Source organism: Scardinius erythrophthalmus, assembly GCF_964197995.2.
Source record: "Scardinius erythrophthalmus genome assembly, chromosome: 18".
Classification (NCBI taxonomy): domain Eukaryota; kingdom Metazoa; phylum Chordata; class Actinopteri; order Cypriniformes; family Leuciscidae; genus Scardinius; species Scardinius erythrophthalmus.
The window spans coordinates 31,442,183-31,514,271 of record NC_138238.1 but is presented as its reverse complement, the minus strand read 5'-3'; the positions used below and the strand labels follow the sequence as shown (position 1 = coordinate 31,514,271).

The 72,089-nt window shown below is 39.5% G+C and overlaps 1 protein-coding gene across 2 annotated transcripts; it reads left to right on the top strand.

The window, feature by feature from the left end:
- The first annotated feature begins 12,518 nt into the window (after positions 1 to 12,518).
- Positions 12,519 to 63,304, top strand: ngfrb (nerve growth factor receptor b). Of its 2 annotated transcripts, none has more exons than XM_081393104.1 (6): positions 12,519 to 12,923; positions 29,880 to 30,021; positions 39,789 to 40,148; positions 58,756 to 59,026; positions 60,232 to 60,392; positions 61,148 to 63,304. In XM_081393104.1, the coding sequence occupies exons 1-6, from the start codon at positions 12,891 to 12,893 to the stop codon at positions 61,474 to 61,476; spliced, it is 1,296 nt and encodes a 431-aa protein (XP_081249230.1). In that variant the 5' UTR covers positions 12,519 to 12,890; the 3' UTR covers positions 61,477 to 63,304. The 2 variants fall into 2 exon arrangements, with proteins under 2 accessions (XP_081249230.1, XP_081249231.1); XM_081393105.1 differs by having other exon boundaries at positions 12,571 to 12,923; positions 58,858 to 59,026; positions 61,148 to 63,298.
- The last annotated feature ends 8,785 nt before the right edge of the window (positions 63,305 to 72,089 follow it).

The window sequence follows — 72,089 nt, the reverse complement described above, 5'->3', positions numbered from 1 at the left end:
CATGCCCACTTGGACCATAAATATGCCATTCAAGACCCATATATGTGTTCCCAGTTCAAACCCATGCACACTTGGACCATAAATATGCCATTCAAGACCCATATATGTATTCCCAGATCAAACCCACGCTCACTTGGCCCATAAATATGCTATGCAGGACCCATATATGTGTTCCCAGTTCAAACCCATGGACACTTGGCCCATAAAAATTCTATGCAGGACCCATATATGTGTTCCCAGATCAAGCCCATGCCCACTCGGCCCATAAATATGTCATGCAAGACCCATATATGTGTTCCCAGATCAAACACATGCCCCCTTGGCCCATAAATAAACCATGCAGGACCCATATATGTGTTCCCAGTTCAAACCCATGCCCACTCGGCCCATAAATATGTCATGCAAGACCCATATATGTGTTCCCAGATCAAACACATGCCCACTTGGCCCATAAATATGACATGCAAGACCCATATATGTGTTCCCAGATCAAACCCATGCCCACTCGGCCCATAAATATGTCATGCAAGACCCATATATGTGTTCACAGATCAAACCCATGCCCACTCGGCCCATATATAAACCATGCAGGACCCATATATGTGTTCTCAGTTCAGACCCATGCCCACTTGGCCCATAAAAATTCTATGCAGGACCCATATATGTGTTCCCAGATCAAACACATGCCCACTCGGCCCATAAATAAACCATGCAGGACCCATATATGCGTTCTCAGTTCAGACCCATGCCCACTTGGCCCATAAAAATTCTATGCAGGACCCATATGTGCATTCCCAGATCAAACCCATTCCCACTTGGCCCATAAATATGTCATGCAAGACCCATATATGTGTTCCCAGATCAAACCCATGCCCACTTGGCCCATAAATATGTTATGCAAGACCCATATATGTGTTCCCAGATCAAACCCATGCCCACTTGGCCCATGCCTGTCCCTTATGGGGCCCATGTAATCAGCTCATATGGGCTTCCTATGTGGGACTCGTACTACAAAACCTACATGGGACCTGCTGATTTCACCCAGGCAAAGCCCATGCCCACACAGTACCCATGGAACCCGTAGTTAACCCATCTGGGCCCCACGTGTCATTGCTGGCTGGGAGTCACGCGACCATTGTCTTCTTCCTTCCTGACTCTTGAAACTCATAACACTTTTATTTCATTAAAATGAATTAACCGCAAGAAAAAGTAAGGTTTAATACTAAATTGGTTATCATAGATGTTACTGTATGTCGAATTCATTGTTGTGATAACGCGGTGCAGTTTTACATGTTCTAAACAATTGTTGTAAGTACATTCGAACATACTCACATCATTTGCCAAAATACTGATTAATCTTTATGTATAACACATGCTATATTTATTTACATGGCCATAAACACCAGACGTGATAAACTATGTCAATAAACTAAACACAAATATAAAGCAATAATACTTCCCTTACATAAACATAACTATTACCGAATGCTACAGTTGGAAAATATAAAATTAAGCATGCTTTGTCGACAGAACCAGCTGCAATCGGTAAAGAATAATTGTGTTCCATAACGACTGCACGAAACAAGCTAACGTTTGTTGCTTGATAGATGCTACAACTACAACTGCCGCATTTGTCCAGGACTCCACGCATTACGAGCGGAAACCAAGGGTAACGCGGATATGACGCCACTGACTGGCGACTCCTAGCTCCCCCCTGCTCTAACGCCCCGTTTCCTTGGTTAAAATCTTAATTTTCTCACGATTTAAAAATAGTTGGAAACATTTGGGATATTGTAATCAACTTAACAAAATATATAACACTGGCCTTGAGATTATGGGATATTTTAATGCAAAATTCTTGCATATTGCACCTTTAATATCAGTTTTGGCCCCTGACTAGAGCGAGGGAAACATGCCGAAGCGCTGTGCGTATGAATGTACGAGGCGGCTACTGCTTGCGCTGGGACCTAACGTTATAGGCTTTAGCTTAAAGTTTGATGAAATTATTCTCTAATCGTTTGCATATTATGTCGTGGATATAGCCCTCGAATGCATACTGCAGTCTTGCTCTCTCATATTTTCACCTGTTCGCCAAAAATGACTAATTATCTCCTTAGGAATGTCTGAAACCGGTGCATGCATACTGTAATAGACGTGCCAGGCGCAAAAGCTTGACAGGCGTAGCAACAGTAACTATGGAGGGCGGGGCTTAGCGAAGGGACAATTCTAGCGCGACGCTTCACGACGTGCTTTCAGTTAACGGTCACATAGTGTGAGTCTGTTGAGATCTAAGCAGCTAAACCAAACAACTGTTTACGATAAAAGTATAGACCCCTTTTGCGCCTACGTCACGGCGCTAGCTGGAGGCAAAACAAACGGAAAACTGGAGGCGGCCAATACAAACCAGCACAGATTCGGCTACATAATAAGGAGCTTAAATTATTATTTTTATTATTAAAAGTCATCTTGTTGTGTTCTTGGGTGCAAGAATCAATGAAAAATGAGTATGCTGTATCTGGAATTTTTATTTCTAGAAAATATTCATATCATTAAAATTGCACCGTAGTGTCACTCTTTACATTGTCGTCTTGGCGCTGGCTAGGCAGAACTGCGGATTGAACCACACAACATGACCATTCAACACATAGTTATATTATTATAGGCATCTAAATATATTTATATGTCCTCAGTTTCTATTTACCCTCAGTTTCTCTATCGGGTAACGTTAGGTGTAGAAGTCAGGCCACTCAACCGGAGGTAGCGTTAACATTAATCCTGTCAGTTCGTCCATTGACTGAGCGTGTACGGTCATCTGGTTCCGTCCGTTAAAATTAACTTTTGCAAATAACAATCGGCATCCTGGACAGTGAGTGACCTTGCACATTAAGACAAAATCGGATTTTCTCCAGTCATTGTTAAAAAACAAGCTAACAAAACTTGCAAACTAACGTTAGTGAAGCGGCCAGAGGGATCTTTCTGCCCCTAGCTAAGCTCCGCCCACACAAATACGTCACCGTGTTTACCAACTGTAAAAGGGTCTATTAAACGAGCACAGAAACAATCAGTTTGCAAAGACCGTATCAATCAAAGCTCAGCTTTGGGAAGATAAGGTATAGCCTACAGGTAAAGATTAGGAGACTGCGAGAAGAAGAAAGAGAGAATAGGCTACTGTGCCCATGAAATTAACATTATTACAGTGTATTCCTATTTAACACATATAAATGTTCTTTGCTGATTACAGTGGAAAATATAAACTCAATTTAACAACACAAGCACCTATTAATTATAATGCCACAATAGTAGTACAAATATTAATATATGGTCCTTGAATATGTTAAATATTTGTATATGGTCCTTGAATATGTTATATTTCACCAGTATCAGCATTGGGAGTGTTTGGGCAACTTGCATCATTGAGCCAGTAGGTGGCGACAAGTGACTGTCTTCATGAGTGAACAATTGAACAGATTAGTCCAAAAACAAGTTGCTGAAACCAATCTTTGATGCTCATATAAATTGCTAATTTGCCTCTGCATGGCCACAGAAATATTGCATTGGCAATGTAATGCAAAATAATCCTTGAATCATTTCTAATTTAAGGCCATTCATTCCCGTTTCGTATATGTGATTATGTTTTGTCAACAATAAACATTCTGCATTTCCATTTTGTAGTGTGGATCATTCATTGCAGCATTTCAACTGATTCTCGTTTAAGAATCTGTTATCTCCTTGACAAATAATTTATGCCACTGCCCACTGCTACTATTTTCTTTTTTAAACCTTCAAACACCTTAAAATGCACGTGTAGATGAGAAAATAAAAATGTCGGGGGGCATGTCCACAAACAAGATCACTATAGCAAGGACCTCTGTAGGCCTATTTATAAAATCCTGCGTACGGCCCTGCTCATGCTGTTCACTTTTCATATGATCAACACAGATAAAAAAAAAAAAACAACAAAAAAAAAAACATTATATTATTTATTTATAATTGCTAGGTTAAAAACAGATATTATATTATGTATAGTTTGTGATATTAGCTTACTTTTCGGCAAAAGCTCAGTTAGCTTTTATTATTTGAGAAATGGTTAATTATGTGTATGACTACATCACAAAGAGTTAAGTCTTGTAAAAGCATTAGATTGAAAATATTGAAATTTCATAAAGTGTGTAAATAATAGAAACGCAATTCAAAATGGCCTTTCTCTTCTTTGTGAAGGTAAAGCATGTACTCACTATAGAAAAAAATGCTCTTGAACTGGGTGCTGTGGAATGGGATTTGGCAGAGGATAATTTTTCAGTCAAAAGATTTTTTTTTTTTTTTGCTTTAACCCCTGCATTCTGGGCACAGTATGCAATACCTGCTCTTCCTCTCTCATCTCCATCTCCTTCTCTCTTTCTTTCTTGACCTATAAATCTCCCCTTCCCAAAGCTGAGCTTTGATTGATAGGCTATTTCGGTCGGTTGTTTAAAACTTCTGTCGTAAAACAGCTGTTTAGTTTAGCTACTTGCACCTTATAGTCCAGTCATTTTTTGAAAAAAGGTTGAACAAATTGCAACAGAAGCAAACTCAACTGATTTTGTATCCTCAATATGTCCTGAGTAAGGAAAAAAAAGTCCAGAAGAATCCCATTAGGGGAAAGTTTTGAAAAAGACCCAAATATAGCCTATTCACACGCCTATGCATTCTTTTTCTTACGTGAATAGGGTACAAATTTTACCCTTTAGATGTCACCATGAAAATTACTGAGTTGATTACTTACATCAAGACAAACAAAAAATGTATTACAAGTTTTTTTTAATTGTTTGTTAACGTGTACAAACGGTGCATAATCTAATTATTGATGTGCTAATTTGCATAAATACCACATTGGGTATAGCCAGGTGAAAATGTCTTGTTGAATCTTGTTGACACATAAAAAGTAAAAAACTTGATGTTAAGGTCTGAATGGAACCCATTTAGGCTACCCATGAGCATTAATACATAGAGGCAGGAAGAAGTACTTTAGAAACCAGCCTTTATTAATTATTATTGCAGAGATGGGGTTTGGGGCTGGGTCCGTGGGACTGTTTCTGGGGATTCACTTTTTATTTTGCCTACCTTTTGTCTTCTGCATTCTCCTTACCATTGTCTCCTGTTCTTCCCTCAGACTCGCCCCCCAGAAACAATCCCACGGACCCATCCCCAAACCCCTTCTCTTAAAAATTAATAAAGGCTGGTTTCTAAAGTACTTCTTCCTGCCTCTATGTATTAATGCTCATGGGTAGCCTAAATGGGATCCATTCAGACCTTAAGTATTGTACAGTTGTCAACAAGATTCAACAAGACATTTTCACCTGGCTACACCCAATGTTTAGATCTGTTGTGGTATTTATGCAAATGAGCACATATGTAATTAGATTATGCACCGTTTGTCCATGTTAACAAACAATTTAAAAAAAACTTGTAATAGATTTTTTTTTTTTGTCTTGATGTAAGTAATCAACTCAGTAAATTTCATATTGATATCTAAAGGTTAAAAATTTTACCCTATTCACGTGAGAAAAAGAATGAATAGTATGGGTCTTTTTCGAAACTTTCGCCTAATGAGATTCTTCGGAACCTTTTTTTCCTTACTCAGGACATATTGAGGATACAAAATCAGTTGAGTTTGCTTCTGTTGCAATTTGTTCAAGGTTGACCCCCATTTTGGCTTAAAATGACTGGACTATTATCTATCTCGCACTGTATGACCGTTAACTGACCTTTAAATCCCGCTTGCTTTGATTGGTCATCTCAAACAATTTGCCATTGAGGACGAGCGGTGTTTGAGTGCTGAAGCAGCTCAGAAGAGAAGGTCGGTTATCGTCGCGATGCAGAAATCATTGCAGGCAGCACCAAATTTTATTAGGCAAGTTATTATTAAGTTAATATTAGGCAATTATTCCACAACGTTCCTTAAACACTAGTACGACCCTGCCCCCATTGCATTATTATACATTATATACAACGTTATAGTAGCCCACTTTAATGTATACTGACACTAAAACTCAGAAAACTTGAATTTTGTCTCACACAGTAATTTTTATTTTGGGTGCACAATACACGATACATATTGTCACCATCCACGACATAGCTATTGTTGCATTTTTGTATTGCGATATTGTGACACGATATTTGTTACACCCCTAGGCCTACTATAGACACAGTTTTAGGTAATTGTGGCCCACAGCTGATTAGCAAAACTATTTCAGTAAGACAATGATAATAGAGTTAGTATAAAATATAAAACACAAAACTATTTTGAACACCCGGTAGAAAATATATACATCAGGCTGCGGCAGATGGAGGTTCTGAAGAAAGACTTCAGGAGCCTGATCGAGACGGTACGCAGCACATCGCCTGAAAAAATTATCATTGTGTCTGGACCGCTTCCCACGAACCGACAAGGGCATGAAAAGTTCAGTAGATTATTTGCGCTAAATGAATGGTTAATGTCATGGTGTAATGAGCAGAAACTGCTCTTTGTAAATAACTGGAATCTGTTTTGGGGGCGTCCTAGGCTCTTCCGCGCTGATGGCTTACACCCAAGTAGAATCGGAGCAGATCTTCTGTCTGATAACATCTCCAAGTCGTTAAATACCGTTTGACTAGTAGGGTAGAGTGGGGGAAAACGCCCCCCTTAAGGAAAATGTGACATTACAATGAAACAAAACATAAATGTGACTAGAATTGCCATCCCGGTTTTGAGTGACTATGGCAGGAGTTATTCACCAAATATTAAAATTGCTCAGCCTTCATAATTAATTAGCATTTTGACTGAAAATATTTTTGTACAAAGGGGGCGTTTTGCCCCAGCGGTGGGGTAAAACGCCCCCCCAAGGTGGGGTAAAATGCCCCCTTTCTTACAAACCAGTTTGCTTGATAGATCAACAGCAAAATTAACAGACAATCTTTTTTAATCTCTAAAAGTTAAAGGCAAGTAATGTATAAACATGTATATATATTAATATTTATTTCAGCAATGTCCAAAATAGCCAAATTTAACTACCTTCCATCAGTGAGCTAACTTTGCTAGCAAGCTAGCTAGTTAATGTTCACTTGAGGTCATTTTTTTATGTTTTGTTCAAATATTTTGATTTTACCACCTAGTTATACTGCATTAAGTGTAAAACAAAGGATTTGATAGACAGAAATATTTTATTATAGAAATTATGATAGAGAGAATCTATGCTCCCAGGTGGGTGTTTTACCCCTCAGCGTAGGGGGCGTTTTACCCCACAAGCTATGACTTTTTTAAAAAATGTTTAATTTTTTTAATATAATTATATTCCTTATAAATAATATATGATCTCAAACTACAGACTTCACTATTTATCTATCATACATCACTGTGATATCATGCAGAACAATATTCTCTTAAACACTTGTTTACTAATATCTGAAAATTATAGCATTTACCATGTAATCCTCTTCTCTTCAAATATGTTGCTGGTATCAGCTTCTCCATAGAGATTTGTATATCCCCGTTATCAACGTAGTGCATAGCAACAGTAAAAACCTATATTGACTACTTTTAGTGGTTATTTTGGGAAAAACAGGTGGGGGGCGTTTTACCGCAGGGGGGCGTTTTCCCCCACTCTACCCTAACCAAAAGTCCAAATTACAGTCTCTGCTGCACCAACTTAATTGATATAAATTCATGTAGAACATTGCATAGAAACTGTGTCTATTCCTCGTTTAGTGAGATCAAATAAATCTACTGCAGGATCTAGGAAAAATCTAATTGTTATTGAAACAGAAAATCTCGCTATTAGTGAACAAAAACAATTTCTAAAGCTAGGTCTTCTAAACATTAGATCACTCACACCTAAGGCAGTTATTGTAAATGAAATAGTCAGAGACAATAGCATCGATGTACTTTGCCTTACTGAAACCTGGCTTAAACCAAATGATTATTTCGGTCTTAATGAGTCTACTCCTCCTGGATACTGTTATAAGCATGAGCCCCGTCTGATTGGTCGTGGCGGTGGTGTTGCAACAATCTATAGAGATATTCTTAAAGGAGAACTCCGGTCAATTTTAAGATTGAGCTCATTTTTTTGTACATTTGGAGTGCTGTCAATACAGAGAACAACAACAAAAATCTGTGTTGCCTACACCGAGTTATTCTATTTTTAAAATTTGCACCCTGTTGACTTCAATGGGGCAATGTTTAAACCTGCTTTTAGCCTCTTAACATCCTTGATGTGTCATTACAAGTGCACAGAAAATGTGAGTGATTCCTTCAGAGTGAACACGAGTGAATCTGACTGCAGTAGATGTGAAAGATCGAAAATTATGTTATTTAAGCCAGCGCAAATACCTGTGTTTACATCCTGTTTTCGGTTAAAGTCCAAAGTAGTCGATTGCCGAGTTCACGCGCGTGATCATAGGTAACTAAACCTATGCGCTTGAACTCGGCAATCGACTACTTTGGACTTCAACCGAAAACAGGATGTAAACACAGGTATTTGTGCTGGCTTAAATAACATTATTTTTATACATATCTTTCACATCTACTGCAGTCAGATTCACTCGTGTTCACAAATAGAATAACTCGGTGTAGGCAACACCGATTTTTGTCGTTGTTCTCTGTATTGACAGCACTCCAAATGTACAAAAAAAATGAGCTCAATGTTAAAATTGACCGGAGTTCTCCTTTAATGTTACCCAGAAAACAGGTGACAAGTTTAATTCGTTTGAAGTACTTGTACTAAATGCTACGCTCTCAGACGTAAGAAAAAATCCCTATTATCTTTAGCTTTGGCTACCGTATATAGACCGCCAGGGCCTTACGCTGATTTCCTAAAAGAGTTTGCAGATTTTTTCTCAGATCTATTGGTCAACGTCGATAAAGCATTAATTGTTGGAGATTTTAGCATACACGTAGATAATTCAAATGATGCGTTAGGGACTGCGTTTACAGATTTATTAAACTCCTTTGGGGTCAAGCAAAACGTCACTGGTCCCACTCATCGTCTTAATCATACACTCGATTTAATTATATCATATGGAACCGATCCAACCGATATAGATATTATACCGCAAAGTGATGATGTTACTGACCATTACATGGTAACTTGCATATTACGTACTGCTGTAATATGTCATGCTGCGCCGCGTTATCGACCAGGCAGAACAATCCTTCCATCCACCATAGATAATTTCTCAAATTGTTTATCCGATCTGTCTCTGCTGCTGTCTGAACCCAAACAAACAGATGAACTAGAAGAACTAACTAGCACTATGAGCACCATTCTCTCCAGAACATTGGATATTGTTGCACCCGTTAAATTAAAAAAGGTCAGAGAGAAAATTAAAGCACCATGGTACAACAATACTACGCATGTTCTAAAGAGAGAAACCCGTAATTTAGAGCGTAAATGGAAACAAACTAATTTAGAGGTCTTTAGAATCGCGTGGAAAGACAGTATGTCACGTTATAAAAAGGCCCTAAAAGCGGCCAGGGCTGAGCATCTCCGCAAACTAATAGAAAATAACCAAAACAATCCAAGGTTTTTATTTAACACCGTGGCTAGACTAACAAATAAACAAGCGTCACCGGAACAAAATATCCCGTTACAGTTTAGTAGTAATGACTTCATGAACTTCACTGAGAAAATAGAAAGCATCAGAACCACAATTGTAAACGTTCAATCTTCAATCGCACCTTATAATTCAGCCTCAATTATCACGCCGCAAGAACAATTACAGTGCTTTACAACTATAGAACAAAAAGAGCTAAATAAACTTATCACTTCCTCTAAAACAACAACATGTTTAATAGATCCTATACCAACTAAACTACTGAAAGAAGTGTTACCTGTAGTGGAAGAGCCTCTCCTCAACATTATTAACTCATCTTTATCTTTAGGTTATGTTCCAAGAACATTTAAATTGGCAGTTATAAAACCACTCATTAAGAAACCACAATTAGATCATAATAACCTAGCAAATTATAGACCAATTTCAAATCTTCCATTTATGTCTAAAATATTAGAAAAAGTTGTGTCCGCTCAACTGGGCTCTTTCTTGCAAGAAAATGACATCTATGAAAAGTTTCAGTCTGGTTTTAGGCCGCACCATAGCACTGAAACTGCGCTTGTTAAAATCACAAATGATTTACTTTTAGCTTCTGACCAAGGCTGTATCTCAATATTAGTTTTACTTGATCTTGCTGCGTTCGATACTATAGATCACACAATACTCTTAGATCGACTACAAAATTATACTGGTGTTCAAGGACAAGCATTAAGCTGGTTGAGATCATACTTATCTGACCTATCATACGCTATCATTTTGTCTATTTAAATGGAGAAAAATCGATCATAACTCCAGTAAACTATGGAGTGCCGCAAGGATCTGTGTTAGGCCTTCTATTATTCTCAATATATATGTTGCCACTTGGAAATATTATAAGGAAACATGGAATTAGTTTCCATTGTTATGCTGATGACACTCAAATACATATTTCATCACGGCCGAATGAAAACGCTAAATTATCCAAACTGACAGAGTGTGTTAAAGATATAAAAGATTGGATGACGCGTAATTTTCTTTTATTAAATCCAGACAAGACAGAGGTACTACTTATCGGTTCAAAAAACCACCCACAAAACCTCTCACAATACAATTTTAACATAGTAGAATGCCCTGTTACTTTATCCTCTAAAGTAAAAGACCTGGGTGTTATATTAGATTGCAACCTGTCTTTTGAAAATCATATTTCATATGTTACAAAAACAGCATTCTTCCACCTTAGAAACATTGCTAAGCTACGTAACATGCTATCAGTTTCTGATGCAGAAAAGTTCATGCATTCATGACCTCGAGACTAGATTACTGTAATGCTTTATTAGCTGGTTGTCCTGCATCCTCAATAAACAAGCTACAGTTAGTCCAAAATGTAGCCGCTAGAGTTCTTACTAGATCAAGAAAATATGATCATATAACACCGATTTTAATATCACTACATTGGTTACCTATAAAGTCCCGTATTAACTACAAGGTATTGCTACTGACTTATAAAGCCCTAAACGGCTTAGCTCCAGTCTATTTAACCTTTAAGATCACTAAATTCGAGGCTTTTGGTCATACCTAGGATATCCAGATCAACCAAAGGAGGGAGAGCATTTTCACATTTAGCTCCAAAACTCTGGAATAGTCTTCCTGATACTGTTCGTTGCTCATACTCGCTCTCCCAGTTTAAAACTAGATTAAAGACGCATCTCTTCAGCCAGGCATTTATATAATATTTTAATCTTACAGTTAAATCCGGTCTCTAGTTCATAAACGCCATAGGAGAACTGGCCCCCGACTGAGCCTGGGTTCTCCCAAGTTTTTTTTTTTCTCCATTAGGTCACCTGATGGAGTTTTTCGGTTCCTTGCCACTGTTGCCTTTGGCTTGCTCAGTTGGGGATATTTAATTTTAATTGTATCAATCAATAAATTCCATTAGAAACAAACCTTATTGTATTATTTTAATTTAATACTGTGAAGCTGCTTTGATACAATCTGTATTGTGAAAAGCGCTATACAAATACACTTGACTTGACTTGACATCAATAATTATTCATAGCCTACTACTGTAGCCTACAGGTCGTGATTCTGAGGAGCAAGCTGGTCCAAATACTGGGTTGACCCATCTTTATTCTATCTAGAGAGATCATTTTGCGATTCCCGCGTTGAACTATGAACTTCTGATTTGAGAAGCAGTCGAGAGCTGGTCAAGTTGTTCGCGGGTTGTATAGTGACAGAACCATAAAGCAGTAGGATTCTAATTAAAAACGACTCGTAAAGGCGGTTCAGAGTTGGGAGACTATAACTTTATTTATTGTGCACTTTCGACTTTACAACTTTGCAGAACGTTTACATTCATAAACAGCTATATAACACATTGCGTGAAAGGTAATATACGAAAAACCATAATGGGGCACTTTAAGTCAAGTGTCCAAACTACTTTATGGGCGCCATGTGTCTATATTGTGAAGAAGAAGGGAGATCTATCTGAACTCTGGCAGGTCTAGTGTGCGCGCGAGCCCCCTAGCGGAGGATTTTAGTTCTTCAGCTCTGTGTGTGTGTCTGTTTATGTGTGTGTGTGTCTGTGAACTCACGCGCTCCCCGCCGCAGAGAGGAAGAGGTTTCTTGTTACTTTGTTAGTTTAATGTTTCATGAAAGCCTAATGCGTCGTAAACTGTCAGTTCGCATGATTTATAACCTCTTAAGATGCTGCTGCAATTATAACTTATATCTTATACTGAGTGCATAATCTAGGCAACCCCACAAAAGCCACACTCTAACCAAATTAATTTAAATAATTCAATGAAATGATTCAAATATTATAGAAATAAAGATTTTCTTAATCTCACTCCAAAACCAAACTAAATCGTGACTAGACGCGTTTCTCCACAATACTTGTTTATTTGTTTTGTTTTAATGCAATGCAACTGAGTTATTGTGTCGATGGGATGTGGATGCGGTTGGGAGGGGGAAACTCTGGACTGACATGTGTGTGTGTGTGTGTCAGACAGAGAGAGAGAGAGAGAGAGAGGGGATGTAAATCTTTCACTCTGTTCAGAGCTGTATCAGTGGACTCGCGCACTGATTGCAGTTGCTTCTCATAATTTATGAAGAGACTCCTCACCGCAAACATCAGAAGAATTCATCTGGAAAAACCCGCATTCAAGACTACGATTGCTCAATAATGCTATTCGCTTATTTGTAAAACTTAAGCGGACACACATGAGGAATGATCAGAGCGATTTGAGTCTATGAAGGAAGTATGACGCTGAATGTATTATTTCAGAGCCCATGTAAAGAGTGAATAATCTATCCGCAGTGTACTTCATCCAGGACGCACTTCATCCAGCATGTTCACTGTGACTGTAGTATTTCTGCTCGTGGTGAGTACAGTCTCCAACTCAATATGCACCTCTAGTAGCCTACTTTTTCTTGTCACACTTGAGAAAGTGGAACATCATTTATATAGCAGACTATGAGTAAATGGAGACTATTAAAAATCAGTTTAAAGACATAAAGAAATCGTGAAATGATTTTGTGCCTTTTGATTGTGGAGTTTGAAATGATTGAAATTACACAAAATAATTTTTTAACGATATTGATTTATTTTATAAATATATATATAACAAACTAATATAGTATGTGTGTGTGCGCGCGCGTGTGTATATATATATATATATATATAAGACACACATACATACATACTTTTATGTTAGATGTGATTGGTCGTGATTAATATATTTGACAGCATATCAGTGGCAAAGTCTCAATTAACCTGCATTAACCCTATGTAATGCATAGGGCACTGTACTGCATTTATAATAACTTATATTACACTTTATAATCAGATGCATATTCTCATGAATAATTTAAAACGTTATAAAATATAGTACTTATCTTTTCATGCATCTTTTAATGCATTACAAAACACACTGTCATGTTTTATAATGCATTCAATCCTTTAAATGTTTAACAATATAGACACGTGTTGTAATGCTTTATAACTGTTTATGAAAACATTTAATAGTCTAAATTATGAAGTGTATTATAAGGCATTATGAAGACCTTTATTATATAATTATTATATAAATATAGTACTTATCTATTCATGCATCTTTTAATGCATTGCAAAATGATCAAAAAACACTGTCATGTTTTATAATGCATTCAATCCTTTAAATGTTTAACAATGTAGACACGTGTCGTAATTTTTTTATAATTGTTTATGAAAACATTTAATAGCCTAAATTATGAAGTGTATTATAAGGCATTATGAAGACCTTTATTATATAATTATTATATAATGCATCATACAATGAGGCTTCATACAAACTTCAGATTGAATTGTCACGCCCACTTTGACAGACAGCACATTGTGTTCTTGCACTTGTCTCACATGCTGAAATGTTATTTTTCAGGCTAATTGTTATTTAGTTTGTGTGTGTGGGTTGAATGAGGGCTATGTGTGTGCTACTGATGATTCATCAAGTACACCACATAACTGCAGGCACATTTGTGAGCCTAACTGCTTAATTCTCAATGTTTGTACCAATTTCCTGTGTTGTGGTCACATGTCTTCTCTCGTTTCAAAACCACACCTATCTGAACAGCATGATGGGCGTGTGGGCAATAACTACTGTATGTCGCAGACTCGTAGTCAAGAGGATATCAGCCCGTGTCCTTCATATTAGTGTCATTTTTCTGGTAGCTGAATTACTGTACATTGTTTTTCCATAATATAAGCATACAAACACTTAAGCAGTATAACATGTTTTACGGATGTTTTTACTTGCTTAGAAAAAAAAGTTCCAAGTACGTGTAGACATGTTCCATTTTAGGAGAAAACAAATTAAAATGTTCTGGCAGTTGGCACACTCACCAGATCTCAAGACCCACCAAGATCTGTGTCACAAACTCAATATATCATGCAAGATGTATATGACATGTCTTAGACACATGCACAGCATTCACATTTTATGAAGAATATGTGAGTGGTTCTTTCCCCATGCAAAAGTTATATACGCAGTGCAAATGTGTACTGGGTGGTGGTCACTATAAAGTGGTTGCTTACTGGCCCAACTCTCTATGACATTTTTATAAAAAAAAAAAAAAATAAGTATGTGATTTTTTTTTTTTTTTTTTTTATCTACAAATCGGAAAATTTAATCTAGGGCTGCTAGAGGTTTGAGAAATGTGGTTTGATGACTTTTTAGAGCTTGCCATGTATCATTATGCCAAATTGCCAACTGTTTATGATACAATTCTAGAGCCTTTACAGGCTGAGGATGTGGAAAAGTAAAGTAAAATTAAAACATAAGATAAAATAGGTGCCTTTGTACTTGAATATTCTCCAAATAGACTCAAGGCTTCTGGAAAACTTAGAAAATCATATAGCATTAAAGTAGAAACTAAAGCAAGTGAGAGAGAATGAACGAGCTTCATTAGCTCCAATATGACCATTAGTGAGTCAGCTTTGCCAGAACAGTAGACGACTTTGAAATGTTGACAAGTGCCAACAGGCTATAAGGGTTAAGAGTTAAGTGCATTCAAGCATACAAACAACAGCTCTCAAACATCATAGCCTATGTGACAGACCTAATGGGAGGGAGAAACATTCTGCAGATCTGACAAATTCCTCCGCATGATATGCGCTTACATTTTTTGCCAATCATTCTGTGGTTATTCAGTATGTACCATATCTGTCATGACAACTCACTAAGTAAAAATGATGTTAGCTTGGACAGCAGGTTCTCAGTATTATAAAGGAAAACTTTGGCATTTATAAGTTTAGTGCATTTATTAAATAATCATGTGCTGATGCCTATAATAAATACAATTTTATAATAAAAAATTTAATAAAATATAAGAAATAAAGAGAAAGAGGGCTATACTTGTAACAGAGAGGCAGGATGAAGCGGAGAGAGAATCCACATGCGAGCACTACTTTAATAACAATACAAACAGGTAATACAGGGCAAACAAAGACACCCAGGACAGGATCATGGTACCGCAAACAACGACTGACAAACCACAAGAGAAACACAAGGGCAATTTATACACAGGCTAACAAGGTAACAAAAGGGGTGTGGTTGATTGTCATGGGAACACACGAGGGTAACCCAGGGACTAACAAGACACACCTGGAGAGACTAATCAACATGAAAAACTACAAAACATGGCACAAGACAGGAAATAACACAAAAGTCCTCATACAAGACATGAACACAGGCTGAGATCGTAACAATCTGTTTAGAGGGTGTGAACAATAAACAAAACCTCACAGTCTTCATAATTCTCAATTTCATTTTTTATGGTAAGTGGTTGCACACAGTTGATTTAAGCTACATTTAAACAAATGCATTAAGTTGAACTAAAGTTTAATAAGTTCAACTTAATACATTTGTTTAAATGTAGCTAGAATCAATTGTGTGCAACCACTTACCATAAAAAAATTGATTAAATTCAATGAATCATTTTATAAAAAAAATAAAATAATATATATATATATATATATATATATATATATATATATATATATATATATATATATATATATATATATATATATATATATATATATATATATATATATATTGGTATCGGTAAATTGATATATGTTCAGTTTTAATGTTATCGTTATCGGCCCAATAAGAAAATTTGGCCAATATATTTAAGCTGATAATTAATGGATTATAATTATAATAAATAATACATTTTTTTCATGTCATCACATTGTTTAGAGCTTAAAGGTGCATTGCGCAAGTCTCTGAGTTTTTGCAGAACTATGCCCCCTTCTGGCGACACACGAAACTGCAACCAGAGTTGTGCACGCGGTTACGTGGAGTTTGCGTTGGGGTTTGGGATAAACTAGAAGCCGGTCTCTTTGAAACCATCTCTACTTTTGCCAAAGTCGCTTGAGTTGTCTTCGCTGATGTGGATAATGGCGGCGAATACACAAACCTGCCAGACATAGCCAGGTGAGCGTGAACGCACATGACGTCACGCCCAGTCGATTCCGTCCCGAATCCCTCTTATTTATTTTACTGTACAGGATTATAGAGGCAATCGCAGAGATCATAGAAGGGCTCATTCAGCCCATCAGGCAATTGTTTAAGCATGTATGGGTTAGAAAAACGGGTATTTTTAACATGAAAAGTTGCTTAATGCACCTTTAAGAAACAAATGGTAAAAAAAACATTTTTGAAAAATGATATTTTATTCATATGTTATGCTATGTCCTCTGTAGTGGACACCAGGACTCAGTTGTTTAAAAAATAAAATGACATAAAATTATATGTAAAGGCAAAAACAATAGGATTTTTTTTTTTCAATCACCAATACATTTTGGGGATTCAGGTATAATATAACGGAATATAACGGAATGAATTGATACACCACTTTACTTTATGCAATATGTGGGTAAAATGGCCAGAAATGAATATTCCCATTCAATGCAATGTATCTTTACACTGTATCTAATTTGCACATTAATGTGTGATAAACATGATTTAAGTCCTGGTGTGCTCTACAGTGGACATGTATTAAATCAATGCCCTGTTCTGTAACAGAAAGTCATTTTTTTTATTTGAAACCACATAACATTTTCCTGAGATGTTGGTTTATGAAATACAGTTTGAAAAGTAGTCTGAATTAAATTATAATTACAATATATTATTATATTTCCATACACGCGCTACATTTTATCACTAAATAAATGTCAGACATTTTTAAAGACCAAGGAGAAGTTGTTTTCGTGGTGAAACCTCCAAACATTTGGTATCTCTGAAAAGCCCTGATTGTGCTCTTTACAGGACATGTGACATGCATGATGTCAGAGAAATTCACTAAAAAAGAATGTCCACTACAGTGGACAAAAGTCTATTCCTGGGGCCCAGGAGGATATAGGCTACATAAAATTATAATGAGAATAATGGGTTTTAATTGTGAGACTTTTGTTTTTGTAATCAGGCTCTCAAAAATTATATACAAATTTGGATTTAGATTTATCGGCCAATATATCGGTTATCGGCTTTCAAATATAAAATAATTATTGGTTATCGGTCTCCGCCAAAATTTTCACATCGGTCATCCCTACAAAAAACATAAAAGAACTTTGCTGTGTGAGTATTTCTCAATTCTACATATATCACCTTTAAGATATTATACATCATGGTTTTCTGTAAAGCTTTGAAACAATGTGTATTGTGAAAAGCACTATACAAATAAATTTGACTCACTCGGAACACCTTAGAAATGACAAAGCAGCACGCTTTTCAATTTCAATATGCTTGCAGGACAAGCACCATTCCCATTTTCTATAGAACGTGTAAAAATGTGGTTAAAGTTCACTGAAATTAGACAATTTCACAATCATGAAGATTTGACACCAATGATTTGACAAATTACCAGCCAAATGCTGATGAAGGCATTTCGTTAGAACCATTCTTAGTTGAATGAGTAATGAAAATAAATATGCTTTGAAACGTTACACTACTGATTGTATCTGCCTAAACAAAACTGCACAAGATACAGCAGCTTGGCCTCCAGTAATGCTGAATGTGACTGCAAACAGGTTCTATGACATGCGTCGTTGTTTTTGACCCTTCACACATTTCTAAAAACTTTGTGCGGCCAAATCTCTGAAGTTACCAATTTGAGTCATGGGCTGCTGAAATTTTGGGGGTTGTTGACCTTTACCTGAGTTGGAATGCTCCTGTAGGGGTGTGTTTGTGTTTTTATGTGTGTGTGGAGGAGGTTACCCATGCCAGGGGGTAATGTGAGGGACAGGTAGAAACGAAGGGAATGTTAATTTGTGCTTACCCAACCTCCTCTTTTTTTCACTCATCTCTGTCACTTCTCCAGCTGACTCACAAACGCCTTGAGGGACTCATCTAATCTCTCTTTCATTCTTTTATCTCTGTCTTTCTTCTCACTCTTTTAAACGTCATTCCACACACCTGTGTTTAACGTCGTTACTCTGACAGCCAGCCAATCACCTCTTGACATTCATGTCACACCCATCAACCATGAAACAGCTGCATCAGTATGAGGCTTATGTTGCCTTCAAGTTATGTTGGAAATATCGTATTTATGTGATGCGCACATGACTGGCATGACAATGTGAGATTTGGAAGTGGGAAAATACCATTTCTCATCAAGAGAAAAATAAAATACATAAAGCATTCCTGAATTATTTTTTACATAATAAGCATTAAACGGTCTCAAAAAGTAAAATTAATTTAAAAAATAAAAAGTAAATAAAAAATAAAAGTTACACTTTGAGATATAAAGTTGCCATTACAAGACAAAATGTCGCAACTGCAAGATATAAACTCACATTTGCAAGATATGAAGGCGCAATTATGAGATACAAAAATTGCAACTGGGAGATATGTCACAATTATAAGAATTAAAGTTACAGTTGCAAGATTTATATGATTTAGTTTTATATGATTTAGTCAGTTTAGTTCTGACAAATGGAACAGAAAGAGTATAACAATTTTCAGACCGGAGGGAATATTTCCCAACACTTTTCTGTTGAATAAGACAACCTAGATACGAAGGCAACAACCCCAGAATAGTTTTATAAATAATTAGGTAACAGTTCATTTTCCTTCTAATGGACAGAGAGGGCCAGGCTACTCTGTTATACAAAGTGCAATGATGAGTTAAAGGTTTACAATCTGATATAAATCTTAAAGCACTATGATAAACGGCATCCAAAGAAGAGAGAAGATAAGAAGGAGCAAATTGATACACCACATCACCGTAATCAAGTACAGGCAAAAAAAAAAGTAGCAGAAACTAACCTCTTTCTTACATTAAATGTAAAACAAAACGTGTTTCTAAAATAAAACCCAAGCTTTTCTTTTTTCTTTTTTTCTTTAATTGAGTTGTGAGAGCTAAAAGATAATGTATCATCAACAATGATGCCAAGATATTTATACTCTTTTACTAACTCAATCACATTACCTTGTGAAGTCTAGAGAGGAATAAGATTGTCTACTACCTTTTCCGAGCTTGAAAAGAAAAAGCTTGGTTTTATCAGCGTTCAAAACAAGTTTTAGTGTATGAAGCCGTGACTGAATGGCATCAAAAGCCATTTGAAGCTTAAGCAAGGCTTGCTGTTTAGAAGGTGCACCACAATACATGACAGTGTCATCTGCATAAAAGTGAAAATTTGCATCCTGAATATCACAATCAAGACTATTTATGTAGATAGTAAATAAAAGAGGCCCCAACACAGATCCTTGGGGAACAACTTTAACAATCGTACTCGGTTACTAACGTAACCTCGGTTCTCTCTAGAAGAGGGAACGAGTACTGCGTTCGTAGAACGCTGCGGGAAAAGTCTCTTTTCACGAAATACTGAAGCAAAATTATCCTTAATTTTCATATTTGTAAAACGCATTGCAGCAGTGCACAGCCATGGCGAGACGGCTCGCTCACTCATTGGCTGTTCTGCGGCAACTGCATGAGCCTATCGAGCGAGGGCTGATGCAATATCAGACCAATGAGAGCGCTTCGCGCGCTCCTCGTCACATCCCGCCGAAACGGGTGTGGCCATCCCCTATAAAAGGAGCTCGAGTAGGCTGATTCAACTGGTTTTCATCGCCGAAGCGAACCAGAGCGAACCGCGCGCACGGCAGGGAACGCAGTACTCGTTCCCTCTTCTAGAGAGAACCGAGGTTACGTTAGTAACCGAGTACGTTCTCTTACGAGAGTTCTCTCGTACTGCGTTCGTAGAACGCTGCGGGAACCACTTGTAAGACGCCGTGCGTGCTGGGATGAGAAAACACCGACCACTGGAAGCTAGTCCAGGTATACAGTGCATAATCACCCGGTAGACTTCGGAGAGTCTGGAGGGGGGGGGGGCAACCACCCTCAGATAGCTGCGTCCTAAGACGCGATATAACATCACATAGGCAGGGGGAGGCCTGGCTAATGTGGGAAATGTGGGTCTTACGCAAATTTTTGCCCAGATATATGCGCCCTTAGGCGCGAAACAGCGCCACATAGGCAGGGGAAAAACCTGGCTGATGTGGGAGATGTGGGTCTTACGTAATTTCGCCCAATGGATGCGCCCTTAAGCGCGATACAACGTCACATAGGCAGGGAGAGCCTGGCTAATGTGGGAAATGTGGGACTTACACACTTTCGCCCAAATAGGTGCGTTCTAGACGCGATATAACATCACATAGGCAGGAGGGAGCCTGGCTAATGTGGGAAAACATGGGTCTTACACAATTCTGCCCAGAGAACTTCGGCGGCGCTGTGCGTCTGCGATATCAGTGCCGTGTTAGACAGCTGACTCGAATACGCCGAAAACACTTGGCTTGCAAGTGCGGTGAAGTATTCGGTGGCGTTGTGCGCCTGCGAAATCAGTGTCGTGGTAGACAGCTGATACGGCTAAACCGAAAACAACCTGGCCTGCAAGGCGGGAACTTCTAGGTTGTAGAACCTTATGAATGTAGACGGCGAGGCCCAGCCCGCCGCCGTACATATTTCCTGTAAGGAAATCCCGCTAGACCAGGCCCACGATGAGGCAACGCCTCTCGTGGAATGCGCTCTAATGCCCAACGGGCACTGAAGGCCCTTGGTAGTATAAGCCATTGTTATGGCGTCAACCACCCATCTGGACAGGCTCTGTTTCGAAATAGCCGTTCCCTTGGAACGTCCACTGAACGAGACAAAGAGCTGCTCCGTCTGTCTGAAGGCAGCGGAGCGGGACACATAAGCTCTTAACGCCCTAACGGGGCAAAGACAGCTCGAGTCCCCTTCCTCGTTTGACCCCGGCAGGGCAGACAGGGAAATAACCTGAGCCCTAAACGGAGTGTTGAGGGATTTCGGCACGTAGCCGTGCTTAGGTTTGAGTATGACTTTGGAGTCATTGGGCCCAAACTCCAAGCACGTTGGACTCACAGAGAGCGCGTGCAGATCGCCTATGCGCTTCACCGAAGCGAGGGCCATCAAAAACACCGTTTTGAAAGACAGATGTTTGAGGCTAACAGATTGGATAGGCTCAAAGGGGGGGCCTTTCATGGCTGCCAAGACCGTAGAAAGGTCCCACACCGGGACTGAGGGAGGTCTGGGGGGATTCAGCCTCCTAGCTCCCCTGAGGAAGCGGATGACTAAATCATTCCTACCCAGTGACTGGCCTGGCGTTGCTGTCGAGCACGCTGCGATAGCCGCCACATAGACTTTGAGCGTGGAAGGGGATCTGCCCTTATCCAACAGCTCTTGTAGGAAGGAGAGAACCTCCGTCACCTCACAATCGAGGGGTGACAGGCCCCGAGCTGTACACCAGCTGGAGAAAACCGACCACTTCGAGGCATAAAGCCGCCTGGTGGAAGGCGCTCTAGCCTGAGTGATGGTGTTCAGCACTCCATCCGTGAGGCTAACGGGTAACCGTTGAACGTCCACGCATGAAGGGACCACAGCTCTGGGTGTGGGTGCCAAATCGAGCCCCTGGCCTGCGAGAGGAGATCTCTCCTCAATGGCACTGGCCATGGAGCGGAGTCTGCTAACTGCATCAGGACTGGAAACCAGGCTTGGTTGTCCCAGAACGGTGCTATAAGCAGTACCGGGCATTTCACTTCACTGACTCGCTCCAGCACCTGAGGTAGGAGGGAGACTGGGGGAAACGCGTATAGCGGGCAGTGCGGCCACTTGTGGGACAGCGCGCTGTTGTTCTTTGAAAAGAACACGGGGCAATGAGCGTTTTCTGGGGACGCGAAAAGGTCCACCTCCGCTCTGCCGAATCTCCGCCACAACAGCCGGACTGTTTGTGGGTGTAGAGACCATTCGCCCGTGGGAACATTGTTCCTGGACAGCCTGTCTGGACCCAGGTTGAGTGTCCCGGGCACATGCACCGCTCTCAGCGAGCTCAGGTTGCGCTGAGCCCATATTAGGAGGCGCTCGGCCAGCCTGTAAAGGGAACTGGAACCGAGGCCGCCTTGGCGATTTATGTAGGACACCACGGCCGTGTTGTCCGAGCGGACTACGACGTGTTGGTCCTTGATGTGGGGACAAAAGCGCGTCAGCGCGTTGTGAACTGCTAGCATTTCCAGGCAGTTGATATGATGGAGCTTTTCTCGTTCTGACCAGAGGCCAAAGAACGGCCTGCCCTCGAGAAGCGCTCCCCATCCCGAGGTGGATGCGTCCGTAGACACCACTTTCACTCTCGAGGAAGTCCCCAGGCTTACACCTGAACGGTACCAATCGCCCGCCGCCCATGGTCTCAGGGCTGCTGCGCAGTCTTGATCGACTTTGAGGCGCAATCGGCTGAGTGCCCACGCTCCGCGTGGCACTCGCGCTTTCAACCAGAACTGCAGAGGGCGCATGCGAAGCAGGCCCAGCTGGAGAACTGATGATGCTGAGGCCATGAGGCCCAGCATCCTCTGAAAACGTTTGAGCGGGATAATCGCACCGCAGCGGAAGGACCTCGCTGCGTGCTGTATGCGCAGCGCGCGCTGTTGCGACAGCCGCGCCGTCATAGAACGAGAGTCCAGAACGATGCCCAGAAACGAAATAGTTTGGCTGGGGTTCAAGGAGCTCTTCGTCCAATTGATCGTGATACCAAGATTCTCGAGGTGATCGAGTAACATGGTTCTGTGCTCCACGAGCTGAGATCGTGATTGAGCTATGATCAGCCAGTCGTCCAAATAGTTCAGCACTCGCATGCCCCTGAGTCTGAGGGGGGCGAGCGCTGCGTCCATGCACTTCGTAAATGTACGGGGTGCCAGGGACAAGCCGAATGGCAGGACTGTATACTGGTATGCCCGACCCTCGAAGGCGAATCTCAAGAATCGCCTGTGGCGTGACGCTATCTGTATTTGGAAATACGCGTCCTTTAGATCTATCGACATAAACCAGTCTTCTCGGCGAATGTGCGCGAGGATTTTGCTGGTTGTGAGCATTTTGAAACTGCGTTTCACTAAAGCTCTGTTTAGTCGTCTTAGATCTAGTATGGGTCTGATACCACCGTCCTTTTTGGGGACTAGGAAGTATCTGCTGTATAGCCCCCCTTCGCTTTGAGCTTGGGATACATGTTGTATCGCCCCTTTGCTCAACAGTTTTGATATTTCGGCGCGAAGCAGGTGTGCTACTTCTGAATTCACCGTAGTTTCGACGCGCGCTGTGAAGCGTGGAGGGCGCCGACAAAACTGTAGCGAGAAGCCTCTCTTTATAATGTCTAGCACCCAGTCCGAAACCCCTGGAAGCGCGGCCCATGCGTCTGCATGGCCGGCTAGGGGTTGGATGCGAAGCGCGCTCTGTTCGCTGTGCGACGGCGGCGCTTCGGGGCGCGCTAGCATAGGCGTTACGCCTGTGACATTTGAGGCGGGGAGCGCGCATAATACAGCGGGCAACACGCTCATCCTCGACCCCGCTACAGTGTTTATCTGAACGAGGGAGGTCTGAGAAGGTCTCATGGGACTCATGCAGCCTACAAGTGAACGTGGGCGGGGACCGGGCACGTTTACTGCTTTGGCCGCGCTGTCTGCTTGAACAGAGCGGGTGCTCACAGGTCCCGTTTTTACAGGGAGCCTGTGGCTTGCCACACATAGCGTTTGTGGGCACTGGGAAGTGGGCACTTTGACTATGTTTGTGGCGCGATCGAACTGTGTCGATCTTATGAGTACGGGCCCTGTGTGCAGGGCTGTGCTTGTGTGTAGGGATGGGCACAGGGAAGTGGGCATCAACACTACATTTATAGCACCATCGGCCTTGGCCGGGACACCAGAAAATACACTCTTTTCGGGATTTATCTGGGTAGCCGTAAAAACGGCTTTTGTGTGCAGGCAAGCGGGCAGCTGTGCGGGCTTGTGCTCTGCTGAGAACGCTGAAGCAGTCGCAATTCCTGGGACTGAGACAGCGGTGCGCTTTGGTGAGGGCCCGGTCGCAACGGGGCTTACACACCTGCGCTTTCCTAGGCGTGCTAGGACTTCTTTGGGGCTTCCGGCTTCAACACAACCCTTGGTCGCGGCCCGCGGTGAGTGGGGCGGCGGCTGGTAGAGCGAGAGCGAGGGCGTGAGCTGCGCTGCTGTCGCTGAGAGGGGGCGGCCGGAGGCTGAGGCTGTGAGCTCCGAGGGGCCTGTTTCTCACGGCCCGCTGCGGAACTGGAGCGCTTCGGTAGGAAGTGCTTGAATGCCTGTGACGCTTTCTGGGCTTCGGAAAATCTCTCCACGAACTCGGAGAGAGAAGATCCAAAGAGGCCAGCGGAGGATAGCGGGGCGTCGAGGAACGCGTTGCGCTCTGCATCAGCCATCTCCGTGAGCGTCAGCCACAAATGCCTCTCGGCTACGGTAGCGGAAGCCATACAGCGTCCCATGGCTTGTGCTGCAGCCTTGGTAGCGCGGAGGGAAAGATCCGACGCGCTTCTCAGGTCCGTGATGCAGATAGCTTCAGGTCCTATCTCGTCCAGTTTGCGGAGGAGATCGCCTTGGAACACCTGAAGCGTGGCCATGGTGTGCAGGGCCGATGCCGCCTGCCCAGCGGCGGAGAAGATCCGCGCGAGCAGCGACGACGTCATGCGGCAGGCTTTCGACGGCAGCACTGGCTTAGTCCGCCGTCCAGCAGAGGGCGGGCAAAGGTGGGCTGCTATCGCCTGTTCCACCGGCGGCAGAGTGAGGTAGCCTCGATCCTGAGCATTATCCAGGGAGGAAAATGCTGGGGATACAGACGAACGTGTTCGTGCAGAAAAGGGAGCGTTCCAGGCCTTCGCCACTTCTTCATGAAGCTCAGGAAGAAACGGAGCGGGCTTAGACACAGGAGAAGAACGCTCACCAGGGAGGAAGCTACCATCAAGCCGGGTGCGCGAGGGGAGTTCCGGTGCAGACCACTCGAGGCCGAGGCTCGCCGCGGCCAACGCGAGTACTCGCATGAGCTCCCTCTCGATGCTAGCTCTAGCCGACGGCTTTCGGGCAGGAGGCGTGAGATCCGCAGAGCTCGCCCAGTCTTCACTGCCTGAAGCTAGCAGAGAGCAGGAATCCTTTTCGACCGACTCGACTTCAGAAACAACTTCCTCAGATGAAGCGGCGGCAGACTGCGGGCGCTGAGCATCAGGAAGTGCTTCGGGGGAAGCCGGTGAAGCTGGCGGGCGAGCCGGCGAGCTTTGTCGGGAAGAGGTGGGTTCCGGGGCCCGCTGCGAGCGGCGCTTCTTACGGCGCGGCAACGCGGCGGGGGGCGCAGGCTCGGAGAACTGTGCCAGGCGAGTCCGCAGAGTCGCCATCGGCAAAAGCTCGCAGTGAGGGCAGCCGCCGTCAGCGAGCGCGAGCGCTGCGTGTTCTTCGCCCAGACAGAAGACGCAAATAACATGGCGGTCTCCATCGATGAGCGGGGCTCGGCACGAGCCACAGGATGGCATCTTGAAAAAGACGCGGCTCTTTTAGGGGTGAGTGTTCGGGAACACTGCACACACACATACACAAAACAGAGCAGATAAAGGATATGAAGCGCCGGAAAGCGCAGCAGGTACGGCAGTAGAAGGCGGCGAGGCCAGCGGCTTCGAGGGCTCGTCCCGCTGAAAAGCTTGCCTCGACGACGCTTGCTTCTCCGTGATCCAGCGATGCGTGAGCTTCGCTGAAGAGATGAAAATCAGTTGAATCAGCCTACTCGAGCTCCTTTTATAGGGGATGGCCACACCCGTTTCGGCGGGATGTGACGAGGAGCGCGCGAAGCGCTCTCATTGGTCTGATATTGCATCAGCCCTCGCTCGATAGGCTCATGCAGTTGCCGCAGAACAGCCAATGAGTGAGCGAGCCGTCTCGCCATGGCTGTGCACTGCTGCAATGCGTTTTACAAATATGAAAATTAAGGATAATTTTGCTTCAGTATTTCGTGAAAAGAGACTTTTCCCGCAGCGTTCTACGAACGCAGTACGAGAGAACTCTCGTAAGAGAACTCCAATAGTCCTGAATGTTTACCTTCAGCCTGAACACACTGAGTTCTTTCACTTAAATAATTTCTAAACCAGAAAATAACATGATTTGATAAACCAACACTCTCTAGTCTTTGCAACAATATTTTATGATCCACTGTGTCGAAAGCCTTAGATAAATCAATAAAAAGGAAGCGCAATAATCACCTTCATCCACTGTACATTCCACAATATCATTTAAAACTTTCAGAACGGCTGTTGTGGTATATGTTTTTTACGAAACCCTGATTGATTGATTATTATTGATTACTTTGTTTACATTCAAATAACAGGTCAACTGGTCACTAATAACACTTTCAAAATGTTTTGATATGACACACAGCTTTGAGATTGGCCTATAATTATCTAATATAGTGGGATCTCCCCCTTTTAATAAGGGAACAACAAAAGCTGATTTCCAAATTTCCGGGTAACACCAGTATCTAGTGAAAGATTAAAAAAAATAAGTTAAAGGGGTTGAAATAATATCAGCTGCTAATTTCAAATACATAGGTTTCCACAGTCAGGGCCTGGTGATTTATTTATATCAAGTGATTTAAGTGCTTTATGGACATCGGAACTCTTGATATGTTCAAAAGTGAACTCCTCCTTTTTAAAATAAGTTTCTGCACTGACAAAATCATAATCTGAACGTAGAGATTTTGCTTAAGATTTTGTGACTCAACTGATGACCCAGAGGCAATAAAATACTTAAAATAATTAAGCATTTGCTCTCTATCAGATATACTAGTAGAATCCGTATTTATACATGAAGGAAAATTAGAGGAATTTTTGTTACCCGGTATATACTTTATATTCTGCCAAAATGTCTTGGGATTATTTAAATTTGTAGTAGTTTTTGCAATAAAATAATCAGCTTTAGGTTTCCTAATGGCGACTGTACATCTATTTTGAAGCTGTCTAAAACAAATCCAGTCAGAACGGGTTATCCCTGCCTTTAACTCTAAATTTCTTAAATGGTGCATGCCTATTAATAACCGATGTAAAACCATCATTAAAATATTGCCAGGCAAACTAAAGTTTAAAGTCACAATTTTGTTTTTACTCTGAGGCAGAAACAAGCTTACATAGAATTGAAAGCACAAATTTTATGAATGATTACCACAGAAATGCATTCTGCTCACGTTTCACGAATGAGGCCCATAATGAGCATCCCATTCTTTTTGCCAAAACCTATATTTATTAGTTAGAAAAATAAATGTTCATGTCAGTATTTTAGCCAAAATCACAACGTTGTAGGCAATTTTAAGAACAAAGTATGGATTTGTGTACCAAGAATGACTTACATTTGCGAGATATTAAGTCACAAAAATTACATTTGGGAGATATGAAGTTGCAATTATGAGATTTAAAGTTACAATTTAGATATAAATTGTAATTTATATCTAAATATCTTATATCTTTATTTATAAGATATAAAGTCGTAATTACCTTCTTTTGTTTTAGCTTCCACAAAGCACTAATTTTACGATTACCACAGAAATGTATTCTGCTCACGTTTCACGAATGAGGCCCCTGATGTGCATCCATTGCTTTTCATTTTGCTGAACTAGTGCCAAACCCTATATTCATCAGTAAGAAAAAAAGAAAGCAGTTTTTCACATCAATTTAATTTCAGCTAGAATCAAACGCACATCACGTTGTAATTGCGATTTTTAAATTTGATAACAAAATAGAGATTTCCAAGAATGACTTACAGGCATCATAAATTATTTGCTATTTTATCTTGTGAACGTAAATACAAATCTTTAGACAGAAGACATGCTTTGAAAGACAGAATGCCCTGATCAGCTGCCATTCTTTGGCTGTACCTGTCAATCATTCAGTTAGATGTTCAAACGAAAGGCTGTTTTCGGAGAATTGAATTAAGGTTAAATGTACCATGAAGATTTTCTAGTAAAATGCATGTATTCCCTTTTGACTCTCTCTGATTTCTCCAAAGTAATGCTGTTGATAGGCATCATCAGATATTACCAAGACTAAATAAGTTTTGCTACATTGTTATATAAATAGTATTTTTGGCTCGGAGTCTGTGTGGGAAAAGTTGTCAGCTTCTGGGATTGCATCCCCTGGAGATAGACACTACATAGGAGTGGGAAAATTCTGTACGGTTCATGTCTGTATCTACATCTGCTGGCTTTTTCAAAATGTTTCCCTATATTGATTTATTTCTCTCAAGTTGTATAGCTGTGATATTGTTTGTTAGCTAAGTCCCTCCCTAAACATATGCCATTGGTTGATCCAAAAGCTGACATGTCGGGCCACTCAAAGTAAAAGTACTATAGTGTTAGATTCTTTACGACTTAATGAAATGGCTTAAAGTCCCCCTGTAGTCATTCATTGTATCCCTTAAAACTCACATTTAATCAACTATAATCAAGTTTTTTCCTTGGAAAAAAATAAAAAATAAATCAGCCATGCCTTAAAATAGCTTGAATGTAACTCTTCACCCTTGCCTCATTTAATATACACAGTTCTATGAATATGCAAATGAGCCCAGCCTCCACTCACTCACACCAGCTCAGAGATCCACTCGTTGACGATCACATGTTGACGTGATTGGTTACAAGGTAGTTTGTGACGTCAGAAAAACACCAGTGATTTGACAGATGAGACTAGTTGCTTCACTGCTGTTTTAAGGAGAAAATACTCAGATTTGTCTTAAAGTGTATTAAAAACACCACATAGACCTATAAACAACATTGAAAGCTTGATTTTCACCACATCAAAGTGATTGTCCCTTTTTTAAAGAATAGCCAATAAACTTTAGATAATGTTGCAGCCATGTAATATGCTTTTGCTACTTGCTAGTTAGAGGCTGGTGGTATACAGTATTATGGCGCAGTCACACAAAACTTCACTAAGTAGGTTCATTGTCAGTTGTGTAGCGATTAGTGGTCGCTTCCGAACCAAGCAGCTGTATGTTTGCGAATTTGCATGTTAAAAGTTCAACAAACAGGCATCCGTAGTGTAATCTGTGTGGAGAAATGTTTGCGTCATGCAGAATTCTCGATCGTGTGGATTCCTATTGATATGACTTAATTTCGCCCGCAAAATTTTGACATACCTCACAAAATGCGACCTCACCTTTAGAGAGAGGGACATCCTCATTTAGAGCATTTAATTGGACACAAATTTGTACACGCCATAAGTGCAAGTGAAGTAAGTGTTCGCGGTACATTTTAAATGCGTTCATCAGATGAAATTTTTATTTTTATTTCTGTATTTACACAAAATATATTTTTCTAATTTTCTTCCATATGTGACATACAAATGTAATTTTTTGAAAATGAAACACATACATAGATGAATTATTCACAATAAGATCTATACGATGCATTTAGAAAATATATATTTTAATTTCATTTCGACTTTAATCTTGTCCTCTTTCTCTCTATAGGGGAATGTCTTTTCTTCACAGGACTCGTGTCCTTCAGGGGCGTTCACGGCCAGTGGAGAGTGCTGCAAACAATGCCAACCCGGGGAGGGAATGAAGAAGCCCTGCGGAGCGACACAGACAGAGTGTGAACCGTGTCTTGACAGTGAGTATCCACAGAGATGTTGGCCGCAGTGTTGCTAAAATGAAGCAGCTGCCTTATTTAAAATGCCATTTCCTGTGCTGAACTCTCACTTGAGGGGAGGCAGAGGGCTTTTGAGCTGTGAATGGTAATTAGTAGTTAAAGGGGAAATGCTTTTAGGAAATGAGACTTGACAAAACATTGTCTGGAGTGCTTAGAGACCAATCTGGGTGTTTTCAGCCACTCACGGCTGTAAGTGAGAGTAATTAAGGCAAAATCCTGTGGTACATTGTGTTTGTTGCACTGGCAGGGTCACTTTACAGAGTGTTTGTACGAGGTTTGGGAGTTGGAGTTTTTTTATTTACGTACTGCAGGCTGGTCCTGAGCCAAAGTCCTGGTCCAGAGCCTGCCAGAATCCCACCACTTCCAAAATGATCTCCCACACGTCTGCTTGCATGACCCAGCTGAACAAGACAAGATAGGAGGAGAGAGATGAATGGAAATAAAGAACGATTAGCCAGAAATGTGACCAAAAATAGTCATCCTTTAGTATGTATTTTTGTAGAGATTCATAGCTCCTTAAAAAAATCATAATTATATATATATATATATATATATATATATATATAAATATGTATATACATTTTTATATAAATACTTTAAGGTAAAACGTTTAATTTGACATTATTATAAGTGAATTTAAGTAGGCTATGTTAAGAAACATTCTTTCTGCCCTCTCTGGAGTTCTCATTTATGTTTAATTCATGCATGGATAACTTCAGTGAGGTCCAAAAGTATAATGTCTTTTACATAAACAGAACAATATCTCTCACAATAAACAGAAATTTTTTGGTTTGAAACATTTTAAAGTTGTCACAATAAGAGGTATTGATTTGTAGATCGCGTATCTAATTTGGGACATTGATCATGTGGATCTCTGGACATTACGAAATAATGTAATATATTAATAATAATAATTTGTTAATGATGAAAATGTTGTGCTTTTTTAAAAGTGCTTTTGGAGAAATAATAATAGACACAAATGAGACAATTGTTGACCTACATTAAGACCCTTCTGAGATCCCTTCTGAAACTCTAGAGACACATGATTGATATTACTGGGTTCTTTTTCTTGGGAGAAAATCAGAGAAGTCAGAGACTTCCAGGAGACATTAAATAGATTTAATTTGTGATTTTCTTGCCTATGGGTTTTAGCATATAAATGGTTTGTTCAATATATTATCACATTGACAGATAATCTAAACGAACCTACTTTTGAGTTCTGTGCTTTCTTTTTTTGTTAATAATTAGTAGCCTTGGGTGAAGGTCAGGGAAAGGCATGTCCACCAAGACCCCTCGACATTAGACCCACCATCCTCCTGTCATTCACTACAACCCTAAACATTCTTCCATCAGTAATTTCCATCTCTTTGTCAGGCCTTCCCTAAGGGCCTGTGCTGGGACCTGTGTTCCTCATCCATCAACTTTAACTGTTACATGTTGAAAACTCAAAACTGTTCTTTTCACAGCCTCATAAGTCATCTAATGCTACTTGACAGCACATCAGCAATAAAGTGTTGACATGTAAATGTAGCATTTGGGATGGTACTGGAATAAAAACAGATGTTTAAGATATGATAATTTTCGTTAACCGTCTCATATTAATTCCTAACAAACAAGTGCTGTGTAATGTGAAAGAACCAGGTGTGTTTGTTCACCATTTGACGTTCTCATAGTTTATAAAAATAAAAATTACAATGAGCATCCTGTCCAACCCAACTCAGCGACATTGGCTTAACCAATGGCGTGAGTTTGGCCCGTTGCACTACAGTGCAATAACAATATATTTATAGGTGGCTTTTTAAAGTAGATAGGCCCCACCCACTTAACGTCCACTTAACATTACTGACTGTAGCCCGCAGGGAGATTGTTTTTTTACCTTCATCTGCCTTCTGTTTACTTGCAGTTGTCACTACATTCTCCCATTACTGGACTGTAGAAGAATTCAGAAGACTCTTTTGCTTCAGTATTTAGCAGACTTGTGTTCTTCATTCAGTGCTTAATGCTGATAGGTTACTCTAAAACAGCGTCGTGGCTAAGTTAAATAAGATAAAGTCATTATGATTGAAGTATAGTTTGGGTTCTCTTGAGAAAAAGACGTGTGCTTAATTGTATTGAATGTTGAACACTTGAAGCCTTAAAGGTGCTGTAGGACATCTGGGAAATGCTAACTTTAGCCCGATAGCAGTAAAAGTGTACGTCCCATCCTCCCTGCAAAGTCTGCTTGGCTCCGATGAAGATATTGTAGATCCTTTGCCAGTGCCACTTGTTGTCGGTTCAGAAGGCAAGTTAGGTTGTCGCTGCTTGCCTGCCATTCTCACTCTGTCTGCACAAGTGCACAGCGTACGTGAACGCACTGATAATTGATTATGTCTGCGTGAAGAGCCTGCGCAGTGGAATGCAAACACGCATTGACTTACGCCTTCCACAGATGATATTTATAAAAATACATTTAGACTGCTTTACAGAGTGATTGCTATCAGGATATGAGAAAACTTTCAACCAGCATAACAAAAATGCAGAGAATCACCTACCGCACCTTTAAAGTCCCCCTGCAGTTAATCATTTTATCCCCTAAAACTCATCTATTCCCCTCAAAAGTCATTTATTCATGCCTTAAAATGGCTTGAATGTAGCTCTTCACTCTTACTTCATTTAATATACTCGATTCATGAATATGCAAATGTGTCCCTGCCTCCACTCAAAAGTTTGTAGGCTCAATTAGCGGAGCAATAGTACAGCTGTACATAAAACGAAAAAGATTTGGTCAATAGTGCCAAGCTGCAGAACTGCAGAACCAGCAGTTTTAGACCAGCAGCCACAAAACGGAAGTGAACGGGTGGCGCACTGGTGCTTATTCATGTAAATGTTTTTTTTTGTGTGTGTGTTTAAGATATAAGCAATTTTCACAAGGATTTCAATCATTTTAAATAAAGACACAATGAGCAATATTTTAAAACATTGGCTTTTAATCATGTTTGAAGTTAATACAAAGACAAGTTAATTGTTAGTTCAATGATATACAACTTTATTTTGATTTAAAAAATATAAACTATTAATAAATGTGTAACTGTGTTGTAAAGTGTTTTCCATTTGAATGCATTATGTGATATTATGTTCATTGTCATTACAAATAATACCTTAAGACAGAGTATGTGACGTATTTAATGTCAAATAGCTTACTGTATTTAAACATTCAAAACAAACATTATACAACATTATTTCTAGGGCTGGGTATTGACACAAATTTCACGATTTTGATTCACAAGCTTGCAATTCGATTCGATTTTGATTCTGATTCAATTCAATATTGATTATTTTGGATACATGGCAAATTTTCTCAAGGAAAACAAATCTCTTAACTAATGCTGTAAATTATGGGAGTCAGTTGTTGCCTACTAGAATTCATTAGCCTAATATAATATTGAAGGTAAAAATTAACTGATTTGTATACAAACACTTAAATTACACTTATTTATTTTTATAATAATAAAGTTATATGAAATATAAACATTTAAATGGTGGCTGTCATAACTTGCCAGATTTATTCAAGCATGCATTAAATATTGAAGAACATTAAACTTATTATAATGAATATGTAATATGGTGCATATATTTAGCAAAATTCTCCTCTCTAGAGTTAATTTTTCTAGCTGACTAACAAATTTATGGTCACTGGATATGTTTTTTCTGGGGTAAATATGACGTTACATGACACTGTTTACAAGCTGTTTTACACGGTTGAAACACTGATTGAGCGTTTTCATGTGACATGATACGGATTTTGATTAGTTGTACTCTATCTTTTAACACACTTTTAGATGCTCATTCATGTTTATTTCGCGTTGTAACTGGTAGCCTATCATTAAGGTGGAAGAGAAGATCATGTGCGCTCCACACTGCTGCTTCTCTTGAGCGGAGCTGCGCCAGAGCGATCTCACACCACAGCGCCAAAACGGTATATACTATTGATAAAACTATATATCAGTAGTAACTAACAAAGCACAAATATTATTGCATGGGATGCACGCTACAATGTTCCGTTCATTCATCAACTGAAAACAGGATGACTAGCCTAATCGATTCTTGGGATTTAAGAATCGATATCGGTTCGTAAAAATGAGAATCGTTTAAAATCGAGAGATCTATATTTTTTACCCAGCCCTAATTATTTCTACAAAAAAATTATCTTAAATAAAGAGTCAACAAAAACTGATGACTTTAAAGCCCTTTGTATTACATGCTATATTACAGACAACTACTCACTGCATTCTCTGTCATGCTTGTTCTGTTGTCAAATTTCTTATTCTTTTTCATAGAGAAATTAACATTTCACTTGTTCAAGGCTTTGCATTAGATGTTTATTTTGAATTTAAATGGATAAACACAGTTAATTTGACATTAAATGCCCATGCCTCTGTTTCTTTATAGAGCTTATAGGACTTCCCTGTGGAAAGTTGTCATACTTGATGTAAGCAGTGAGATTTGGGTACAAGGGAGGGCAGGAATATCATTGGGGTCATCAGGTGAGCACCCTCGTCCATGGATGTTTCGTTGACCCACAACATCTCCAGAGGGCTTGATGGTGACACCTGGCTTCCCAGATACACCCCCCTCAACTCTATATCCTCCTGTCTGATCTTGCCGCCAAGTTGATGTCATTCATTTTAAGCCACATTCAATTGCTGCTTCTTTCCACTGCATTCGACAGGGACTTGATTGCTTGTTGGAGAGAACGACTCCTAAACCCCATTTCCCTCAGTAGACTGGTTGTGGATGTGGGGACAAAACCCCAGCATTCCACTTCCACTGGAAAAATAAGTGCTATTTAAGTGCTATTTGTAACAACATGAACATGAAGGAAATAGTAATACAGTCAAATGGGAAACATTTTACAATACATTTTTCTGAATATATATATATATATATATCGATTTGGTAAACACTCCAGTGCGTATTTGTGTTTGCTCTGGAGAATGTCAAATGTTTCAATTTACAGTGTGTTTTTGCAGTGATGGGAAATGTAGCCAATCACAGACATGTTTGTTGATCTCTTGAACGCAGAGGCCAATCAGGGGCGTTTAATTTAGTCAGAATCAACTCACCGCTCAAAATGAAGTAGTTTTTGTTCAGTGCTGAGTTCTGCACGCCGTGAATACTCTCATTAACAAAGTATAGACACAAAGTAAATAAGAGATTCATTGTGCAGTGTAGACAGCTTTATTGATTATAACGGAACTCTGTGAGATCGCAAACTGAGATGAGTGATTGTAAAGGGAAAGATCTTTCTGTGCTTTCTTGGCTATACATAATCCATATTGAACTTGTCACTGCCAATACACACAACATACTCACGACATGCATGAGCAAGCAAGACATGCCTCTGCTGTACAAGCATACATGAATCACCTCTGCAGCAGATCTATACAGGTGGAGCTGGGGAAGGTGGAGGGTTTCCGAAAGCGAGCTGCAAACTGATACAGCAAAAAATAGGCAAGAATTTGAATGTTGAGCAGCAAGCTCATTGGATACTAATACAGCGGGAAACATTTAGCTGTGCCCTATAGAGTATGATGTAATTGCATGCAGATTGGGTTATGGACCTATGAGTCTGCACCATCTAGAGTTTCATGACAGAACTTTGTATTGATATGATTAGCCTTTGGCTTGACTACGTTATCAAACAGCTACAGTAATAATGTGTTTCTAATGTTACACACACCATGTTCCCATTCACCATCTCAGACCAAAAGTTATAAAGTTAAAATATTTTTCTTACAAAAACACATTGCTTAAGATGCCTTTATTTACCCACTGGAGCCGTACGGATTACTTTTATGATGGATGAATGTGCTTTTTTGGGCTTCAAAATCTAAGTTACTATTCACTCCTATTATAAAGTTGGAAGAGCCAGGATATTTTTTAATGTAACTCCAAATGTGTTTGGCTGAAAGAAGTAAGTCATATTCACCTAGGATGGCTTGAGGGTGAGTAAATTATGGGGTAATTTTCATTTTTGTGGGAACTAACCCTTTAACTGTGCACTGGCTCGAAGGTGCAACACCGCTGAATGTGCTTTCTCTCCAGCAAGAGAGATCTCCTCTCTTTTAGATCAGGAAACGCTCTTTGTGAGGCAATTGGAAGAGAGTGATCACTGTACGCAACCACTCGGCTCCTAAGCAAAAATCTGAATGAGTGGATGCTTGCCGCCATCTTAAATATACCCGTATATGCGGGGGAGTGGCTTGGCATGCAAATTCCACTCGCCAACTCCATTGCCCGTTTTTCTACAACTCCCAAGTGAGACCCCATTTTCCAAAAACCACCAACTTTGTTCATGAATATTACACCTTTACAGTTTTTCAAATGTTTATATTGAATTTTCATCAAATATTGTTTACAAAGTGTAAAAAATCTGCAGTTTTGCAGTGAAAAATTGTGGTATTATGAAGTAGTATAATTAAAAATAGTATTTAACATCACTTAATCACACTGAATATATTACTGTATTATGCTAACAAAACTCTTTTAAGGGTTTGATCAGGTAGGAAAAGCAATTTCATGATTTCTGTAATTAATTTTTTCATATTTTGGCAGTTCGCCACCCTGCTCTTTAAATATCTGTATCGCATCAGCCATTAATAACCTGTCGGTTGACCACTACTTCAAACATGTCTTCAGTCTCATATCTGCTGAAGACGTGTATATTATCAATTGTAATTATTTGAGACCATAGTTCTCTAGAATTGTATACCAAAATAGTGAATTATGTGCGATCAGAACAGATTTCCTTTTTTGGAAATTAATAAATAAAGATATTGACAGGATGTTACCTCAGCATTTTTTTTTTAGTTCTAATGTTGATTGACACTCATGACTTTACTGATGAAACCTCTCCCCCCCCCACACACACACACATCTGTTGTCTGTCATAATGCATAGACATTCATTATTGATGGCTATCATTATGCTAATGGATCTCAGAGGGCAGGGATCAGGAGAAGAGTAGACTCAGAGGGAGAAAGGCTGAGTGGACGGGATTTCATCTGCTGGAAATGCACAGATTACCCATCATAGTCTCCTAAATAAAGCCCCAATAACTGGCCCCCAGAAGCCAGAACATTACCCCCTTATTATTAGGGCCATTAGCAGCTCCAGCACACAGGGGAACCCATAATGTGCAACTCTATTTTTCCAGCACAAAAACACAATAACATTTCATCCACGTTGATGGATAGATCTAAGGATAACTATGGCATTAGCGTGTTATCTTTCTCTCGGCCACTGTCTGGTCACTGTTTCCTTGGTTATCCTGCCAGTGGCATTTACTGAAACACTTGGTAAGGTATGGGATACATGGGGCAATGTGCCTTAAATGTGTCTCAAGGGTTGTGCAGTCACACACACACACAAACACACACACGCACGCAAAATAGCGTCCTGAATAATTTAGTAATAGCTAGACCTCTATCCTCTAATATAACTGAATAGGATGGATGAAAGGAATACAGTACCATAAGCATGCAGCATTTAGATATTTGCTCTCCACTCTTTGCAATATTGACATCATAATTTAGATTCTAGATATCTATTACAGCACATGCGGTCAAAATACGATGCATTACTTTCTTTCGTCCTTTTTTCTAAAACTCTAAAATCTAAAACTCTAAAATGGACAGCCAGTGAAGACCATAGGTTAGCAATATGCAAATTTGTCACAAACCTATAGGTTCAAGCAGGAAGTAAGACTGGAATTACTGACGCCTCCTTTCAGGCAGGTCAGAATAAAACAATAACTCAATTTATTGTACACTTTGATCTTTTAAATCTTTGGAGACATTTTACATTCACAAACACTGCATGAAAGGAAATATTCGATAAAGCATGTCAGGGGCACTGTTGTAGTATAACTTTTTCCTCAAGAAAATGTCTATATTATAATATATGTCATTCTATAGAATGGTGCCATTTAGTATTTTAGAAATCATATTTTTCTACCACAGCCCCAAACTGGACCCATAAGACATATACATTCAAGGTCCATCAATATTCAGATTATTGGTCAACAAATATATATATATCATTTTTTTTTTCAGGTGAGATTATTGAACTATTACCTCAATACTAAATTTGTGGTTGCATTATTGCAAAGTACCAATAGTTATTCATTGTTACTAATCCTAAGACAAACCCATGTAATAATACATTATTTTAACCATGCACAGTAGTTTTAAATTTTAGATAATTATAATTTGAATAGATTGCTGTGTAAATTCTGGAGTAACAATTTAATTCGATAGTCTACTTTTGACATTCCACTAAGTAACTTTGCAACTGTCGAAGACTGTCTGCTTAATATCTGCACTTACATTTACATTTATGCATTTGGCAGACGCTTTTATCCAAAGCGACTTACATTGCATTTCAAGGTACACATTTACACTCTTATCAGTTCTTGCTTTCCCTGGGAATTGAACCCATGACCTTGGCGTTGCAAGCGCCAACGCTCTACTGTTTGGAAACAGGAACGTTTATTTTACACTTTATTTTGATGCTCCACAACAGACATTCTACTGAGTCTGACATGGTTGTTTAAGAAATGAAAAGTTACGCACTCCATCATTTAGGGTTAGAAGAACCTTTGCCAAACTTATAACATGCTAGAAACATAATAATCACTGCAATAATTATCCAATCATAGACTCTTAAGCATTTGCATATTTAAATCCAGTGGCAGTATATAAGTGTATGCAAAAAAATGAAAAACATTTTGAACTATGAGGTCAAAAGACTCCCCAAATATGATGTCAGAAAGTCAGATGTCAGATCTATGGATTTACTTTAAAGGGTTAGTTCACCCAAAAATGAAAATTATGTCATTAATGACTCACCCTCATGTCGTTCCAAGCCCGTAAGACCTCCGTTCATCTTCGGAACACTGTTTAAGATATTGTAGATTTAGTCCAAGAGCTTTCTGTTCCTCCATTGAAAGTCAATGGACGGCATACTGTCCATGTCCAGAAAGACAATACATACATCATCAAAGTAGTCCATGTGACATCAGTGGCTCAATCTTAAGTTTATCAAGCGGCGAGCATACTTTTTGTGTGCAAAAAGTAAACAAAAATAACGACTTTATTCCACTATTCATTTCCTTCTCTCTGGTCCTCGAGTGAGTTCACGTAGTGTTTTTGCGCAGCGCGTCTGTGTTGTACGTCACACGCATCACACATGACCAGCGTCGGCCAATAGTGAGCCTACGTGTGACGTACAACATAGACGCGCTACGCAAAAACATTACGTGAAATAGCTCTAGGCCCAGAGAGAAGGAAATGAATAGTGGAATAAAGTCGTTATTTTTGTTTACTTTTTGCGCACAAAAAGTATTCTCGTCGCTTGATAAACTTAAGATTGAGCCACTGATGTCACATGGACTACTTTGATGATGTATTTCTCTTTCTGGACATGGACAGTATGCCGTCCATTGACTTTCAATGGAGGAACAGAAAGCTCTCGGACTAAATCTAAAATATCTTAAACTGTGTTCCGAAGATGAACGGAGGTCTTACGGGCTTGGAACGACATGAGGGTGAGTCATTAATGACATAATTTTCATTTTTGGGTGAACTAACCCTTTAAGTCAACGAAATAACCCTGAAATGCACAACTACAGACGTTTTTTTGTATGTTCAGAGAGATTGTCTTTTAACCTTTTCTTCTTTTGTCTTCAGGTGAAACGTTCTCTGAGAACTTCAGCCACACGGAGAAGTGCCAGTCTTGCACACCATGTTCTGAACTCATGCGTATGCTGGAGCCCTGCACTGATGCCAACGACGCAGTGTGTGTCTGCGACTATGGGTTTTTCCTCAGCGATGTGACAGGCCGCTGCGAGGCCTGCACAGTGTGTCCTATGGGCCAGGGTGTGCTGATGCGCTGTGGTTTTGACCGTGACACGGTGTGCGAGGAGTGTGTGGATGACACGTTTTCAGACCAGGAGACATCTTTCGACCCCTGCCTTCCCTGCACACAGTGCGAACAGCCTGACATGGAGTTGGAAAGCTGCACTCCTCTCAGAGACGCTGTCTGCCAAGGTAAGACAATCGAGAATCAGAATCAAATAAAAACTATAAATAGATTGGTTATCATGACACAATGTGACAAATCGTTTTCTGTTACTCACTCTCTTGCTTGTTTTTAAAATCAGTGGTCAAAAAATGACCCCAAGTGTTAGCCCACAACAGCTCTGTTCTCTGGAGATGACAGTTAAAGTCAAATTATGACAACTAGATTTTTACATTTGCCCATGCAAGTCACCACTATGTTACTAGGTTATTGGATGGTTTTTAGAATTTTTGGTAACACTTTATTTTACAGTGTCCTTGTTACACTTGTTACATGTAGTTACCATAGTAATACAGTGAGGAAAATAAGTATTTGAACACCCTGCTATTTTGCAAGTTCTCCCACTTGGAAATCATGGAGGAGTCTGAAATTGTCATCGTAGGTGCATGTCCACTGTGAGAGACATAATCTAAAAAAAAAAATCCAGAAATTACAATATATGATTTTTTAACTATTTATTTGTATGATACAGCTGCAAATAAGTATTTGAACACCTGTCTATCAGCTAGAATTCTGACCCTCAAAGACCTGTTAGTCTGCCTTTAAAATGTCCACCTCCACTCCATTTATTATCCTAAATTAGATGCACCTGTTTGATGTCGTTAGCTGCATAAAGACACCTGTCCACCCCATACAATCAGTAAGAATCCAACTACTAACATGGCCAAGACCAAAGAGCTGTCCAAAGACACTAGAGACAAAATTGTACACCTCCACAAGGCTGGAAAGGGCTACGGGGAAATTGCCAAGCAGCTTGGTGAAAAAAGGTCCACTGTTGGAGCAATCATTAGAAAATGGAAGAAGCTAAACATGACTGTCAATCTCCCTCGGACTGGGGCTCCATGCAAGATCTCACCTCGTGGGGTCTCAATGATCCTAAGAAAGGTGAGAAATCAGCCCAGAACTACACGGGAGGAGCTGGTCAATGACCTGAAAAGAGCTGGGACCACCGTTTCCAAGGTTACTGTTGGTAATACACTAAGACGTCATGGTTTGAAATCATGCATGGCACGGAAGGTTCCCCTGCTTAAACCAGCACATGTCAAGGCCCGTCTTAAGTTTGCCAATGACCATTTGGATGATCATGGGAGAAAGTCATGTGGTCAGATGAGACCAAAATAGAACTTTTTGGTCATAATTCCACTAAACATGTTTGGAGGAAGAAGAATGATGAGTACCATCCCAAGAACACCATCCCTACTGTGAAGCATGGGGGTGGTAGCATCATGCTTTGGGGGTGTTTTTCTGCATATGGGACAGGGCGACTGCATTGTATTAAGGAGAGGATGACCGGGGCCATGTATTGCGAGATTTTGGGGAACAACCTCCTTCCCTCAGTTAGAGCATTGAAGATGGGTCGAGGCTGGGTCTTAATGACCCGAAGCACACAGCCAGGATAACCAAGGAGTGGCTCTGTAAGAGGCATATCAAGGTTCTGGCGTGGCCTAGCCAGTCTCCAGACCTAAACCCAATAGAGAATCTTTGGAGGGAGCTCAAACTCCGTGTTTCTCAGCGACAGCCCAGAAACCTGACTGATCTAGAGAAGATCTGTGTGGAGGAGTGGGCCAAAATCCCTCCTGCAGTGTGTGCAAACCTGGTGAAAAACTACAGGAAACGTTTGACCTCTGTAATTGCAAACAAAGGCTACTGTACCAAATATTAACATTGATTTTCTCAGGTGTTCAAATACTTATTTGCAGCTGTATCACACAAATAAATTGTTAAAAATTCATACATTGTGATTTCGGGATTTTTTTTTTTAGATTATGTCTCTCACAGTGGACATGCACCTACGATGACAATTTCAGACTCCTCCATGATTTTTAAGTGGGAGAACTTGCAAAATAGCAGGGTGTTCAAATACTCATTTTCCTCACTGTAAGTATAAATGATGCATAATTACATGCAACTAACCCTAAACCAAACCAAACGCTAATCCTAACCCTATAAGTGAATGTACTTATTCAGTACTTAAAAGTATAATTACAGTGTAACAAAGACACCTTAAAATATAAAGTTTTACACTTTGTTTTAAGGTGTCATTGTTATTATATTTTCAAGTACTGTGTAATATTAAGCAACTACATGTAGGCCTACTTACTATAGGGTTAGGATTTGGTTGAGGGTTGGTTGCATGTAATTATGCATAATTTACTGTTATTACTATGGTAGGTACATGTAACATATGTAACAAAGTCACTCTAAAATAAAGTGTAACTGCATTTTTTGTGTTGCTGCCTATGTGGTTGCTAAGGCGTAATATTGTACTACCACTGTTTTACCTGCTGTTGATGATATTGATGAAATTTGATCTTTCACTTCTTTCACATAATGAAATATCATAAACTGTCTCCAAAACACAGAAACGAACAATCTGCGAAGCATGAAAATTTCACAACACAGTACATCCAAAACTCTGTAGTTTACAATATTTGTTTTAATACGTGCTCATTAACGGTTTATAGGTACATTTCTGGTAAAACGTTTGGAATATTACGATATTTTAAAATGTGTTTGAAAGATGTTTCTTATTCTCACCAAGTCTGCATTTATTTGAAGAAAAATACAGTGAAACGTTGTGAAATGTTGTTTCAATTTATAGTAGCTGTTTTCCGTCTGAATATATTTTCAAATGTAATTTATTCCTGTGATCAAAGCTGAATTTTCAGTATCATTACTCCAGTCTTCAGTGTCACATGATCCTTCAGAAATCATTCTAATATGCTTACTATTTTTTTGTGGAAACTATGATACACTTATAATGGGATACACGAATAAATTACATTCTAAAAGGTATTTTAGTATTATTATGAATGAATTTCTCATCAAATAAATGCAGCCTTGATGACCTTAAGAGACTTCTTTCAAAAACAAATTGTAGTTATTCCAAACTTTTGACCGTTAGTGTAGGCCAACATCTTTTATTATGTTAAAAGCTGGTTTGTTATGTTTTTGTCATTTTGCAGTTTGGCTATTTACAATGAATAAAATTAAGTAAGGTGGACTTAAATTAATATATATATATATATATTGACGTAAATTAAAGGATTTTTTTGTGAAAAGACAAAACTATGACAAAATAAAAAAACTGTAAAAATGAAAACATACTGTATAAGACAGCTCTCCCTATAGGACAGAATGTGATGGATAAATGAATAGAATATCTATGAGATTTTCTCATGATCATTCACAGTTCACTGTTGTGTTCGCACGTAGACAAGTAATATGACTTACCTTTTGTGATTGCCCAGCTCACTGAACTCTCTGCTTAATGTCAGATGCTCTTGGCGTAGCCAGAAACCTAATAATTGTCGTCTTATTGCTGAGCTGAACTTAGCTGTGAATAAAATTAAAACAGTATCTTGAGCAATGGATCACATTCAAAGATCTGCAGTCAACATTACAGGCTTTGTTCTGGGTCATGCCACTAACACGCTTTCAGAAGTGGATCAGAGAAAGAGGCTTTGTACACAGCCCAAGTTCTGCCATTACAAAAAAACATACTAAGTGCAGTAGGGTCCATAAATGGATTTTCAATGTACTTTCTTAATGTATTCTCATTATCGCATTACACACAATATATATATGATTGATATATATATATATATATATATATTGAGCATTTTATGCAATCTGTGTGCATGGACACAATCTGTGATTCAGTAGAAAGGTGTTTTATTATCAGCTTCTAGATGTTTCTCCTAAAATTCTTTTTAAAAAATCTTGGCAAATCTTGTTTCTCGATAGGACAATTTGGGAAACAGAAGACTCAATTAGAAGTTTACATTTGCTCTCCTTTTAATTGTCTAAGAAAAACAATGAAGATAGCCTATCTTTTGTAATGTTTAATTCCTACAGATTATGTTATATTCTGTTCTGTAAATATGTCCCCCACGCAAAAATAGCAAATCCGATCACTTTGGAAACTAAGCACACTTCTGAGGCATCACAATTTGAGGCATTAGCATATCAGCACAAAATCATCCTTCTCATCCTGCACTTAATTTTATTACTTTAATACGTACAGTGTGATTTCTCTTAAAATCTATGAACCTAAGTATAACTTAAATATTCACAAACTTAAGTATGAACAATATGAATAACAAAAGCTGCCCTTATCTTATGCCGCCACTTACTCTAATATGGAAAACTTGGGAAAGAAAAGTGGTTCAGTTAACTAAATTTCTAAATTTCTAACTTCTATATTTTTCTTGGTTTTATCTGACGTGTAATTGTTTTAAATAAAGATTATTAATGCCATTGCCAATAGCTAATCGGCAAACATTAAACATTAAACACACACTATAATGTGGTTTGGATCAGTTTATACCTGTCTGCTGAGGCGTGTGTGTGTGTAGGCATGCCTGATGTTTATCTGTCAATGATCAACATGAGATTTTCTCTGACCCCGTCTGACCTCTTTCCGGGGTATTAACATGAAGGTGAGAGGTCATAGGTCACGGGTGGCTACTGATTTCAGGTTTTTGTTGTCCACTACATTGAAGTGAGGCGTCTGTCTCAAATAAAGAATGTTCATATGTATCAGGAACATAAAAAAAATGTACTAGACTATAGACCTTATGTAGCACCTCGCCTTTTCAGCGCTGCACTCGTCTTCCGGTTTGTATTTCCACAGCATGAAGGTAAGATCTTACGGATTTATAAATGAAGCGCTCGTTTTAAAATCCTCCCGGTCTACTGACATATGTCGTGATATCCGCTTCAAACATTACAATGCTTCGTTTACTCTATAATAAGTAAATTCACTTCATCAGCCAATTACTCTTCGAATGTGATGCCATAGAAATATACAGACCTAAAATTCAAAGACAAAATTCTAAAGATGGCTGCATGCTTGTTTCTCTTGCGCATAAGGTCTATAGATACTGCAGAAATATAAACCATCTGAGGGTTTTCACACCTGAGTCCTATTTAGAAGAACCAAACTCAGATCTCTCGAAGTGGAACAAGAGGTGAACCAAGTGAAAACAGACTCAGATCTCTTTATGTTCTCACTGTCCCTGCCCCTGAAAGAGGACTCTTTTCGGCCTACTTAAAGGCACAGTATGGAAGAATTTTGCATTAAAATATCAACAAAAAAAACCCACTAGAACAATGTTAAATATTTTGTTCACTTGTGTACTTACATTATCCCAAATGTTTCCACCAATGTTTAAATCCATTGAAATTCACAATTTTACCAGTGTAGCTTCCCTCCTCATCGCGTCACCCGTCAGTGGCACCATGTCCGCGTTATCCTCGGTTTCCGCTTTTACTGCCATAGAAACCATGGCAACACAGTGAGCCTCATGAAAACATGTGGAAGTCGTAGTTGTAGCATTAGCTCGCCACTCTGTTGCTGTTATCGTTTGCAGCAGGTTCTGTTTCCAAAGATAACTCCAAGAACGTAAACGTACAGGTTAATCAAATAATTTGGAGAGATCTTCAAACAGAATTAGCCGTGATGAATAGTGCAATTTGTATGGAGGAAAGGGTAATTTGCGAATCTGGAAAATCAAGTGAGCCAAGAGCGCTCAGACCCCTGAAGAGGACCATGTGTGAAAGCACCCAGATCTTCAAATTTTTTCTTTGCTCTAATGGGAGATTAGTCATGTGTGAGGACAGGCACCATGAATGAAGTGGCGTGTAATTTCATTAAAAAGCATGAAGTTGTCTTGGTGTGTGGTGTGTGTCAGAGAGCCCCATAAATCGAGTGAATCTTACAAGAAAAGGTCACATTTCACCCCAAAATCAAAAGGATAAAAAATAAAGAATTTGGCAAAGAAAACAGAGCTTTTTTGTGCAATTAAGTTTTTTTTTTTTTTATATAAATTTTTTTTTTTTGCAGCGTGACAGTTCTTCTTACCATAATGTATCAGGAAGTTTCACTTTGAAGGTTGTCATTGATGAGTCTCATTAAATTGTCATTACCGTAATACAATCATTTTGAACCCATACAAACGCAATCAAACAAATACATAAACAGTATACGTTTTTTTTTCACATTACAGTAATTACAATTTTTACATTACGGTAATGAGAATGGAAATGGGATTAATTGTTGTGAAAAGATAATGTTACAACTTACTGTTACAACAACAAGCTGAAAATTATATTTAAGGTTAAAAGTTAAAAGGAAACTTGATTAAACTTAAAGCAAGAGGATAAAAATGTATTTACATAATGAATAATCTTAATAAATTTGTTATAATTTTCATGTTATATTTAAAAAAAGAAGATAATCAAAGATTATCAAAACGGAACTATGTACAAATTGATTGAACAAGCATCATAAACAAAAATGCAGACTGTAATATTGCCTTATTTATTTTTTACAGGAATTCTTTTCGCCATTATTTAAAGCTCATTTAAATTAAAACTTAAATTTAAGCTTTAAAATCAAGGTTTGAAGGTGATTCTCATTACTGTAATACAGTTATTTTGAATCAGTAAAAAGGCAATACCACAAATACTGTCATGATAATACAGAATAAATAGTATGATTATTTTTTTCACATTACAGTAATGACAATATTTCCATTTATTATGATATGTAATGTTAATGGGATTACCTATTTTAAGAAATCATTTCACAACTTCAGAATTGAAATCTAAATCATTTTGTATAATTTTAATCAGTTTTGTATAGATGTATTTGTAGATTTTTGAGATATTATAAAATGTTAAAAATGAAACTTTTCATGATGTATTTCTCTAGTGATTCATTTTTGTAAGCGGCCATGAGACACTGCAGTGTGTGTGTGTGTGTGTGTGTGTGTGTGTGTGTGTGTGTGTGTGTGTGTGTGCGCGCAAGAAGAGCACACAGAGGAGCTTTATTGGTCAATTTCCCTCCCATCCAAACCTAAAGATTTATCATCACCCATATTGACTCTTTAACTCTGACCTCTATTTCTGCCTAGTACAATGTATGCCTTGAAACAGAGACGTCTGTCTGTACTGGACAGAAATGAAATAATCAGTCTCTTTCTGTGTTTTCCCCACCCTCCTCATCCTATGACAATGAAGTGTGTCCATTCATGACAACTGCTCATCCCCAGCTGTCTGCACTTGTCTGGCATGTGCCCTATGACATTAGTGGACAGAGCAATGGGCTGTTTTCTGGGGTAACGCAATGCTTTACCCTGATGTGAGGTTCCAGGGGTGACGATCTGGCGTGTGCCTGAGCTAAGTTTTCTGCTTTATGAATTTCTGAAGCTTTTGGGCCAGTCATTCTGTCCTGCTCTCCCTCTGGGATATAGCTGTGATTGTGGCTGGAATTACATCACTGAAATTCCAATATGCCCAGGGTGGAATTTCAGCTTCTTAATATTTTTTTTTTTTTTTTTTTTTGTCTGCCAAAGTTTCCAAGAGAATCCTTTCAGTTGAGAACAATTTACATCTATTCTTTTATCTCACAATCTTCCCCTGCACAACCCTAATGTCAAGGTTCACCCACTATATTGTGTGGCAAGAGTGTGTCCGGATGACATCACTGACATTCAAGCAAAGAAGTTCATTGGCTGGTGAAGTTAATGAGAAGTGGTGGACTGGCGGTTAACCAGGAATCTTTTAGGGGCGCAATTATTTTATACTTTTAAACAAGAAGATATTCAAAGATTATTCAAATAACAAGTAGAAATGTATTTAACAAGCATAAAAAAGCCTCAAAAATCAATAATTTGCCCGCTGTAATGTTGCCTTCTTGTTCATTTTATAGTGATTTATTTAGCCATCGTCTAGCACTCACTTGATAGTTCAACCAAAAATAAAAATTCTGTCATTAAAGGGGGGGGGGGGGGGGGGGTGAATTACTGTTTCATGCATACTGAGTTTTTTACACTGTTAAAGAGTTGGATTCCCATGCTAAACATGGTCAAAGTTTCAAAAGTTAAGTTGTACGTTTGAAGGAGTATTTTTGTTCCAAAAATTGTCCTTCCGGTTTGTCACAAGTTTCGGAAAGTTTTTTTCGAGTATGGCTCTGTCTGACGTAAGAGAGGGCGGAATTTCCTTATATGGGTCCTAAGGGCACTTCTCCGGTAAGATCGCGGGCGCGCGCGCACTCGTAAAACAGAGAAAGAGAGTGAAAGCAGTTCGCCATCAAAGCGCCCTGCCCGGCTTTTGGGAAGTCAGTGTCACCAAAGAAGTGTGTTTTTGGTTGCCAGGGCAAGACAACCCTGCACAGATTCCCAAAGAACCCGGCGTTAAGGAACCGGTGGATGGAGTTTGTTTTCCTGAGCATAAACGGAGTTGTGTAAGACTGTTGTTCCCTGCATTTCGACGATGATTGTTTTATAAACAAAGCCCAGATCGTCTAATGCTTAAGGATCGAGCAGTCACAATGATAAAGGTTCGCGGTCGTGCGTTGGAACGGTGAGTAAAACTGTTGAACAAATGTCTCTGTGTGTTGTTAGCTCGGCGCGTTAGCACAGCTTTAGCTTCGCCCACACGGCCGCTCGTTTTTTTCCGGAAAGACTCGGTACAGCCTATCTTTCAATTAAAAATATAATAAAACAAAAGACTTTTTGGAGATATGAAGGATGCAATAGTACTCTATTGGTACTCAAGATTAACAGGAGATTGAGTGAAAATGAGCATTTCACCCCCCCTTTAATTACTCACCCTCATGTCGTTCCAAACCCATAAGACCTTTGTTCATCTTCGGAACACAAATTAAGATTTTTTTTTATGAAATCCAATGGGAGGGCTCCATTGACAACGATTTAATTAAAGGAGAACTCCGGTCAATTTTAACATTGAGCTCATTTTTTTTGTAAATTTGGAGTGCTGTCAATACAGAGAACAACGACAAAAATCGGTGTTGCCTACACGTGTTATCCTCTTTTTAAAATTTGCACCCTGTTGACTTCAATGGGGCAAGTTTTAAACCTGCTTTTAACCTCTTAACAATGACACATCAAGGATGTTAAGAGGCTAAAAGCTGGTTTAAAACTTGCCCCATTGAAGTCAACAGGGTGCACATTTTAAAAAGAGGATAACATGGTGTAGGCAACACCGATTTTTGTTGTTGTTCTTTGAAGGCTCAGAAAGGTAGGAAAGACATTGTTAAAATAATCCATGTGACTACAGTGGTTCAACCTTAATTTAATGAAGCGACGAGAATACTTTTTGTGCGCCAAAAAAAAAAAAAGAAAGACTTTATTCAACAATTTATTATTTTCCGTATCGGTCTCCAATGCACATTCACGAGAGCACCGCGACACAATGCACGCCCTATAAATAACAATAAAAAATAAAAAATTATGCCATTGACCCTAGACCAGGTTTTTATTTCAGTTGCCTCAAAATAGCAACGCACCAACAATGGGCACAAATGCATTTGCTATTTAAACAATATGGCGCAGGACGAGAAAATGATAACTGCGTCGGGCTGAAACTAGCAATGCACCGGGTGATAGGGCCCTAAGTGATTTCAAAAGTGTTAATAGTTACACTTCATTTTAAGTAAAGTTGTAATTGTAATTAATAAAAGTTGCTGTGTAATTACTCAAATGTGCATCCCTAACAAATAATGTCCACTACTTTGAAATGCTATAGGATATAATTAGTACATGTAACATGTAACTACGTCACCTTAAAATAAAGTGTTACCATGTTAACATTAGGCCTGGTAAGCCTTCAAGTTCAAATTTATTTCAAAGCAGATTTCAAAATACATTTATTTGTCTAAATACCACTAAGTAATCTGTCTCAGAAAAAGGAAATATTCTTGATTTTTAACTGACAGGAAGCCCTAAAGATCACGAGTGGCAGTGAACAGAATTTATGCATTAGCACTTAATTAAATCAGGTAGTAGGAAGCACTGGTTGAAGATCAGATTTCCTTGCCAGTGAGCTTTGGCTCTGACCAGTGGATGACATTGTTAACTTACCCTAGACTAGGTTAACTTGGTGATTAGAGGGACAATTTGACCCTGTTGACATGATTTTCTGGCTTGCGATTATAACAATACTGAGAGAAGGATTTGAAAGAGGAAGGAAAAAGTTTCAGCAAAAGATCTGAAAAAAAGGATGAAAACATAAGAGAACAGAAAACATGAAAGCAGAAGAAAAGACAGATGTGTATCAGGAGACACAGATTTAGTGGCGAGGGGGAGAAAGCATATGTACAGAAGCGTTTGTGGTCGATAATAGAGATGGAGTTTCTCAGCTGCACTCTCAGGTTACTCACACTGACCTTTTGTGAGCGGTATCACATTTTGCTGCAGAGATCAAGCATGCACACGAACAACACACTACATATTCTGCTCTCCTCTCCAACTTGACAAGGCATGTAGCTGCGTATATTCCCAATAAACATAATGACACAGTCAGATCTCGCTTACAGGAAATACTTTTTCCATTCCATCATCTTCTCATTATAGACTTTCTCAATCAAACAGTTGTGATTGTGAAAAATAATTATCTGTCTGTGTGTGTTTTTTTTTCTGATTTTGCTTTCACAGGCATACATGATTACAGTAATGCACACGTGCAGACTATTATGCCATAAAATGTGTTAGAATGGAGACTGTTTTTGCCCAGGCCTGTTCTCTTTTGTTGCTACTGTATGGGATGTACTGTAACATTATAATGCAACTTCAATGAAAATGGAACACACAGTTAGTGCCATTATCCCAAACACAATTGTCTACACTGGAAGTGACCACAGACCAATGCTATGGTGATTTCTTACACCAAGAACGAAAACTGTAATTATAACTATGAGCAAATTTTTTAAAATCATTGTAACTCTAATAGCAGAGTCCACACCACAACTATAACAATAATGACATAGATCGGATTGAAAGTGGTGGTGTAGACCTGAAATAATCCGATCACATGGGAAAAAAATTAACCCTATAAACGCTTGATTCTCTCTATTTTCTCAATTGGATTTAAAAATACCTTGCATTTTGCACATACAGTGCTGTGATGAGCTTACATATGTTTTATGTCATATGAACATCTGTATATTTATTTGCATCTCATGCCTTACGAAATGGTCAGTGGATGAGACTGTAAATTTGACTACATAATTGCTAAAAAGCTCTTTCTGACATAAATATAGGTTTCTAAGGCAAAAAAAAGTTATATATGCAATAACTAAGGTGACGTTATTGCAGTGACTTTCTCCGGATCAGATCGTGTCAACTGTGTACTGGGCATGCGCTGAAGTTTTGTTTGGGATACATGTAATGCACATGTAAACCAATAACTGAAGAGACTCACTTAGTATATCAGTGGTTCTCTACTTGTTTCACTCCATGGCTCCTCATTATCCACAAAAATATTTAAATATTAGCCCCACAAATTTTTTACATTTGTTTTTCAAAAAAAAAAAAGCTTGGGCATATCTATAAAAATGTATATTCATTATAAAATTCATTGAGTTTCATTAATTTATATGACTTTTCCAGGTCTAGAAATCACACTTTGAAAATTAGGCCACCTCATAAATACAGGTTTTTCAAGACTCTGGGAACCCTGCTTCTTCAAAGGAAACAAAGTGTTCTTGGGGAGGTGAATTAACATAAGAAATATCTTTATTTTTAGTTGTTTTAGCTTATTTTAAAGCTTGTTTTGTCTTATTTTAATTTAACTTGAATGGGTAAGTTTACAGAGGGCCCCTAGTGGGCCCTGGCCCCCTGGATGAGAATCAATGTCTTCGTTTTTTTTAGATCAACAGTCGATATCTAGTTTTTCATGTCATTGACAAACATATGGTGTGAGGTGCAAGCATTACACTTTTTTCTGACAGTTACTAATGTTAGAACTATCTGTCACGACTTGGGGAAGTACAAAAGGTGCGAGGACTCAAGTGCGGAAGAGTGGTTATTTATTAATAAAGAAAGAACAAACACAAAACAAAACCCACGAGGGGGAAAAACATAACTAGTAAACACAATACCAAACAAAACCAGAACATGAAACTAACTGCAGGGTCACGGGGAAACAAGAAACATTTGACAACGAACCAACACAGACAGCAAACAAGAGGGGACTTAAAAAGGGAATAAATCAAGAGGGAACAGGTGGAACAAATAATCAATAATTAGATAACAAGATGGGAGGGGCTAGACAATAGACACGAGCACATGGCCCAAAATAACAAAACACCCATGTGCAGCACAAGACAGGACAGGCATGTGACATTACCCCCTCCCTACGGAGCGGCTACCAGACGCTCCATCAGGCCAGGCCAGGGCGGGACGGGAGGGACAGACCAGGGAGGGACGGGAGGGACAGACCAGGGAGGGACGGGAGGGACAGACCAGGGCGGGACAGACCAGGGCGGAGACGACAGTCCAACGGGCGGCCAGGGCGGAGAAGACCCCTCGGGCGGCCAGGGCGGAGAAGACCCCTCGGGCGGCCAGGGCGGAGAAGACCCCTCGGGCGGCCAGGGCGGAGAAGATCCCTCGGGCGGCCAGGGCGGAGAAGACCCCTCGGGCGGCCAGGGCGGAGAAGACCCCTCGGGCGGCCAGGGCGGAGAAGACCCCTCGGGCGGCCAGGGCGGAGAAGACCCCTCGGGCGGCCAGGGCGGTGAAGACCCCTCGGGCGGCCAGGGCGGTGAAGATCCCTCGGGCGGCCAGGGCGGTGAAGACCCCTCGGGCGGCCAGGGCGGTGAAGACCCCTCGGGCGGCCAGGGCGGTGAAGACCCCTCGGGCGGCCAGAGCGGTGAAGACCCCTCGGGCGGCCACGGCGGAGACGACCCCTCGGGCGGCCAAGGAACAGTCACCGGTTCAGGAACTGAAACAGACTCCAGCGGCTCAGAAACTGGAACAGACACTGGCTCCGGCTCAGAAACTGGAACAGACACCGGCTCCGGCTCAGAAACTGGAACAGACACCGGCTCCGGCTCAGAAACTGGAACAGACACCGGCTCCGGCTCAGAAACTGGAACAGACACCGGCTCCGGCTCAGAAACTGGAACAGACACCGGCTCCGGCTCAGAAACTGGAACAGACACCGGCTCCGGCTCAGGAACAGACACTGGCTCAGGAACTGGAACAGACATCACCGGCTCAGGAACAGACACTGGCTCTGGCTCCGGCTCAGGAACAGACACCACCGGCTCAGGAACAGACACCACCGGCTCAGGAACAGACACCACCGGCTCAGGAACAGACACCACCGGCTCAGGAACAGACACCACCGGCTCAGGAACAGACACCACCGGCTCAGGAACAGACACCACCGGCTCAGGAACTGGAACAGACATCACCGGCTCAGGAACAGACACTGGCTCTGGCTCCGGCTCAGGAACAGACACCACCGGCTCAGGAACAGACACCACCGGCTCAGGAACAGACACCACCGGCTCAGGAACAGACACCACCGGCTCAGGAACAGACACCACCGGCTCAGGAACAGACACCACCGGCTCAGGAACAGACACCACCGGCTCAGGAACAGACACCACCGGCTCAGGAACAGACACCACCGGCTCAGGAACAGACACCACCGGCTCAGGAACAGACACCATCGGCTCAGGAACAGACACCACCGGCTCAGGAACAGACACCACCGGCTCAGGAACAGACAGCACCGGCTCAGGAACAGACACCACCGGCTCAGGAACAGACACCACCGGCTCAGACACAGGCTCGACGGCGGCCATCTTGTCAGGGGACACAGGCTCGGCAGGCGTGACTTGAACAGGCTCGGCGGCGGCCATCTTGTCCGAAGACACAGGCTCGGCAGGCGTGACGTGAACAGGCTCGGCGGCCATCTTGTCCGAAGACACAGACTCGGCAGGCGTGACGTGAACAGGCTCGGCGGCGGCCATCTTGTCCGAAGACACAGGCTCGGCAGACGTGACGTGAACAGTCTCTGTGGCGGCCATCTTGTCCGAAGACACAGGCTCGGCAGACGTGACGTGAACAGACTCGGTGGCGGCCATCTTGTCCGGAGACACAGGCTCGGCAGACGTGACGTGAACAGTCTCTGGATTGGCCGACGTGGCGAGCAGCTCGGGCGGGGCCGGCAGGGCGAGCAGCTCGGGCGGGGCCGGCAGGGCGAGCAGCTCGTGCGGGGCCGGCAGGGCGAGCAGCTCGGGCGGGACCGGCAGAACAGTACGCCTGGGCGGCGCGGGCAGGGCAAGACGCCTGGGCAGAGGACGACGTCTGGGAGGTTCATTAAGGACGATAGTCACCTCCGGGATGGTCTCCGTGTTATGATCCACCGGATTCGGGACCACCGGAACTGGGACCACCGGAACTGGGACCACCGGAACTGGAATCACCGGCACTGTTGCGAAGGGATTCTTCCTTCTCCTCCTCCGTTTCGGGACCACTGGACTCGGGATCCCCGGACTCGAGACCACCGGACTCGGGACCACCGGACTCGGGACCACCGGACTCGGGACCACCGGAACAGTCACGGAGGGGTTCTTCCTTCCTCTCCTCCGTCTCGGGACCAGCGGTGAAGGCTTGCCCTTCTGCTGACCGCCATCTGCCATGAGTCTCTCCTCCTCCATAGTCCTCTGAGCACACCTGGCGAAATACTCAAACAAGGAGATTGGAGACCCCTTATCCTCGCCAGAAAAAAACTCACTCCGCTGAATCCACATCTTTGGGTTGGTTCGTTCTGTCACGACTTGGGGAAGTACAAAAGGTGCGAGGACTCAAGTGCGGAAGAGTGGTTATTTATTAATAAAGAAAGAACAAACACAAAACAAAACCCACGAGGGGGAAAAACATAACTAGTAAACACAATACCAAACAAAACCAGAACATGAAACTAACTGCAGGGTCACGGGGAAACAAGAAACATTTGACAACGAACCAACACAGACAGCAAACAAGAGGGGACTTAAAAAGGGAATAAATCAAGAGGGAACAGGTGGAACAAATAATCAATAATTAGATAACAAGATGGGAGGGGCTAGACAATAGACACGAGCACATGGCCCAAAATAACAAAACACCCATGTGCAGCACAAGACAGGACAGGCATGTGACACTATCGTCCTCTCTCTCAAGTTATGAACAATGGCAGATAATTGGGGAATTATGTGGTTTTAGATGACGAGTGAAATTAAACTCTTGTCAAGTGCGTAGGAGGGCATGCAAGGAAAGAAACAGAACATTTTTAACCACATATCTGAGAGGATGAAAGCAGCGGGGATGTCCCGGAATACCAAACAGTTTCAAAATAGTATTAAATCCATGAAGAGACAATGCAAAGTTTCATGATATTTACAGACCTTATCTGTTACTATTAGTGGTGGGTACTGAACCGTTATGTTTCATTGACTGATAATTAATAAATCTTAGCCTAAGTCTTTTCAAGTTTATTTTGGTTCAGACTTGACACAAAGTGATGATTCACAGATCAGATGTTTGAATGGTAAGTTGTTTTCTCTGTAACTAGTCCATCTTTGTCTGCCAGTTTGATCCATTCAGGTTGATTTGTGGACCGTTTACAATCATGAAAGCCAGCCATTGTCACATTGTCAGGTAGCCAGTATTTATGCCTCTGAACATCCGCTGATACGGTATTTGTGTGTATAAGAACAATATGTAAATGTGCTTCATAGAAACAACAAAAGTATAATAAACTACTAAGAGGGACAGAGCAGAACTGTGTGGATGAAAGAGTCACGTCTTTATGAAGCTGAGGATAACCGGCCGACTAAAGGTCAACAATGCATGAGAGAGATGTGATGGAGAGATAATGGAAGAGAAAGAAAGCAATACGGAGAGTCAGAGGAGTTCCAGAGACATGGGTATGGAGGGGGATTGTTTCTTGACAAAGAACATCTCTGTCCATGTTGGTGTCTGGTGTCCCTTCTCCAGTGATTCAATATGTGTGAGTGAGTATGTGCTTATGGACTGGCATATTATCCAGAGATTTCAGGAGGAAAAGGAAGCGGATATGAATTGAGAAATTGAATTTCGGGCCTGTTTACCTGCAAACACAATTCAAAGCCTCATAAGATACTCAAATATTGTTTTCAAGACAATACACTATTGGCATCTGTTAAGGTCGAGATTAGATTGTCATTCACTTCATAGGGTTGTAGTTCTTTCCCTCATCCTTATAGCCATTAAATACACAGACTTATACCTTTGTCTTTTTGTCTGATTTTTAAATACTTTTTTTAGGGATGCTCCAATAATGATTTTTGCAGCCGAAACGGACTACCGATTTCTTGTCATCATGATCAGCCGATACCAATCCTGATCCTGATTATTCAAGCTGTATATAAGTGATATATATAATCTTTGTTTTGCTATCACTTTTAACCCCTTACACCTTGAAGGCATTTTAATGATTTCATGTGATTTCAAGTGGCATACGTAAAAGTAATCGCTTACTTTTAGTGCCTCTAAAAAACAACAACAAGGTATCATCAAGTACATGGTTTCATTTGATAGAAAACCTTTTAGAATTTGGAATAAAAATATAACACTGCTGAGAAAACCTCAGAAAAAGTAATGCAATTTATTTATTTATTTATTTATTGTATGATTATTCATGCTTGACATGATGACTATTAAGTATATATGACAGGTCCTAAAATCATAGGTCATAGTTTTTGATGAATGTGCACTCCTATTCTATGACGCACAGTAAATCAAGACCTGTCAGTCTGAGAGATCCAATCCATGTGCGCTCCAGCTGTAAAACAGTGTCCGACTGTTGTCCACACCTCATAGCTTTAGCCAAGCAGCATGTCGTGTCACTCCGTGAGGATTTTCTCAAGATCTATGCTTCATGTTATGTTGTGTCTGAGCTCGTTTGAATTAAGACATCCTGCTCTAAATAAAGTTGTGTGATTTACTCTGGTTTACTAATGTTTCGTGAAGTTACAAAGCAGAAAGTGGCACAAAAGCCTTATCTGTATACTGTTTACATATGCGTCGGTAGAAACTTTTTACGGTTCTACCAATTTACTCCTGAGTCATAGAATCGATCTGAGCATCCCTAACTTATTTGCTTCAAAGCAAAATTTGTAATGCTGTCTTTCACCTCGTATCTGGTTGTTATTGCACTATATAGTGCTACCCACTTTTTGAATGGCCTTGGCTCTGGAAGTTTCCATAGGAATCTTTAAAATTATTTGTTATATAGTATGAGTTATTATAAGCCATGAATCAGCAACTGGCTGGAACTACCCCAGAACACCCCAGCAACCACATAGCAGTATGCTATGTTTCTAACTTGAAAAAATACAATTAGAAAAAAATATTCTTATGTAAATTGTTACGTTCAATTCCATGCAACAATATCATTTCAAAACTATTTCTACAGAATTTTGTTCTACTTGTGTTTCATGAATGAGGTCAATTACAATGCTGGCCACAAAACAAGCTCACATGCCCAAAATTCCCTCCAAAATGTTTCATTCTGCAGTACTTTGATCAATAAATCCATACCCAACATTCCCTAGAGCATGGCCCTTCCCCCAAACCAAACCCCAAATGACCCCCCCCCATCCCCCTACAGCCAGAATATCCAATGATCTCCAATGTGTCTGTCCATCTGTCTATGGTATAACTTTCAACACACACACACACACACACACACACACACACACACACACACACACACACACACACACACACACACACACACACACACACACACACACACACAAACAGAGAGTAGCCTTGGGCGAGGCCTGCCCTACTTGGGCTGAACTTATACCTCTCCAATCTAATCATAGTCTCCTGCACTATCTGAGTGTCCATTAGGTTGGGCTCAGGACAATGCCTGTTTATTACGGCCCCCGATTGAATCAAAGATAATCCAATCAAAAGAATAATTTTTTTAGCTTGCCGGCGAACAGAGCTGACAGGGCCAAGACAAAGCAGTCTTAGTTCTAATGTGCTTTTACTCAATTTTACAATATTCTCTGGGCTGTTTTTGTGTCTTTTATTTTGGATTAGTTTTAGTAACGAATTACATCCTAGATGGAATCTGTAAACTTTTCCCACAAATGTATTACTACACATTTTAGTAGAACTTTAGTAGTAATAAAACATGCAGGGAATGTGTAGAACTTTCAGTGGAAAGTTTTCCAGTTCTGCGGAAATGAGCAGTGGGCACAGATGTCATAGGCCAGCTAATGTTGTAACTAACTTGACCCTAAAAGAAATGGTGGAACACATTTTGAAGAATGAACCGTTTTTATCCATACAATGAAAGTCAATGGACCCCCAACATTTTTCAAAATGTCTTCTTTGGTGCATACATTTTAGAACAACATGAGGGTGAGTAAACAGTGAAAGACATGAATTATCTCTTTAAATTACTAACTTAAACACAACAAAACTTATTCAAGCAAAATTTTATATATATACACAGTATGTGCAGTATTTCATCATTTATGTAAACTGCGGTATTGAATTGCATGAATGCGCCCCTAGTATCGCTGTTAACTCAATCCTTCCCTAGCTCATTGTGGCTCATTTGGAATAACAACTACATGATCTTATATGCACTTTTAACTTGCTTTAGAAACCTCTTATGCCATTTCACATACTTAAACAGCTTTTTTAGCAACTAACAGATTTTGTAAATGTCTTTTTCTTTTTCTTTTTACTTGTCTTTGTCCCTTTCCTCCAACAGAGCTAGATACTCCTAACAGCTCAACCTCTCCTTCTCTTCCTCCTACTCCATATGTTACACCTGTTCCTTCCCTTTCTACTTTTTGGTCTCCTGCTCCATCAGTTGTCTCGTATACAGACAAGTCTCCACCCAACAGTCCTACGGAGAGCGTGACCACGGCTGACCCTGGGCTGAAGAGACTCCATGGGCTGAGCGACAACCTCATTCCCATCTACACCTCCATACTGGCTGCAGTGCTGTTGGGCCTGGTGGCCTTCATCATCTTTAAACGGTGAGGAGGATTGGAATTATTCTCTCCCCGTGATGTTTTTTATCTCTACTCACAAAGCACAATGCTATGTAGGCTTTAGTTCAGCTATTTTTATAAAGGAAAAAAAGAAGAAAAAAGCGCTTCTAGGCTGTTTTTCCATCTGATCCATCACGAGCGCATTGTTTATTATGTGGGGTAAAACAAAGATTTCATTTCTGATTGGATGAAGCACATTCAAAACCTTAAGTGAAAATGGCGATATAATAATCAAGACTGCATATTCAAATATGCAGAATAACAACTATATGTTTTCCCAGACTGAAAATTAAAAGAAGGCCGTTTTCTGAGCAGACACAGATGGAGGTTGTGGAGGAAGGGGTCATAAAATACTAAAATCACTGCTGGAGGGAAACATTGACCCGCTTTGGTTCCTTTAGGGTGTGAACGTCCTTGTGCTTTCAAATCATTGCTTGTTTGATTGCTTGGGTGGTCCTACATCTCAATTTCTGGCTCAACCAATGGGGTGTGTTCGGGCGGGACTAGATTGTCTGAACAATGGCAGAACGTGGGAGAGTGGTGCAGAAATGTCAGACTTTAGGTTAGAAGTGAATACTGATTTTAGCCACGTTTCTACCGCAGGAACTTTCCCCAGGATCTAGGAACTTTGTGGTGGTACTCGGTGTGTTTCGACCGCAGGGACCAGTGTCTAAATGAAGTTCTGGGTAAAAATTTCCCCCTCAGAAAGGCCTGCTCACAAGGTAGTACTTTTTCAAAGACCAGGAACTTTCGGGGGTGGGACTTGGGCGCTGAACATGCTGATTGGTTGAGTTCACGCAGCATTTTGATTGGTTGACTCCACGCAGCATTTTATTTCAACCACCATTTTTAAAAGTCTGTTGCGGTGCGTGCAGTAAGTTGTTTGCTATTCGAATCAACAATGGAGTTTAAAAAATACGACCGATAGACAGACGACGAGGTTCAGGCTTTATTGAGCTTATATGCGGAGGGCGAAAACCAGCGGGAACTGGACAGTCGTGCGCAGTCCTGCGTCACCGGACTAATTTGCCTTATCTTCACAGTACTTTAGAACACGATGGAAATGCAGAAAGCAACAGATCTGGGGGAAAAATGAGAAAAAAAGTTCCTGGGACAAATTGTTCCGGGTAATTTCGGTGAAAACACATTTGATAATGAAAGCTTCTGATGTTTGCCTTGATGTCTTTCAGGTGGAACAGTTGTAAGCAGAATAAGCAAGGAGCCAATAACAGAGCGTGCAGTGCAAACCCCAGTCAGACTCCTTCTCCTGAGGGAGAGAAACTCCATAGTGACAGCGGCATCTCAGTGGACAGTCAGAGCCTGCAGGAGGGCCAGGGGCCTCCACATACAGGTACAAACTTTTAGGTCAGGGTTCATCAACCTACAGTAATCGCTGGCAAGTGAAAAAAATAAGTTGATGCTATAAATTTCAGGCATGCTCAAATATAGAGTCCTCTTAAACATAATGATGTTTCCTTGTTCATGTGTAGTGGGGTTCAGTAGGGTCACATTGGAAATATATATATGTATATATATATATATATATATATATATATATATATATATATATATATATATATATATATATATATATATATATTATATATAGTCTATATAGACAGATTATTTCTCTTGAAACCACCCACATGCCAACAAACCAATGAAAACACAAAACAATAATGACGCTCACCGCTCACCCGAATCCCTCTGTAACTGGCACAGAAAATTACCGTCGCTTGGCAAATAAATAATTTACGGACAGTAACACGTGTATCCCCAACATTTTATTATGTAAGCTTTATGTTACACCTTAAATGACAAGGGACTCTTATGTTAATTTTAATTAGCCAGTCCCTGAACTCTTTCTCTCAAATTACTTAGGAATACAGAGCATTCATAGCTTATATGGACTGCACACCACACCCCTGCTGGATTGTTTGGTATGTTAATAGATATTACAATGTTCATGCCTAGACGGACTAGATCTGCTACGCATGCTGCTGTTGTTACTGCTGCTGTTGCAGAGCAAGTACGGTGAAATAATGCTTTGTAGTCTTGTTTTAACTATATTAATCCAGATGGCTAAATGTATTCTCTTTGTTTTAGTGGTCAAGATAGATGGAAGTTCAGCCCTGTCCTTGCCCTTACACACACGGGAGGAGGTTGAGAAACTGCTAAATTGTACCTGTGAAGGGGAGGAGTCAGGGGCCAATGAGGAAACTGATTGGTGCAGTCTGGCAGGGCTACTTGGATACAAAGAAGAACACATTGCTAATTTCAAGCAAGAAGAGAGGCCCATCCAGGCCCTTCTGTCTCATTGGGCGAGCCAGGATTCGGCTAATATTGATACGCTTTGTACAGCACTGAAGAAAATCAATAGGGAGGATATTGCGCAGAGCATCACTGTCAAACCAACTGCTACATCCACCGTATGAGAGAACAAACACGCACGCTCACAAAATCCCAAATACACACCTTACATTGCCTTCAGCATACTTCGATGTTGATGTATCACTGGTGAAGTTGTATCACTATATCTTTAACTTTATGCTGTAAACTCAAGTGCCGTTTCCCTTTAAACCCTTGATTATGACCAAACTATGTGCAAATAATGCACTGTTCTCTAAATATTGTTTGCATGTTCCTTTAATTTGAGGAAAGCCATATGGACTTGAACATGGATATTCATGTGTTTCCTGAAGATATTCAGGATAAATGATTCAAAATCATTAACACATTTCAATACAGCAAATATACAAACTACACGCCACATCCAACTTTATCCTACCAATAATTACTCTTAATAAGTTTTTTTTTATCATTCTACAATTTCATTTGTCTGCCTCTATACAGTATAGAAACTGCTATGTAACATCCATAACGCATATGCTAATGATATGTCAAATGTGGCCAGTTCAGTCATTTGCTAAGTGTACCATATCCACTGATTATATCGCATCAGAGCTTGACCCCTCATGTACACAGTTGATGTTGTGCTCCTGTGTTTTAAATACTACCAGTGAGAGTATGAGGAGAAGGACCAGTCATAGAAAAATGAAAACGATAAATCACAATGCTCAATTTGGAGGCTGTGGAAATGTTTATTTAGAAGAGTTTTTCTGTTATGTGAGCTAAAGAAAGCTAGATTTATGATGCCATTGTTGTCAGTTTATTGCTGATTTGATTGTAAACTAAACCACGATTTACTACTTGCTATTGTTAGTGCCAGGTAGTATTAGGTGTCGCGGTTTGGTTGGAAGGCATGAAGAGTTGAGGTGAGGATCTAAACGCTAGCTATATATTTATTAAATGAGAACAAAAAACACTCTTGAACACAGGAGAACAGGAACACTGGAAACCCACAGGAGCAAACTAATACATTGAAAACACAGGTCTATCCACCTTTTTCTTACGCCCCATGACGTTTTGCACGAATTATGGGAGAACCTATTTTAAAGCATTCGTGTGAAAACAAACCTGGAATGAATCGTGAGGATTTGGCGAGAAAAACAAAAGATTATTTGTGCATTCCAGTGAATTATTCATGGGATGAATTGTAAATAAAGTTTTTTTTTATAAAGGAATACAAAGGTAAAAAGAAAAAGAAATAAAGGAAAATAATTCAGCGGCTGAAAAGAGCTCTTGCCATAGATATTCTTGATATACCAAGTCACATTAAAATACCAAGCATTAGGTTATTCTCCTGACATCTGAAGATAGAACATGAAGGAAATTTCACAGCTCGTTCAGTCAAACTGACAGATAAAGATTATTTGTAGCGCAACTTTATGATTTGAAATTATTTGTTTCAGTCTTTTTGAGTGGAACTTCCCCAAAACAGAAGTGCCTCCCATAATCTAAAACGCAGTAGGCTCATTAGGAAAAAGGTGGATATAAATAGAATAAACAAGCAACTAAACAAGACACAGGTGAACATAATCAGAAACTATATAGAAACAAATGAGAACCTAATTGGAATTCATCACAACCAGGAAAAAAAGGAACTAAACATAGGAACTACAGGAACCATGGAGTGAAATGAAAATCAAAATAAGTCCTTGAACAAACATTTACAAAATTAGATTAGACAGTAGGGAGTTGTGACATTCTCTAGCATTTATTGTGTACATTTATGGGTCTTTGAAGCAACTCTGGCCATTTCTTGGTCAACCCACTTGGTAACAGAGAGGAACCATTTTGGTAAGAGTTAAAATATCATAAAGATGTTAAGTCAAATGTGACGCAGAGAGATGAAATTGTAGGAAAAAAAAAAGAGAGAAACATTAGAGAGAGGTCAAACTACAGGAAGACACTGTCCCTTTATCAGATGCTTTCTGATGCCAGATGACAGGATGTTGAATTTCGTTAAAAACAGTGGTAATAAATAACCTTATTCCAAATCTAAACTAGATATTTACAGTTTCTGAAGATTTATTTGCCCGTGGGTGATTGCTAGGTCTTGATATGGCTTGGGTCCTCCAATTAAAAACTGTAAGTCCAAATTCTAAGTCTAAAATCTAGATTGATGTATAATTTATGCCAAAGTTTGGTCAGACATCTTACTCAAAGTATGAGCAATAATATAAGTAATGGTGACATAAACAGACACCACTTAAGTATGTTCATTGTATGATGTCTGCATCTTTTTGGGCAGGTGACTGAGAACATTCTAGAATTAATAAGCAGGAGGTTTTGTCGTCCTGGTGGTCCGGCTGAAAGATGATAGCGGTTTCTTGTTCTTTTTTACTTTTTTACTTTTTTCTTTATTACAGCGGTAACCGGACACTGGTCACTACCTGGCTCAGGTTATCACCATGACAAAAGCACTTGGCCATGCAGTCTGTGACCCAGATAGAAAAATGTTAAAGATACAAGACACAAATACACCCATAAACACAGAACAAAGAAACAAGCTTCCCTGTAAAATTAACCACTGACTGATATGACCGTCAAGGGTGATTAAACGAGGCTCTTTTGAAGGCATAATACAGGGTTCCCACGGTCATGGAAAACCTGGCTGTATCAGGGAATTTTAAAAAAGTGGATTGGTCGTTGATTGGTCAACTCAACAACTCATATCTTTTGTGTTTATTGTAATGTTGGACTCTTAAGATTCAGCAACATGTTACTGGATACTGTACCAAGAATTGAAGTGATCCAATGTAACTTTTTGGGTTTGCAACTGATATATTTGGTTCAAATACTGAAGTTGGTGATACAGTGCTGTTTTCGATGTCAAGTAAATCAATTCAAAAGAAATCTCCAGGGATTTATAATTTCTCAGGGTTTGTGTGGAGATTTGCCCATCTGTCAATGTTCCATGTTGTTATGTCGTCAGTATCAGTGGCCTTATGATGGAGTGTTATGGAAGCACTAGCTGAAGTTAGCTTCAGCACAGACATTTGGACTCAAAGAGCTTTTTTAGAAGTATGGAAGAAGGTCAGTTTGAGAGGGGAGAAGTGTTGAATTTGTTATGCAGAATATATGAAACATTAAAATTCTGTAGCTGCATGATTGTCAGTATTCATAGATTCTTGTGATGTCCATTCAGTTTGAAAAGCAATGCAGCTGCGTACATTATTAATATTTTTGAATATTAAATACTGATTAACAGTTTTTTTTTTCCTTTTTTTTCCTATACATTTTTGGAAAACTTCAAACATATTGTAATTTGTATCTTAAAATGAAGGCATTCTCCATTTCTGGATGTGAATTTTTTCTCTTTTTAATTCATTTTAAATCTCTCTTTTTTTGTAGCACTTACAAAGTATAATATACATTTTGTATAACAAATACCTGAGATTAATATCAGGTCAGTGTTGTTTTTGTTCTGTTTAGTGTGTACATAATTTTGCTTTGTGTATGATAACTGCTTTATTTTTGTCTTTATTCGTAGCCTCAGAGGCTTGTTATTGGTTATTTTTTTATGTTAAATATAAGCCAATCCTGAAACCACAAACCCAACAAGCTCAAAGAAAGTTACACGATTTGCCATGGTTTACTTACTGAACATTTTCCTTTATACTGTTTTGCCAATTTTGTCTTGTACAACATCATCTTTATTATTTGACAAACAAAACAAAAAAATTTATTTGCAGATTATTTTTTACACAATATCAGAGTGCATATCTCTGAGATGGATGTTCTAATGTGGCACATTGCTCTCTGACAATCAACTAAAAACATATTTGTATAGTTGCTGGAATATGGAGTTGATCAGAAACCATTAATACCCAGAGAATGAATCTTGCACTTGGTGGAGGAGCGTTGTGAGATGAGTGTGAGGAGCATGAGAGGGTGAGCAGAGGTTTTGTTGGGCTTATTTGGACACAGGTTCTGTAAGAAGAAACCATATTGAATGTTACTTGTATTTACTGTTATGTACACTGTATCATATAAATGTGAATTTACTAGAATTCATAAAGTAGGTTTAATGCAGTTACTATTACAAACAAGAAATAATAAACTAAATAAGATTGCAACTGTACATTTGTCTGATTTTTCCTCCCGCTAAAACACACACAAATATGCTACCAATTTAAATATACGTTTTCTTAAAATGTTAAAAGTGTTTAAATTACCTGATCATGCTGTAAGTTTTCACATATCAGGTCACTGGATCACAGGGATTTATTCTGATGAATTTCACTGGAGTTTCAGGTCTCCTTACACTTTTGAGTTAATTTGAGTTCTCACATCTGCACAAATGTCTCTGAGGATTTTGGGTATTAGGGAAACTGTTGACACAACAGATGTCTTATCCCCCCTGTGATGTTCAGTTCTGGGCCAATAAACAGACCGTCATTGGAGTAAGCATTCCTCTGTGTGTGTGTGTGTGTGTGTGTGTGTGTGTGTGTGTGTGTGTGTGAGACACCGTGGGGACCTAAATTGAGGTCTCAGTGACACTGTAAAACCTGATGAGTTAGTTCAACTCAAACCGTTTGAGGAAACCGATTGCCTTAAATAATTTAAGTTTATTAACTCAAACAATTTAAGCATAAAAAAATATTTGATTTGTGTCCCAGTAACTCAATAACTTATTGTTAAGATAACTTGGGTAAATAAAGTTAATAGTACTAATTCCATTCAGTTAATATAACTTAAATCTATGAAGTACACCGTAAACCCGAATAAGTTCAAAAAAATCAAAACATTTAAGGCAATCAATTGCCCAAATTTTTTTACATTCTGAAATTCAAAGTTTAAGTAAGCAGAACTACAGTAGCAGATTTTTATTTTGTACTTAAACATTTCAAGTTAAGAACAATTAAAATGTATGAGTACATTAATTCATACAATTAACTTAAAACTTTCATGTAATCTCAATGTGAACTTTTATTAGCATAAACTTAGTTAGCTTTAAAAAGCTAATCTGCTAACATACTAATTTGCTAACATATTATGCACCACTTGTCACCATGATGTTAACTATCCTAAAGCCAACATTAACAGAAATTCTTCTAAATTAGCATAATCACTCCTAAATCTCACACTTAACATTAATCTTACACAGAAAAAAAAAACATTATATTACACTTAATTTTAGCATTTACTCTCCCTTTCGAGTGCCATCGGCAAAGCATGCTGGGAAATAGACATCTGTCACGGTTCATGAATCGGCTGTCTCATTTCTGATGTGTGTGTGTGTCTGTGTGTGGGTGTGGTTACTCATTGTGTTGATTAGTGTCGCCAGCTGTGATCAATCCCCGTTTCCTTTATATGTGCAGTAATTCCCATCTCATGTTGTCAGATCGTTGTGGTTTCCCCGGTGTCGTGTCCTGTTCCCGTGTGGCTCTCTGTTTCCTGCTGTGGATTATTCGTCGTGTGGATTCGTTGTTATTCGTCACCTCGTCTGGATGTTCCACTGGTTCCTGGTTTCCCGTACACGCTGATCACTTCACCACCACCGGATGCCATCAAAGTCCCTGCGCCACAATCGTCATCTGAGTGTTTGTTTTCCCCGACCTGTGTTGTGCGTTTCTGAACATCTCAATAAACGCCTTTTTACTTGCAATTGTATCCGTTCTGATTTCCTCACAACATCCCAGCCGTTTCAGTTAAACTTAAGTTCTTCTGAATTAAAATAAATAATTTCATAAAACTCAAAATAATGAAACAATTCAGTTTACTTAAAATATATCAGTTCTGTGAACTTGAAAGAAAATAAGTGCTAAATACTCATAAAAGTTAATTTGACTGAACTAATTCGTTTAATTTAAGTTTGTCCTACTCAAACCAATTAATTATTTTGAGCGTTAGGGTTTACAGTGAAACAAGCTTATAAATCATATAAGTTTTCATTTCAGTTTTTTTGAAAATGTAAAAATTCTGAAAGTTTTCTGTGATGGGTAGGTTTAGGGGAAGGGTTAGTGTCAAGGGATAGAATATACAGTTTGTACTGTATAAAAAACATTACGTCTATGGAGAGTCCCCACAAAGATAACGAACCAGACATGTGTGTGTTTCACCAAAAACTGCACATTCTGTCATTGTTTACTCACCCATCCCTTGTGAAAAAGTAATATACTTTAGCCTACTTTAAGATATGTACTTATTTCAGAAATATATACTTCAAACGAATATGCTTAAGTATGAACTGAATGTTATGTTTTGGACTAATTCCGTTATTTGCAATTACATGGAAATGTTTTATAGTTTAAATTACATTAAATGCAAGTTGTTAAGCTTTTTTTTGACTTGCTTAAGTAGGACTTGATCTTTGTATGTAATTTCATAGTTACTTCTATATTGTCTTTGAAATATGTTTAAAGTGTTCTAAAGTGCACTGACAAGCATTTTAACGTGAAACTTTTATGTCATTTAATTTAAACATATTTGTAATTGTTAATTATTTCAATTGAGTACATTTAAGATATATATATATATACTTTAAATGTAATATCGAATAACACCCATACAGTTAAAATTATAATCAAGTACTTTACATGTGCTCTAGAATGTTAGTCAACACATCAAAATAAGTGTCTTCTTTAAAGCATGATAAAGGAAAGGATAATTAAAACATAATGATTTCAAATGTACTTTAAAATGTAATTTGACATACTCAGATTTCATTAGTATTATATTGTCTACAAATGCATTTTTAAAAACATATACTTTTAAGATTTGAAGACCACCACAAGTGCGCATTCAATACAATTAAGCACACTTCTTTTTCACAAGTGTCACTCCAAACCTATGTTGTTTTTTAGTAGAAGTAGAAGTAAAATGACTAATTAAGTAGAATTACTGAAGAAACTTCACACAGCTCCAAATGACCACAATGGTCACTCTCAAAAAAACGATATAAATGGGCCATTGAAAGAGATTGAAAGCTTACTTGCATTTCTCTTTTTTTTTCTGTCTTTTTTTATGTGTTCTGGATCTATTCTGTGCTGTTTTCTAAATTTAAAATAAAATAATCAGTACAATTCAAAAATTTTGAACAGAAAGATATTGCGAACAACGGTTTTTAATAATACTGCGCTGTTATTGTGCTATATCCTAATACAGAAACCTATTTTTTAATGGCACGTAAAAAACAAAATAAAAAACTGTGACTGATGGCTTTACACATCAGTCAAGCATTCTCTTCTTGTCTAAATGGATGTTTCTTGGCCAGAATGACCTCCAGTGTGGACCAGACTCTATGCTGATAGTCAAAAGCCTGGATACGTGAGACAATTTCCAAGCTCCATATCACTTTCTTATTTTTTCCTGTGTAGACAAAAACAGACAAATAAACATGTGGTGCCCATGCCATGAAGTGCTCTGGAAGGCATTTACTGAATGGGAGAGGAATGTGTGTTTGTCTTTTTTTGTGTGTGTTTCTGCTCATGCTTCTCTTTGCTGAGCAAAATAATCAGGATCTCTTGGCTCTGACGCAGCATGTGCACTGTCAAATCTTTCTGAAGTGCAATTAAATGAATGTGGTTACAGACCAAACAATAAAATGGTTAATAGTGCATTAACCCTCTGGATTTCCTGCTCTTCCAACCAGTGTTTGCTACAGTTCTGGCCTCATAAAATGTTTCTTCATTCAATAATAAGAGGGAGGAATATTCTAATCATGACTGAACTTTTCTTGTCTGTCATTTAAAATAATGCTGTAATGGAAACAATATAGATGTGTGCAGAAATCTTTGGCGAATGATAGTATGTGTGTTTCATATATTCTGGCACCAGTGCCGACTACATTGATTATGACCTGTTTACTAGCAGCTGCTGGAGATTTTTCTCATCTTCAAGTTCTTCTTGTCTTACAGTTCTTAATGACATTTCAGAAAATGGAAGCTGCAATCAGGAAGTGTTTAACATATTTTTTATAGTCTTTCACTTTAAGTTCCATTTGACTTCCATTTCAAAATTTAATTTTAGTCTGGAAACTGCGTGCAGGAAGCACTTAGATTTCTTTTTATAGCCTTCCTGATTTAAAGATGACATTTTTCTTCAATTTCTGATCCTCAAAAGAGTTAAGGTCTAATGAGACAGTGAGGTTTTGTTTGTGTGTGTGTGTGTTTGGTTACATTAAGGTGTTTATTTTAAAATGTCCTTATTACATTGTAATTATACATTTAAGGACTAAGTAATATTAATGAACTGCTTTCCATGTACTATGTTTAAGATTAGTGTTTGGTTTATGGTTAATTGCATTTATGGGAGAGGAGTGTATGTTTGTCTTGGTGTGTGTTTCTGCTCATACTTCTCTTTGCTGAGCAAAATAATCAGGATCTCTTGGCTCTGACGCAGCATGTGCACTGTCAAATCTTTCTGAAGTGCAATTAAATGGATGTGGTTACAGACCAAACAATAAAATGGTTAATTGTGCATTAACCCTCTGGATTTCCTGCTCTTCCAACCAGTGTTTGCTACAGTTCTGGCCTCATAAAATGTTTCTTCATTCAATAATAAGAGGGAGGAATATTCTAATCATGACTGAACTTTTCTTGTCTGTCATTTAAATTAAAGCTGTAATGGAAATAATATACTGTAGATGTGTGCAGAAATCTTTGTCAAATGAGTGTTTCATATATTCTGGCACCAGTGACATTTCAGAAAATGGAAGCTGCAATCAAGAAGCGTTTAAAATAATTTTAATAGTCTTTCACTTTAAGTTCCATTTGACTTCCATTTCAAAATTACATTTTAGTCTGGAAACTGCGTGCAGGAAGCACTTAGATTTCTTTTTATAGCCTTCCTGATTCAAAGATTAAATTTTCTTCGATTCCTGATCCTCAAAAGAGTTAAGGTCTAAAGAGACAGTGAGGTTTTGTGTGTGTGTGTGTGTGTGTGTGTGTGTGTGTGTGTGTGTGTGTGTTTATTTTCAAAATGATTTAATTTAATTATTTTATTTAACGTGTAAAAAAAACACTGCAGAATAGTGTTACCATCTTTTTATTTATTTAAAGGGGTCATATAATGCCATTTTTGTACAAGCTAATATGATTCTTTAGGGTCTAAATTAAAAGTTTGTAATATACTTTAATTAAAAATTCTCATTAGTATTGTAAGAAAACACAAATTTTACCTGGTCAAAAACAGCTCTGTTTTCAGCACGCCGTTTCAGTGCATGTGTCTTTAAATGATAATGAGCTTTGCTAACCCCGCCCCTCTGTTCTGTGCGTACACCGTTTCTAACACAATAACCACCACGCATTGTTCATTATAAACTTGGGATTATGAATTATATTGAGAACGTCGTACATAGAAAACATGCCGTAATGTACCCTGAGTGTAAACCTTAGACGCATTCATCGTGAAGCCTGCAGCAAGGTTTGCAAATTTTGCAAAGATTAATATAAATATTAATATAAAGGTTAATAAAACATTACACTCACATCTTCTGGAGGTTCAGCAGGAACACGTTGGTACCGATCCGTTTTTTTTTCTCGTTTGTAAAGCTGTCTGGTGTGAAATGATTCGCCGCAAACATGAAAGCATGGACGATCGTGGGGAATCCCCGTGAGGGAATCCCCGCGTCAATCCTTTGGGCATATCGCTTCAAAAACAAAACTCAGCCACTGCATCTTCAACGGCTCGGATTTAGGAACATTAAAATGAATGCTGTGTTCCTTATTACATCTAAGAACAGAACACCACAATCGCTTAGACGCCATTCTGCTCCAGCATATCAACAATGGCGGACTACTATGACGACAGCTGTCACAGCTCGCTCAGGGCGGGTCTTGTGTTGAAACACGGCTGTCACTCAGCACCGTGGGAGGGGCGTTGGATATTGTGACGTCACAATATCGAACGGCTTGATTTGAGACAGGGGAAAACATATAAGGAGATTAAAACAAAACCACTGGATGGATTTTTATTATGATAGGATGGTTGTGTACAGGCACTGCCAACACACATTTCAGTGCAATCAACTTGTAAAAGTGCATGTACCATTATATGACCCCTTTAAGTCACATTTCTCCATAACTTTCAAAAACTGTTTTGGGGTTGAAGGTCAGTGCAACATTCGGCAACCAGCAGATACCACTGTACCACAACATGCCTGTGCTTTGTATCTATTCTGTAAAAAAAAAAAAAACATTTTCATATTGATATTTTCCCATGAAAGAGTTTTGTTTTTCTTCTCATGTGAAGATTTTAAGAGTACTTCTGTTTGAATCATGAAGAAAATTATGTCAATCCCTTAAATGTGATTCATGGTCATTTGATTTTCAGCATGGTTTTTGGTAACTGCAGGAACAATATAAAATGCTGCAATTTCTCAGAAACTGCTTAAACCATTTTAGAAAAAAAAAAAAAAAAAACTTTAGGATGTGAAAACGTCTCAGGTTACGTATGTAACCCTGGTTCCCTGATAGGGAACGAGACGCTGCGTTAGAGACGCGGTGGGAACGCCCTGCGTGATTGCGTCGTGAAGCACGTGTATAATCAGTCCAATGGAAAGACGAGACGTCATAGGCGGGTGACGTCATCGACCAGGAAACTATAAGGCAGCCCCGCTGACACAGATCGCGTTAGCTTCTGAAAAAGCCTGAAGCAAGTCGGTCAGGGCATGCAGGAAGTATGGCAGGCGAACGCAGCG

What these genes read in the sequence shown, in the direction of transcription:
- ngfrb (XM_081393104.1), top strand. Translation starts at nt 12,891, where the DNA reads ATGTTCACTGTGACTGTAGTATTTCTGCTCGTG. An exon ending in GTGTGAACCGTGTCTTGACA is followed by an intron (nt 30,022 to 39,788) that starts GTGAGTATCCAC and finishes TTTTGTCTTCAG; the next exon opens with GTGAAACGTTCTCTGAGAAC. An exon ending in CCAGGGGCCTCCACATACAG is followed by an intron (nt 60,393 to 61,147) that starts GTACAAACTTTT and finishes TCTTTGTTTTAG; the next exon opens with TGGTCAAGATAGATGGAAGT.